At 41.7% G+C, this 60,948-nt stretch overlaps 1 protein-coding gene across 1 annotated transcript; it reads right to left on the bottom strand.

Annotated features, from left to right (window-relative positions):
• Positions 1–13,761: 13,761 nt before the first annotated feature.
• EEF1E1 (eukaryotic translation elongation factor 1 epsilon 1) lies at positions 13,762–33,467 on the bottom strand. The gene is made up of 4 exons (XM_006138783.4): positions 33,304–33,467; positions 27,973–28,173; positions 16,539–16,634; positions 13,762–14,152 (listed from the first exon to the last, which is right to left on the bottom strand). The coding sequence occupies exons 1-4, from the start codon at positions 33,409–33,411 to the stop codon at positions 14,012–14,014; spliced, it is 546 nt and encodes a 181-aa protein (XP_006138845.1). The 5' UTR covers positions 33,412–33,467; the 3' UTR covers positions 13,762–14,011.
• Between the last annotated feature and the right edge of the window lie 27,481 nt (positions 33,468–60,948).

The raw sequence follows: 60,948 nt of genomic DNA, 5'->3' as shown, positions 1-60,948 counted from the left end.
AAATTATAAGACTCTAAAAACAAGCTCTTATAATTGGAAAGGCCAGGCAATCTTAAGGACAAGTGGTACTCTCATAATTTGTGCAATTTAAAAATGTTGCTCTTTATTCTCTAAATGTTGCATGTTCCATAAATATTATGTGAGAAAGGCTGTTGCCTAATTATTCTTGCCAGAGAGAAAATATCCTCCTGTGAAGTCACAGGGGTTTCGCAAATTTTAATAACAACTATTACTACTTTGCACTTCCATCCAAAGATCCTAAAGCATATTACAATTATTATTTGATGAAATTATTATTGTGACTGCAAATAATTAACATGCACAGGCTATTCTGTTTGTTCTACTGAGCCCTACTGATTATGGACAAAGCTGCTCAACTGATTTTCTCCCTACTTAACACTAGCTGCAATCCTCTCAAGGTTCCACATTCTTTGTACTGCATAAAAAGCCCCAGAACAGCAAGTCTCAGAGTCCAAGTCAAGTGACATAGGCTCACAGGGCTCAAACTACTGGGCTAAAAAATGCAGTGTCAAAGTTTTGGCTCAGTCTGGAACTCAAGCTGAGACCCTCTCCTTGCTTCAAAGCCTGGGGTAGCACAAACAAGAATATTTACAGCTTTTAGCTCCATAACCCAAACCCCTGGGCTATGTCTAGACTGCAAGCCTCTTTCGAAAGAGGCTCTTTCGAAAGGTACTTTCGAAAGAGCCTCTTTCGAAAGAGCGCGTCTAGACTGCACGCGGAATTTCGAAAAAGCAAGCCGCTTTTTCGAAAGAAAGCACCCAGTGAGTCTGGATGCTCTCTTTCTAAAAAGCCTGTTTGCTGTCAAGAACGCCTTCTTTCGAAAGAGCACTTTCGAAAGAAGGCGTTCTTCCTCGTGGAATTAGGTTTACCACCGTCGAAAGACAAGCCGCATTCTTTCGATTTAATTTCGAAAGAACGCGGCTGCAGTCTAGACGCAGGTGAAGTTTTTTCGAAAAAAGGCTACTTTTTTCGAAAAAACCCCTGAGTCTGGACACAGCCCTGGAGACTAAGTCAGTTGTCCCAGGTTCAGAGCCTCGATACCCCAGAGTTTGGTTTTTTTTTTTGCAGTATAGATGTACCCTGTGTCCCAGGTAACTTCTGCACCTCTCTGCCTGCAAGCATTAGAACCCATCTTTTCACTTACTTGCTAATGGGAATATCCTGTAGTCGAAAGACCAAGAGTTTAGAATCACTTCATTTCTAGGACAGTATTTTTGTATCATGAACATTGTCAGGTTCTGAATTATAGGATGGAACCAAGGTCAACTATTGTGGCAGGTAAGTGCATACGTCACTGCCATCCTGAAATTATCCCTGTTCTGTTCAGCTTTTCCTCCTACCTTTAAAAAATGCTTTATTTGCTGCACCCGTGCTCCCCTCCCCACAAACTTCCAGGCTTGTTTACCCAGCCTTGTCTAATGTATTCACAAAGCATATTTTTTAAAAAATTAAGGGAGGTGGAGGGAGGAGATTACTATAAAAAGACAATATTTGTGGAGCCTTTACCTGTCAGATTATACGAAGTAGTCATCAAGTCAAAAATATGGAAATATCTATGGCTTGGGGCATGAAAATCAACATATGTAGTCATCATGTGTTTTTTGGAAGATTTACTAAACAAACTGTGTCACTTTTGCCTTGCAATAGAACCCGTTTTCTCTTTTAGGGATCATTGTGCCATTTGCTATTAGCGTTAGCAGCATTCTGGATTGCAAAATCTTCAGATTAACATGCTGAATCCTGTCATTTTCCCCACAGGCTGTCTAGCAATAATAATGCACTAAAGGATTGTTTCATCCAAGTGGCGGTGTCCAAGTCAAATGCTGGCAACAGGCAGGGAAACCCAAACCTGTTGAGGCAGACTTCTCCTGAGATACAAGGAATTGAAATGACATTCCTTATGAGAAGGGGGTGGGAGACATACTTTGTGAGCAGAAAAAGTCCATGGGCTGCATCTATGATAGAAAACTGAGACTGCAGTCATGATAGTTGGAAGTTTGTGGGCCATGATGCTGATCCTGGTCAAAGTAGGCCTGGGGCTGCATTGTTTGGAGTAGTGCCTTGTCAGATTAGCCGTATGGCTACTGTATTTGATGTTCAACCTGGACAGACAGGCCTGCCAGGCAGAAACTGCTCAGGCAGATGATGTTAGGGAGGACAAAAATTATCCTCTGCAAGACTAAGAAGACAGATGACACCCAGCAGGAACAGCAAGCCAAATCTGCAGAATCCACAATACAGCTGGCTAGCCTTAGGCTACCTGCCTCTTTGAAGTGGAATAGACATCACAGATGAGCTGTCAAATTAGATCACCAGGCTGGAAACATTGAAAAAGATCAGTTCTTCCAATAGAAAAGGGAAAGTTTAATAGATCAACATTTTCCTAAAGGGGCCAAGGTAATGTGGGAGGGGGAAATGGGAATCCTTAGGATGTAACTACAGTAAAAAATTACTTACCTACCTTCTCCCTGCACAGTAGAAAATGAGCCTGGCCATCTTCTACAGTGACAGCAATTATTATAGTCACTACCAGTACACAGACAAATAAAGGTAAAGTCTTCAGGAATGTGAGCTCAGAAGCAACAAGTAATTATTACTGCACAATCAAAGTCTCTATACTATATCTGATATCCCCATTTATTATCCTGGGAGTGGGGCACAAAGTTACAAATCCAGGATATAAAGATAGGAAGCCCCCCCAAAAAGCTTTGTTCAGCAAATACATGATGGCAACTTTATGGCCACTGCTTTGCAATAAAATTGCCCGAGCAGTTTTAAAAACCCTGTGCTCCAAGAAGGGCAAGGAGTATAATTCAGTTGCAATAAATGAGGGATAAAGTGAAGATTACTTGATACACAGAAGTGTGTTCAGGTGTGTGGAGAACATGAAACTAAGAACTCCAGTAGCAGACAGGAGTAAGATGTGCTAAACATGGATGCTAAGAGGGAATAGTGGGGGCAAAAGAGAAATGTACTAATTCTTCAAACAAGCACATGTCCGCAATTCTTATATTGTCAATAAAGACCATGAAATATACCTGAGTTTTTTTAATAAAATTATGAAATGGAAAAGTAGAAGGAAAAATAAATATGTATTTTCCATTGTTAAAATCTCATTTTAACTGTGTCAATACAATAGCACAAATTTATTTACTTCTTAGTTTAAGACCACACTAATTCAAATGCAATTGTGGGAAGGGCATAGCAAGCCCACTTCTCCCACTAGCAGATCCATGTAGCAGATAACCATAATTCAGCTGCAGAAAGCTGGAAAGGTGAGAGAAAAATATGCTAGTGGCCCCAGAGACCTGTATAGGGAGAAACAACTTTACCACTATAAACTGGGATGGCTATGCTGGGTGAAGTGTATGATGCATTTGTAGATATCCCATCAATCATTGTCTATGAGTCTGCCTCCAACTTTCTGTGGTAGTTCTCTCTGCTAACAATTCATTGTCGTGGGGAACAGACTCCTCTGCCCAAGCCCTTTTGACAAAGACAAGGGGGAGAGACCCAGTTCCAGAACCTCTTCCTTACAGACCACTTCTGAGTGCATTGTTCCTTTCAGAGGCCAGACCTACGTGAGGGAAATTAGGTTGGTACAGCTACAGCTCTCAGGGATATGAAAAATCCACACTCACAAGTGACATGGTTAAACCAATCTAATTCCCAATGTAGATAGCGCTAAATTGATGGGAGAACTCTCCTATTGACAGAGCTATTGGCTCTTGGGGAAGTGGAGTACCTATACTGATGGCAGAAGACCTCCTATTGGCATAGGTAGCATCTTCACTGAAGTGTATAGAAAAAGCAAGCTATGAACTTCCCATTCTAACAGCTAAATTCTCAACAAAAGAAGATAGAAATGTAGGCAGAAGTATTTAAGACAAAGTGAATCCCATTTGAGTATATGTAGATTTAAATTATGTCCAATGGTTGTTCTAGTTAAGGGTACCTTAGTTTAAATTAAAGAAAACCAATTAATTCACATCTTTCTTGAATAACTTCCTGTTAGCATCTAGTCATCCAGTATCCAATCCCTTGTATGAAGGTCATTCTATGTATATGAATTGCCTCTTACCTTTTCTTGTAGACTTTATCAACCTTTATTGAAGGATTCATTGGCATCTCCATGAAGCTCATTCCCTTCTGCGCTTAACTCATTTACTAAGATCCACAAAAATCCAGATCCAAATACTTATGGTTTAGTGATAGCTATGTTATTTTGTTTTAAGGACCATATTAATCTCAATGGCCCATTTAGATGTTCCAGAGAAGGTTTAGGCTGTCTCAGATTTTTTTTAAAGCAAGAATAGTCATACCCACACTGACCTCCCCTTTCTTTGCAGTCCTACAATATAATTGATAAATGAAGGGCAGGTAGCTATTTTTCTGTTACAATTAGGTACATTAATGGATGCACAATGAAGATTTTATCAGCTTGAGAGTTGGATGGTCATATTATGCATGAATAAAACCTTTATACCACACTGTTATGTACTCTTACATGTCACATGTTACAGAAAATCTACTTTAAGAATATTTTAGATAATTTTTAAAAATATTACTAGACTATTTTAAAATATTACTAGAGCAGCGAATAGAGCAGCCGCCAACAGGGCAGTTGATCTGGGAGTTCGCCCTGGAGGGAGCCCCATAGTGTCTGCTGGTTTTTTTTTCTTTTCTGCCCTTCAAGGGGGCATTTAAAAACATCTGAGGAATCTCTCTAAAGGAAAGAAGGTATGGATAGTGATATGTCTGCTGCCATGTTTGTCTTCCTCCTGGAAGATAGAAGGGATTCCATCTGCACTAAGTGCAAGCTCACTGCTGTTTGAAAGAAAAAGTTAGAGGACTTGAAGCCCATATATCAACCCTATGTTCCATCAGAGAAGATGAAGACTTCCTTGATAGAAGGAAGTATTTAATACTGCAGGCACAACAGGCTGAAGAGCCAGTGAGGGCAGTACAGAACAAGGAAGAAAACTGGCAGAATGTAACCTCCAGGGGAAGAAAGCCAACTCAAGTATCCCCAGTTCCGCTAGTGGTAAGTAACCGCTTTCAGGCTCTCTGCACAGGCACTGTGGTGGAGAATGCTTTGGCAGGGACCTCTCAGAGAAGAAATCTGAAGGAGGCACCCATCTACTAGAAGGCATGGGATGCATAGTCCTAGGGATGGGGGTTTCACGACCACCACCCCCAAAAGATGACAGGTGGTGGTGGTTGGAATTCCCTCCTGAAAGGGATGGAGTCATCCATCTGCCATCCAGACCTGCAGTCTCGAGAAGTGTGCAGCTTACCAGGAACTAGAATACAAGATGTGACCGAGAGTCTTCTGAAACTGATCAAACCTTCGGATAGCTACCCCTTCCTGCTTCTCCATGTGGGAACTAACGATATGGCCAAGAATTACCTTGAGCAGGTCACTGCAGATTATGTAGCGCTGGGAAGAAGGATCAAGGAATTTGAAGTGCAAAAGTGGTGTTCTCGTCCATCCTCCCTGTTGAAGGAAAAGGTCCAGGTAGGGATCATCGAATTGTGTAAGTCAATGTGTGGTTGCACAGGTGGTGTTGGAGAGAGAGCTTTGTTTTTTTCAACCATGGGACTCTGTTCCAGGCACGAAGATTGATAGGAAGAGATGGGATCCACCTAACCAAGAGAGGAAAGAACATCTTTATTAATGATCTGGATGAGGGCATGGATTGTACCCTCAGCAAGTTTGAGGATGACATGAAGCTAGGGGAGGGGGATAGATACGTTGGAGGGCAGGGATAGGGTCTAGAGTGACCTACACAGATTAGAGGATTGGGCCAAAAGAGATCTGATGAAATTCAACAAGGACAAGTGCAGAGCCCTGCACTTGGGACAGAAGAATCCCAAACATTGTTACAGGCTGGGGACCAACTGGCAAAGTAGCAGTTTGGCAGAAAGGACCTGTGGACTATAGTGGATGAGAAACTGGATATGAATCAACAGTGTGCCCTTCTATCCAAGAAGGCGAATGGAATATTAGGTTGCATTGGGGACATTGCCAGCAGATCTAGAAAAGTGATTATTCTCCTTTATTTGGCACTGGTGAGGCCATATCTGGAGTATAGTATCCAGTTCTGGGCCCCCCACTACAGAAAGGATGTGGACGCACTGGAGGGGATCCAGTGGATTGGGGGCTGGAGCACATGACCTATGAGGAGAGACTAAGGGAATTGGGGTTGTTTAGTCTGCAGAAGAGAAAAGTGAGGGGGGATTTGATTGCAGCCTTCAACTTCCTGGAGGGAGGTTCCAAAGAGGATGGAGAGAGGCTGTTCTCAGTAGTGACAGATGGCAGAACAAGGAGCAATGGGCTTAAGTTACAGTGGGGGAGGTCTAGGTTGGATATTAGGAAAAACTATTTTGCTAGGAGGGTGGTGAAGTACTGGAATGGGTTACCTAGGAGGTGGTGGACTCTCCATTCCTAGAGGTTTTTAAGTCTCAGCTTGACAAAGCCCTGGCTGGGATGATTTAGTTGGGATTGGTCCTGCTTTGGGCAAGGGGCTGGACTTGATGACCTCCTGAGGTCTCTTCCAGCCTTATGATTCTATTTTTCACACAATCCTGCCAAAAATCAGGTGTCCTAGTCACCACCTGTCCAACTGTAGTGAAGTCAAAAGGGAGCCATAACAATCACATAAAATAGCCTAGTGTAGCATTTCTAGATCCCCAAGTGTAACAATTTTAAAGTCTGATAGCTCATTCAGAACTAGAAGTATGAGCTGTGTCTCTTATTAAAAAGTTAGAAATCTTATATTTCAAATGGTTTGAAGTTTCCATTTTTTAGTATGTGAGATATCAGACTTTTAAAGCAGTGAGATTTTTATATACTGAAAAGCTGTTGAGATATTCCTTGGAGATCCAGAAAGGGAGGCAAGTACGAAAAGGGAAAATTAAGAGTCAAGGATTTAAGACTACACTCCACTATGTCATGTCCAAAGAGTAGTTTACCTGGAAGCAGACATTTATTTTTTAAGGCATAGAAGATGAAGGCAGATAATGCTTTTTTGATAACTTGTTTGAGTGGGCTATTGAATGAACTTTTTTCATTAACCAGAATTCTGTACAAACTAGTTTGTGCACACAATTGGAACATTCTCTGGTGGTTGGTGGGGAGCTCATCAGAAAGAAAATGGTAAATGATGAAGGAAAGAAATCATGAAATCATGTTATACTACGATAGTGACTTAATGCTTGAGATTATGTGCCCCTCTAGTTTCTGCCCCAGTAACTATGACAGTTTATTATTTACATACAGCAACTGAGTTTTTCTTAGTTCATTCTTTGGTGCCTCAAGACCCATATTTTAGTCTCTGTTGATGACCATTGAGTCTGTGTGAATGTGGTCATGATTATTACACAATGTTGTTTCCTAAACAAAAAACCTTGACTGGATTTTATAGTTATGTGGAGTTGTCCAACTTCTGACTTTCTTCTTCACATATTTAATTTGGTTTGTCTTGCAAATTGTAAATTTGCAAATTGTAATTGCTCACATATGAAGAAACTCTTCACTTTTAGGAGGTTTTGAGATTCCTAAACGTAGGGTCTGGTATCCATACAAAAATTAAATTTCACGTAACGACAAAGGAAGTAAATCTTATCTAATTATGTATTTCTAATATATCCTGGGGTATCTGGAAACCAACTTCAACTCTTCCTGAAAGTGGTGATCATCAGCCTGATTTTGATCTCCATTGGAAATCAGAAGTACAGTAAATCAAGTCAGAATGATTAATGGTGGTTTAATTAAGTGCACACTAACAATGATTACATTTATTCTTCTACTGAATTCTTAAGTTGTTGAAAGGTTTTCGTGCAGTGCTATCACACCATATGGCAGCAACCTTAAATCCCAGAGGCACATACTTAAAAGACCATAATGTGTCAGGCCTTTGAATAAATTGGATCAAACACTTATTAAAAAATAATAATAATGCAATGATGAGATGCATTAAATAAGAGTGTCATTGTTCATGATATACTGTGAAAATAAATTCATCACATCATTATGGTCATCATCATAATCATCAGTTTGTGAAGCAACAAAACAAAGTAAAATACTATCTCACTATTTATTGCACCCTTAAGCAAACAGAAATTTAAGAAAGGAAAAGGGGAGGGGGGAAAAGGACAAACTACAGCACTTTTATTAGGTTTAGTGAGTGTATAATGAACTATTACAAAATAGAAGCAGAAGGACAAGGAGTAACTGTCTTTAATGAGAGGAGCATTTATCCATCTGCATTCTTTACAGAAAAATAATCAAAATGTCAATTTCACAGAGATCATTCACATTAATAAAAAAGCATCAGCTGCATATCATGTGAAGGTTAATTTTATCTTTAAAATGCTCCCCATATATCCTTAAATAGGCTAAGCTGCATTATTCGTCATGTTTTCTCAACATTCTCTTATAAGCCTAATTGCTTTAACATTCTAAAATATAAACAGAGACAATACATCAATATGATCTAATTCTATCAGCTTTTTCTAAAGGCAAAAGTACTAGCCCATGCTTTTTCACTCCATTCTGAAATAAATCGTAAGTGGAGAAGGAAAAAAAAATCAAGAATTTTAACAATGCTAGTATATGTTGAATTTAGAATATATGCTGCTTGAACAAATACCTGTCCAATCATTGGGAATAATCTTCAATTTACTAATTCCCTTCTAAGTCTACATTTCTAGGCACACTTTTAAGATGGTGTCAAAAATGTGGCTTGGTCTACCTTACTGCAGTAAATTGTTCTAACTTACATTATTCACTTAACTAAAATTGTGTAACTGTAGTTGATGTTGTTAGGGCCACTTGCCCTGGGGGCTACACTGTGCTGCTGATGAGAAAGTATCTTCTATTGACTTTCCTTACACTTCTCAGGGAGATAGTTGGGAGAAGAGCGGACTCAGGGCAGGAATAGAGGTGGCTGCTAGCTTCACCTTGGAAGCTGCTCAGGGCAGCAGGGACCATGCACCCTGCCTTCTCCCCAGGGTCAGCGAAGGCTCTCTCCCTCCCCCTTGACCTTTCCCAGGGCTAGTGGGGGCCCTCTCTGGCCCTTCCTGAGGTGAAAGGGGCTGGCAGGGATGGACTCCTGGGAATTTTGTTCCTATTTCCACCCTATCTTCTGTCTGTCACTCTGCCCCAGTTCCTTCACAGACATAGCAAAAGGCACATCTCTGACAGCAGGCAGAAATATTGCCAAATTCCATGTTCCTGTTCCAAAGTATGGGAGCGCTAAGAACTTCTCAGTGAAACTGTTGTAAGAATTTTTTAACGATCAAATACAATGTAATCTTTAACTCCATTCTTGGAAATGACTTCATCATTTTACCTGAAATTCTCATAAAAAATTTCAGCCAGAGGCAGAAAGCCCAGCCTGAATTTGGCAAAGTTCTAAGCAACCAAAACCTGGATCTTATACTGGGCAGCATTGTGTAATCTTTCTTATAAGTGTTGCAAGCTGTGCCACATATTAATAATGAGCTTCATCATCCTTTTCTGTGATAAAATCAGCTAAAGGAGGAATCATTCTGTAGGAGTCCTCTTCCTCCCACTTCCAAAAGGTCAAAGGGGCCTTTGATCATTGATGCCAAATGTTCTCTCATCCTGTATTCTGGGTAGTTCTACTCCACTGGGATTACATTTAGGAGACTCTTGACTGTAATTGGCCTCAAATTCCTTAGGGAGGTGAAATTTAAAGAGAATGTCTTGAAAAAGTAATAGTGTGAGAAATTTTGACAGACCAGGTTTCAGCTTATGTCAAGGTATCTAGGTCTCAAGCAAACACTGACACACAGCTGGAACCTGTCTGGCTCACTCGTTAGTTTTGTTAAAATATGTATTAGAGTTATAAAAATGTATTTGCACCTTATGGAATACTTGTAACTGATGCATACAGTAATCTCACTTATAATTATATCTCATGTTATAGAACAAAGTAAAAGTTTTTCTGTCCAGCATGTTGGAGGAATGGGAGGTACCAGTAAGTGAAAAATTCTGGTTAAGAGAGGGAGTCTGCGTCTGGGAGGAGATGGAGAGGTGGAGGTGGAAGGAAGACGGGGAGGGTGTGCTGGGTGCAGACTGTGGGGCTACGTCTAGACTGCAGACTTTTTGCGTAAGAAGTTTTTATCAGAAGAGATCTTCATGCGCAAGAACATGTCCACACTGTAAAAGCACGTTGAAAAAGCGCTGGGCTTTTACAATAGTGTCCAGACTGCATGGATGCTTTCTCAAAAGGAAGCTCTGATTGGTATGCACAGAATGGGCACCAGGGCACCTGTGCTTTTTCCTTTTTCTGCACAACCCTCCTCCCCCCTTCCCTGTCCACACACACCTTTTTGAGAAATAACTCTTTTGCAAAAAGGCTTCTTCCTTGTAGGAAGAGGAATACAAATTGCCCCAAAACCCCTCTGTTCTTTTGATTCTCTTGTGGAAAAACATGCTTGAGATGTAGATGCTCCGTGAGTTTTTGTAGAAAATCAGCTGGTTTTCCACAAAAACTCTATAATGTAGATATAGCCTGAGAGTTTGGGTGTGGGAGGAGCTTCAGGGGGTGCTCACCTCTGGTGGGATCCTGCAAACAGCAACCTGTCCCTGCTGCTCCTGGTGTAGGCACAGTGAACACCCACTAGACTCAGCACCTTCCCCTGCACCCTAAACACGTGTGGCCATTCCTCCATCTAGCAGCAGGGGCACATTGCTGCTTCCAGTGAGCCATGTGGAGCAAGGTAGGGAGCTTGCCAGTCCTGTGCTCACTAGACTATAAACTGGATTTTCTATGAAAATTAAAAATACCAGTTTATAAAGTTTTCCAGTTACTACAGGGTGGGAAAACAGCATTTACTGTAATATGTGTGTTTGCTCTGTAACTGTAAATCACAAGTCAGGAGAAAAGTATTACAAAGTGAGAAATACTAGTTGCCCCGCCATAGGTTTTTCTTCTCTTCCCAACAAAAGGAGGCCCACCAGCACCAGGTAAGCCACTGTGGAATATCAGAGAACAAAAGATGATTTTTGCGCCACTTGAATTCTAGGAGGCAAGGATTACTAAGCGCAAGCAAAAGATCCCCAGTGCTGTGTCTAGGTTAACCATAAAGGACATATAATGCTTGATTATGGAAACTTCTATAGTCTTTTGAAACTTAACTCATTTGTGTGCATCTCTCACCTGCTTTAACTTTCCTTTCCTAGTGAATAAATCTTTAGATAGTAGATCACAGTATTGACTAAGCATTGCATTTAATGAGAGATGTTCTGTGCAACTGACCTGGAGTGAGTGACTTGTCTTCTGGAACTGAGTAAATTAAATATAGCTGTTATCTTTGATGTAAAAGACCATCTGTCACAAAGATAAGTTTGAGTGGCAATATAAATGAGAGTCAGGACCACATTTTCATTTGGGCACAGTAGGCACACACCTTGGAATATCGCAATTCTATAAGTGCCTAAAAGTTAAACTAGGTTAAAAGTTTCATTCTTTATGGAGAACATTAAGGTCAGCTATAGGTGGCAGAGATGTGAAGGACTAGCCAGACCCCAGGCTCCACACAGGGTTGCCGCTTTAAAAAGCCACCTGCAGCCTGGGGCCAGCTGGGGTGTCCCCAGGCTGCACATGGCATTTCAAAGCAGCAGCTCTGCATGGAGCCCTGATCAGCTGGGGACTCCCCCACTGACCCTGGGCTCCGCAGCAACATCCCTAAGTGTAGCAAAATGCATCAACTATTCGATTAGTCAATTAACTAATACTTAACATTCTTAGTAGGTGGGGGGGATGCTTAAGACATTGTGACCAGGGGCATGTAAGATATAAATCCAGCCCTCTGATTAGAGTACCCAACAGCACTGTTTGTGACCCCATGTTAAAGCTGCTAATAGTGCTTGAGTTCATACTTGATAATTGATGGGTGAATCTAAGTTTAGAACTCTCAACCAATTATGGGCTGTGCCCTGGTTCTTAATAGTCTTCCTTGAGGTTGGTACTCATGCTCTTGAGCTTCTACCATACACTGTGACAGTATGAGAGCAGTGCTGGGCAACTTAAGCGAGTGGGTGGGCTGCATGACTGGCTCTCCATCCCAGTGAGCTGCAAGACTGTCATAACCAAAGGCTGTCTCCCAAGATAGGGTAGTTTTGCTAATTGTGCTTGCATACCTAGAATTTGCAGTGTGCCCATTGAACTGTAGTAGCACTTCGATTGGATGCAGAGGGAGCACATAGCTCTCTGTCACTATAATGTGCAATCTGCATGTACCTCATTTCACATGCATATCACTTTAGTAATACTGGTAGGAAAACAAAAAGACATGGATGGAAACCTGTGGAATCTATCAATCCTGTGCAACAGTAAACAAAATGTCTTCTTGGCCATACACAGAACCCCAATAGGCTGCGTGTTGGCCACTTCTGGTCCAGATTGTCCCTCTAGTACTGCTCAGAGACCAGCCCTGCTCTAACTCCCCTACTACCCAAGAGCCATATGGAGCCTACTCCTCTTCAGTGTGCGTGCGTCTCTCTCTGATCCTGTTAATTTCAGTCACTGCTAGATTAAGCTGTCAGTGTCCATCTTGAAGGTGAGTGTACTCTACTATCTTGCATAATTTTAGGAGAATCGCTATCAAAAGCTACATTAAAAAAGTTACAAAGTAAAGGAGCACTAAAATTAAGAAGTGCCAGAAATTAAAGTTTCTACACAGCTTCCACATAATGCAGGATATGCATTCTGATTCAGCTGGAACTGCTGAAACCAAATTATACAAAACTAAACAGTTGTTTCAGTACCAATTTATAGAAAAAAAATAACAGCCTGAAAGTATGAAGATAATGTTATGCAATTAAATTATGCATCTTAATACATTAATAGTGCCAAGCATTTTCATTTTAGATCTTTAATTTCCAAAGACTTGGAAGAGCCACATATTCACTAACAAACTATTTAATAGAAACTCAAATAAAAAAGATTTTAATCTTACTTAAGCACACAGAGAAACCCCCTCACTCCCCATTTTTTTTTTAAAAAAAACCCACTCACGCACACAAAAATTAAGCTTTGTAAATAAAAATACTTTGGAAGTTGACTTTTTTTAAAAGAATGTTTTTCAGAGTTTTCAAACTTGTATTTCTTTTTGGGTGAAAATGTGTGGACATTCTGGAAATGCATAGGGCTGCTGAGGCAAATTACTTAAGTAATTTTTTAAAAGGAAAGGTTGCAAGATTCTGTCTTGGAAAATAACATGACTTAACATGCAAACAAAAAATCAGCTATCACTTCTGAGTAGTCAGTGCCCAAAATTCCTTTGTAGCCCAAATCAAAATAACCAATGTAAGTAATTTTTTTTAAAAAAGCTTAAAGGTATTTTAACTTTTTATTTCTTAAATTATTCTTTGGCATAAAATATCATAATCAGATCAAGTCTAGACTTTTTAAATACATTTATTAGATCACATAAATAGTTTGCAACTATTGCATTTATCTGTTCCCTTTTTCATGTTCTTGGCACACAATATAGCTCTTACAATAATATTTACAAAATTGGTATAAACATCTATGGAAAATAAAATGAAAATAATGAAGTACATAAAAGGTCAATAAATAGCAAAATGGAGTGAATATAGAAGGACAAGTTGTTCATTTGTCCTGTATTGAAGATTTAACTATTACAGGGGTAAAAGAATAATCCACTTAAAAAAAAAAAAAAAAAAAAAAAAAAAAAAAAAGGTTAAAACTTGATTCTTGATTCCCATTTTTCATTTTTTATTAACAAATAAACTATACAATTTTATGAAGTTCAAATCTTAATTGATAGTTACTGAATGCAATTTTCATTATTTTAGGCAACAGCTGTTCTGGTTTAGATAAGGAAGCTTACACAACACATCTATGCTTTCAAGTTAGTGGTTTTGAAATGTGCATGTTGAAATCCAGATTTCAGTTCCTATTCTCTCTTCCAATATGGCACCAAAGACGCCTTAATGGGCAGTAGTATAGAGTCTGTTCTTCATGAAGATGATACTAGACAGATGTTGCCTGATACCTGGGTAATGTTGAATGTGATTAAACCAGCGAGACACATTAAGGTATTTCTCCTTCTCTTGCACTGTAAGTTCAGCCTAAACAAGGGAAGAAATATAAGATGTCATATTCCTACTAACACAGAAATATGATAAATTACAGAAATAAAAAGTAGCTTTATAAAGTCAGTTCTTAAATAGGCTGAAAAAAATTATGACAGTCTAGCAGTACTGTACATTTTTCTATTTTTGGTTGTAGAGTTTTAAAGCCATGTTAGCTTTATGAAAGTCAAGATTTTCAACCATAATTTGCACAATTCAACAAACATAACTGGAGGCTCAACTGTATAGTTTTAAAGCAGAGATTACAAAGCATACAGGACTGATTCTTGTTCCAGTAGCTCTAAGAAAGAAAGAAAGGCTGAAATTTAGCATGGGGATTACTTTACAACCTCCCTAGGAAAAGTTCTGAAAGACACATAAGTAATCCTCATTGTTGAGCTCTAGTCTAGGAAGCACTTTGTTGAACTGCAGTATTGTATCTCAAAGCAATGCATAGTTTACATTTTAAAAAGTAGTACTGAATAGAGGGATGGGCAGCTTTTGGCTCTCTGCATGTTCAGGCTCTGTGGACCCATTCACCACCCCGCCCCCTTACAGAGGTGGTGGTTGGTGGGGTGGGAGGAGGGCAGGTAAGAGCCAGTGCTGGGTGGAGCCAGCTTAAAAGCCAGTTACCCCCAGCACCAGCTCCGCGGTGCCACCTGCCCCTATTAGAAGTAGCGGCACAGGGGAGGCGAGGCTGCTACAAAGCAGCCTCTGCCTGTGGCAGGCTGAGGCTCGCAGTGGGCAGAGGCTCTCTGGCAGCAGCCCCTGCCTGCGGCCAGCCGCAGCATGGGTGGCTCCTGGAGCTGACACAAGGCAGGACTACTCTGTCCTGGCTTAAGCTGGCTCTGTAAAGCTACAGAAGGAGTAGCTCCCAGAGAGGTCCTTATCGACTAATCATGTTATATCGACTACATGATTAGCCAGATAACTGCAATTTATCCTTTATATAGTGCAATATAAGGTAAGGATATTAGTTTTAAATCTATTTATCCAGATACTACAGACATAACATTCCCTTTGACTGCTCCACTGCTAAATACGGGTTGACCTCTCTAGTTCAGAACTGTCTGATCTGGCAACATCCATCATCCAAAATGATTTCAGTTAGCCAGATGTCCACTTTTCATGGGTGTGGCCAAGTTTCGTGTGGTACCATAAAGTTTTTGTTTATAGCCACCAGTCTTCTCTCTCTGTGTGCTGTGCTGTTATTTAGCTCTAATTTACCCCTAAATTAGGGATGTTTGATAGCATGTAATTGAATAATCATGTAACTGCATGAAATTTTAGCAGTTACATGACTATTCAATAGTCCCTGGGGGCAGGGCTGACAGCCCACACTGCTGCCTCTCTATAAGCACCAGCTCCTGTCCTCTCTATCAGAGGCAGCAGTGCGGAGATGGGGGAGGCAGGCGGATCTGGCGTTCATGAGGTGCCTGCTTAAAGCCAACTCTTCAAGGGCACTGGCTCCTGCTCCTCCTCCCCACCTGCTGCCTCTGATACAGAAGTGGGGGGAGAAGAAGGAAGAGTGCGTGTAGTCGACAAGATTAACCGATAAGCCGAAATGTATCGATTAATAGTGTTGTAATCTATGCTTTGACCTCCCATGGTCCAGAAAATTCTCTCGTATAGAACCAGTCAGGTCCCGAGGGTGCTGGTCTAGAGAGGTTCAACCTAGGGATGTTAAGGACTAGTTGACTAGCCGATAAGCAAATGTTATCAGATAGAGGCAGCAAAGAGGAGAGGAGAGGGGGTACTTCAAAGTGGCGGTGCCGAGGTAGTGTTCAAAGGGGAAGCACTGTACAGCTGAGCCTGGGGTCAGCTGGGGAGTCCCCTGCTGATCTCAAGCTCCAGCAAGGCATTTCTGTGAAACCTTGGATCAGCTGGGGCATTCCCAGCTGACCCCAGGCTCTGGGGAAATGCTGCACAGAACCCCGGCTCCACTCTGCGCTGCCACTTTAAAATGCACAAGAGCTCCTGCTGGGGACTCTTGTACGTTTCAAAGCTGGCACCCACTTGCAGCCCAGAGTCAGAGGGACTTCCCACTGGCCCTGGGCTGCATGTGGATTTCTGTATTCCTCCTTCCGCGGGGGCTCTTGTACATTTCAAAGGAGGAATGTGGAAGTGCCTATTGAGTAGTCAATGGAAATTCCATCAACTAGTCAATTAACTGTTACTTAACATCCTTAGTTCAACCTGTATTACTTTAAATAGGGAAGCAAATTAAATCTGAAATACTGACAAAACTCTGTCCTTTAATCCGTGTTAGTTACAGAACAGATAAAGTAGTATTTCAATTTATTTGGTAATCTTGTAAAGCAAGAAATGGGTATTCTAATGCATTAATAATTATGACTTAGAAAAATAATCAAATATTACTTACTATGATGTGATGTAGCCCATAGTACATTAGAATATCTGCTAAAGTGAAGTTGTTTCTGGCAAGGTAGACTTTGTCTTCAAGGTATAAGTTAAGATCCTAAAAGAATATAAAAGAATTACAAAGTCAATTCAATTCCAGTTGGATAGAACTTTAATGAAACGAATGAAATACCCTCCTAAGAAATTAGAATGCTTGGAAAATTGCTTCTTACATTAACTATCAGTTTAAAAATCTGTCAGCTAGTCACAATAGCTGAAATGGTCTTAATTATTCTCATTCAGAAGAGACTGTTAAAAAGAGTTTAAGTTGAAGCGTGATTAGGTGAAGATGAGCTAACAACCCACCCCTAAATAACCCTGAATAACTTCCCTTTATAAGCAGAACATCCACACTACCATGACCGTTATTTTGAAATAATAGGCTGCTGATTTCGAAATCCGTACTCTTGGTTTCCTCAGGGAATAACGCTTATTTTGAAATAGCATTAGTGTGCATGCTCCAGTACCGCTATTTTGAAATGACTCTCTAGAGCAGTGGTTCCCAAACTTTTCGGCATCATGCCCTCCTTCTTGATTTTGGAAAAAACCTTCACGTCGCCCCCGCCCAAAAACCAAAAACAAAACAACCCCCCCCCCCCCCCCCCCAAACAACCCACAGCAAAACTTGTTGAGAGAGAGAGAGAGAGAAAGAAAAAAAAGGGAACTGAGCGGGGCAGCAAAACTTGATGGCGGGGGGAAGGCTGGTCACCTCGTGCCTCCCTTAGAATTTCTTAATGCCTCCCTCTAGGGGGACACTCCCCCCCATACTCTAGAGTAATTTGAACTAATTACTCCCCAGTAATTCCTGGGGCTCTAAGTCAAGGTAGCGAGTCCACATTAATGGATCCTAATTTTGAGGCTCCCCCGTTGCAGGGACACACTATTTTGATTTTGTAAAAATCTAGAGTTAAGCTGAACTTAGTTATTTCAAAAAATTTCCTTGTGTAGACATACCCTAAATTAAGAGTTAAAGATCCAGCTAGTTCCCTCACAGAATAAATCCTTCTTGTCACTAATCGCTCCTTCTACTTTCTTTATCCATCCAATTTTAACGTTCTTTTTTCTAAAATGGAAATATGCTACTGGTCATATACTGCTTCTTTTATATCTTTTGGTTTGTAAGATGTGCAAAAACTGAAAGAAACATAACTTCGAAGCAGAGCCCTGCAAATCTGTGGATATCCACTTTATATCTGCAAGTATCCACATATGTGGATATGAATAGCTACGGCTCATTTTTGCAGTTGTGGATACAAAATTTTGGAGTAGAACTCTGCCTGTATACAAAGTACAATCAGTCATGTAAGAATTCTGTAAATTCTCAAAGTCATGTATTGGTGGAATAGAATATTTATCATAATTTGGAATTCTTAATTCCCCTTTTTACATCATGTAGGTTTATGGAATTTTAATGGGAGAAAGATAGAGACCTTATATTTTTTTAACTCTTCACTATGAAGAGCCTACTCAGTTGATTTGAAATTAATTACACAGCAATGTAGAAATGGTTGGATCCTTTAACAGTTCAGACTAACATCTGGGTTTATTTTAAAGATACAAATATTTTGTAAAGACAGCACAGATTTTATTGGATGTTAGCTAGACTTCACTGCAACACACTCCCAAACCAAACCAAACCAAAAACAGATAGTTTGAAAAATCTCCTAGATTGTGTATCATTTAAAATGTTAATAGACTTCACAAAAGGAGAGCCCAACTCCAATATTTTATGAAACTTGCAAAAGTGCTTGCTCTCTCCCACAGATTTTAGCATGTCCATATGAAAGGTTGTGAAGATGGGTACTGAGTGGGGAGTTATACCTGGTAGGGATTTAGGCCTAGTGAACAGAGGACGGAGAAATGTATTCACAGTGAAGAAGTTCTATATCTAGAGATTTCTAAATATCCAAAGCTCAAAATACATAACACACCTTGCTTTTCTTTTGTATTTTTCCATATCTCCCAGCTCCCTGAATCTCACCTCTCTCTTGTACCTCATCCTGTTCTCTGCATTCCTCCCATGTTCTACCAGTCTTAAGCTCCCCTCCAAACATCCACTACCCTTGAGCCCCCATTCCAACACCAGCAAGGCACAGCTCTATTCTGCTTTCTCATGTCTCTAGTAGATTCTTTCTTCCTCCACATTTCCCGTCTCCAAGGCTCCTCTGTACCCAATCCCACACCCCACTAAACAGCAAGACAAGAAAAGCCAAACAGCAAACAAGAGACAGAGCACGGAGGAAAGAACAAACTGAACAGTCTTTAACTTTATACATCTCTTACACTATTCAGTTTTCCAGTTCCTCTGAGTCTGGGAACTTTCTGACTTTGTTCCTGTGGTAGGTTGAGGCAAGGAGTGTGTGCAGCCATGTACACTTCTTTCTCTCCTCAATCTGTTTCTTCCAGCCTTCCCATGCTACTTCCTTCTAGGTCTACTCTAAAGAGAAAATTCAGAACCCCTTACTCAGATACTAAGATGGGTGGATGTTCATCCAATCCCTTACTTATTATAGATCTTTTTAATACCCAACACATCAAACCAGGAAGGCTGCTCTTCTTTCGAAAGCCAACAAAACAACATTTTCAAAAAGGTCAAAGATTTTTAAATACAACTTTACAACACCTTTTCTGATGTTTTCAAGTTTCCCTAAAAAATTTATCCTGGCATGAGATGTGGAATAATCCATTTCAGGCAGACTGGCTTCTTTTTGAGGAAATTTGGGGCAAAGGAAATGGGCCGATCATCAACTTTATAATTAGAAACTAGTTTCAGCATTAACTATGGAGCAGGTTCCATCATCTTTTTGGGGGTATACCACAGCATGAAAGTCAGTAAAATGGTGAGGATTTATAAATATTTTGATATTGCATTTGAAGAATTTGGCAAAACTGACACAATTATGCCAATTTACTATTTGTTTCAACCTTGTCTTGACTAGTCTTTTGCACTTTGGCAACTGCTGAATGTTCTGTTTTGTTTTCTATTTATACAGTAAATCAGGGAAAATGTTAACCCCTACACAGTTAAAATTGTATAAGGTCACTTGCCCCTAGCTAAACAGTTGTTTTTAATTTAAACTATTTGCTGCCTTGTTCATATTATTTAGCTCTCAAATTACTTTAAATATCAAGAGGGGCACAAAGGTATTATAGAAATTATTTAGTCACACAAAAATGCAAAGGCTAATGCAGTGTTAAGGGGAAAAGCTTGCAAAGCTAATCTGTAAATCAATTTACTAAAAGGCTACCTATCACCTTGCATGAAAATACAATATAGAGTCCAATCAACTTTTTTGTTGTGTCACAACTATAAAGCTCTACTTAGTTAAGGTATGTCTACATTGCATTCCTCCTTCGAGAGGAATGCAAATGCAGACAAATGAAAGTGCAAATGAAACGCGGAATTGAATTTCCCGTGCTTCATTTGCATAATCGCGGCTGGCCGCTTTTTCGAAATACTGTATTTCGAGGAAAAGGGGTTATTTTGAAAATAAACCCTTCTTTTGAAATAAGCCTCATTTTTTTTTAAGGAGTAAGAGTTAAGGGTTATTTCGAAGGAAGGGTTTCTTTTCAAAATAACCGTGTGGACCGCATTTTTTTCTTGAAATATGGTATTTCGGAAAAGCAGCCAGCTGCAATTATGCAAATGAAGCACAGGAAATTCAAATCCGCACTTCATTTGCAATTTCGTTTGTCTGCATTTGCATTCCTTTCTCGAAGGAGGAATGCAATGTAGACATACCCTAACACAGTAACTTGTAAACCTCTGTTGAATTCAATAGTCCTCGGGGGAGGAGGCAAGCAGGGCCAACAGCCAGTATGCTCCTGGCCCCACTCCCAGGGCGGTCCCTGCCACTCCTTGCTGCTGCCTCTGTATCAGCTCCCCTTCCAGACTGGCTCCTGCTCCTGGCAGGTGGGAAGCCAGATGGAATAAAAATGATTATTTTAGCAACTGGAATAGGATCAGTGTGCTCTATTCTTAGAGAAATAAAGTTAATTCTCCCCCTCCCCCCACTTCAGCTATCATTTGACAAGGATCTTACTTGGTAAATATAATAATTAAGTTTATATTCTGAAACAGTAGCTGGTGCTACTTCTATAACACCACAGTACAGGGTACGATTATTTGCTATTTTCTGAATACTTTGAGATTGTTCAGTTAATTTTTCTGCATCGTGGGCTAGTACTAGGCTTCCCATGGACAAGTTCACGTACATTTCTACCCAACAGAATGATGCTAATTTTAAAGTTTCGAGGTTGAAATTTCTAAAAGGCAATTCCCTCTTAAATGACAGGGATACTGAACTGAATTCTTCCTCAGGTCCTGGGAACGTTAGTCAAACCAGTAACCTAAAAGATACAACAAACTAGCTTCCAAAGTGGACTGATTTAAATCAAAGCGATTTCAAATCAGCAAGCAAGAAAAAAAAATAGAATTAAGCCAAGAATAACTGTTTAGCATTCATACTTTTTATCGTTCTCTCAAAGAAAGATGTATTCTCATTGGCTGGTGACAATTAAAACATGACTTTGCAATTAAAATACAGCACTTTACATATCCAGACATATGTTAGGAAACTAACACAGCGGGGCACAGGCTATCCAATAAGTTTCTGGACTGCATTGGAGACAACTTTCTGTTTCAGAAGGTTGAAAAAGCGACCAGAGGAGAAGCTGTTCTGGATTTGGTTTTAACAAATAGGGAGGAACTAGTTGAGAACTTGAAAGTGGAAGACAGTATAGGGGACAGTGATCATGAAATAATAGAGTTCATGATCTTAAGGAAAGGTAGAAGGGAGACCAGCACAATTGAGGTTATGGATTTCAGGAAGGCAGATTTTGATAAGCTCAGAGAACTTGTAGGTAAGGTCCCATGGGAAGCAAGACTGAAGGGAAAAACAACTCAGGAGAGTTGGAAGTATTTCAAAGGGACGTTAAGGGCCCAAAAGTAAACAATTCCGCTGTGTAGGAAAGACAGAAAATATGGCAAAAGACCAGCTTGGCTTAACAAGGAGATCTTGCATGATCTCAACATAAAAAAGGAGTCATAAAAATGGAAACTAGGACAAATAACAAAGGATGAATATAGGCAAGCAACACGGGAATGCAGGGGCAAGATTAGAAAGGCAAAGGCACAAAATGAGATCAAACTAGCTACAGGCATAAAGGGAAACAAGAAGAACTTTTATAAATACATTAAAAGCAAGAGGAAGACCAAGGACAGGGTAGGCCCACTGCTTAGTGAGGAGGGAGAAGCAGTAACAGGAAACTTGGAAATGGCAGAGATGCTCAATGACTTCTTTGTTTCGGTCTTCACCGAGAAGTCTGGAGGTGTGCCTAACATAGTGAATACAAGCAGAGAGAGGGTAAGTTTAGAAGATAGGATACACAAAGAACAAGTTAAAAATCATTTAGGAAAGTTAGATGTCAGCAAGTCACCAGGTCCTGATGAAATGCATCCCAGGATACCTCCTCTATCAGCTCCTTGAGTATCTGAGCCTTTAGCTATGATTTTTGAAAAATCATGGCAGACGGGAGATTCCAGAAGACTGGAAAAGGGCAAATATTGTGCCCATCTATAAAAAGGGGAATAAGAACAACCCAGGAAACTACAGACCGGTCAGTTTAACGTCTGTCCCAGGGAAGATAATGGATCAGGTAATTAAGGAAATCATATGCAAACTATATTTATACACATTTAAGTAAATAGCTTAACTCACATTTACTCAAATTAATTTTCACATTTCTATGGTAGAAAACATAGTACGATATATTTCTTATTTATTAGATAGCTAACTATTTGTGTGTCAAGCTCTTTTGATGGAAATTAAGTTATTCAATCAAACAGTATTTTATTAGTTAAAACAGACTTAAATGTGCTGAATGCATAAGAAAAACAAATTGAGCAAAAGTGAATTATTAATGCTTGATCTGTAGTTGTTGATTTGACATGTTATTTGTAGTCACTATATCTTTCAAGATTTCAGAACTAACAGCTATCTTTTCTCACCTAGTTTCTATTCATAAGTTGGAGAAGGAGAATAAGCTCTTCTAATTTTTAACTTCCATTTGGTTTCTGAACTCTGAATAATCATCATAGAACTGAACTAGAGGAATATTTTCTTCATTTCAGTTTACTCTCTATATTTAAAAGAAAGGCTAAGGATGTCAAAAGCTAGTGCTGTATTTCAGCAAATCCCTGTTACCCACCTGAGCCAGTAATTTTCACCAACTAAAGGATCTGACTTTCTTTAAAGCTTAGCAACAAACATGTAGGCTATGTCTACACTCACAGCTTCTTGCACCAGAAATATGCAAATGAGGTTAAGCGTGGAATATCGCTGAGCCTCATTTGCATACCTAATGAGACACCATTTTTGCAGAAGAGGCTCTTGCACCAGAAGGAGCTGTCTACACTGCCCCTTCTTGCACAAGAAAAATCCTCTTGCACAATGCCGTTACGCCGATTACTTTTCAGGAAGAATGGCATTGCACAAGAGGGTTTTTCTTGCTCAAGAAGGGGCAGTGTAGACAGCTCTTTCTGGCGCAAGAGCCTTTTTTGCAATGGTGGCTCATCAGGCATGCAAATGAGGCTTGGCGATATTCCACGCTTAGCCTCATTCGCATATTTCTGGTGCAAGAAGCTGTGAGTGTAGACACAGCCGTAGTGTTTAGTATTTCATTTATTTAAATGAAGTTATTTGTAAGTTTAGGCCTTGATGATGGTTGTAATTTCAAATTTAATTTTAAATAATATATATATATATATATATATATATATATATAAAAAAATCCAAAACCTGTCTACTTATCTCTTCTTTAAAGGTTATGCTTCACAGAAGTGTTATTTGCAACCTATTACTCCCTTTGTCTTTATGAGTATGTTAATACTGCACACGGATTATACATCCAAGTATTTAAACTACAGGCAGTCCCCGGGTTACGTACAAGATAGGGACTATAGGTTTGTTCTTAAGTTGAATTTGTACGTAACTTGGAACTGGCTCCAGATTCAGCCGCTGCTGCTGAAACTGACCAGGGGCTGACTACAGGAAGCCCGAGGCAGAGTTGCTCTGCCCCCAGCTTCCTGGAATCAGCCACTGATCAGTTTCAACAGCGGCTGAATCTGGAGCCTGGGACAGAACAGCTGGGGCGCTGCCAGGTAGGTCCCCCCAGGACCAACCCGGCAGCACCCCAGCTGCTCTACCCCAGGCATCCACAACAAAAGCCTGGTCTGCTGGGGGGTCCCCAGCAGACCAGGGACACCCGGAGCAGCTTTTCTCGCCCCGGAGGACGCGGTGGCGGGACCACTGCGCGTCTGGGTGGTCCCGCCGCCCGCGAGTAACTCGGGGACTGCCTGTATATCTCTATTGTTTTAGGATTTGTCTTTCAACTTTAACCAAATGGACTCACTGTAGCAGAATCTCTGCTGATATTTTGGTAAAAAACCTTGCCACAGCATGGCTCTGGATAAGAGGAGGATGTGCAATTAAGGTTGGATCCATACAGAACTGAAAATTCTGATTGTTTCAGGGGTTGTCAACAATCCAGAGTAGTGGAAACAGAAGCTTCCAGGGATTGTAAATAATCCACAATAATGGAAACAGAAGCTTCCAACAAGGACACATGATGCTATGCTATCCAAATAGTAAGCTGTGATTAATGGGGGAGGGATAATATCAATTTCTGGACATTTGGTTAACTAAAATCTCTTTCGGAAATTAAATCTTGGACCTAGTCCTGTCTTGCCTGCAAGGATTAAAACCATAAACAGTGGGTCCTAGAGTCTCCAGGAATGCCAGGGAAGCAGGAAGTGAGTTGGCAGGAAGCCAGGAGAGCCAACGGAGACTGAGTGTGAACTTTTGAATGGAAGCAGTGACCTTCCTGTCCAATCTTTGTAACCAGAGGAGAGCTGGGAGGCAAACTGAGCCAGAGAGCAAGGCATGGAGTATCCACTGATATGCATGCCCTGGGAAGGACTAAATCTTGGAACAACAGATCAGCAAATTTTTAGTCAGATGCTATCAGATTATTTTCAGGTTTGTTGGACTTCTCTGCACTGAGCACACAACTACTCCTTGACATTAACTCTCCAGACTGAATCCCTGGGAACAATTCTGTGTGTTTTAATCTTAATGATTCACCAAGTATGTTTTCTTTGCTTTGTTAATGAAAAAAATCACCTTTTTAAGACCGTGATCTGATTCTAGAAGGCAACAGGTTCCAAATGCATGTAACTAAACTGCAAGGCCAGCCATTAAGAAAAAGTACAGCTTTTTCATGCTTGCTCCAAAGGGAGGGTTAAAGAGCTTGAGCCTGGCTGAGCAGCCCTCTACTCACCTCTGTTTAACTAGTTAATCTTAATGTTTAACCAGTTAACTAAACAAACAGGATTTTACATCCCTAATTTTGAAAGAAGTAAATTGAACTCAAGACAAACAGTTATATGAAAAATATAAAACCATTTGTGTATTTTTTTCTAATTTTTCCATATACACAATTTTTGTAGATGCCACAAGGATGTTATTTGTTTGTTAATGGATAGAAAGGTTTCCATGAAACACTCAGTCAGGTTCTGAAAAAAAATTGAAAATCCTAATCACGACAATGCATATAATTAACAAAAAATTTGATGCTTTTTAGCTCTATTAAAAAACCCTAGAAAGATCAGTTTGAGGGAAAAAAATGCATAGAACATTCAACAAGACCTTTATTTTAGAATATCTGAACAAGCACTAAACAGTTTTGTTACTTCGATTTCACAGAACTGTAGCCTCTCACTTGACAGCCAACAAGAGGCAGCCTAGTAAACAACAGAAGTTACTGAATTGCTTTTGGCACATGTGACACACAGCTCATTACAAATTGCAGCCCTAGGCTGCAACTGTCTCAAGGCTTCCACTATGTATTCCAGACACTAAGGATGTTAAGAGGCAAGTAATTCACTAATCATGTAGTCGATACATTTTATCATCGAATAAATGATTAGTCAATAAGGGAAGGCTCACAGGGGAGTAGGTCCCAGATCTGGCACAAGCCAGGGAGACTAAGAGAAGGCTTGCTCACGCCCGGCTTCCACCAGGTCCAGGAGCTACCCACGATGCGACTTCAGTTTAAATATAAGAGGAGCCAGGCACGCAGGCAGCCCAGCCTTTACTACATTTAAAATGCACAGCAGCGGCGGGGGGGGGGGGGGGGGGGGGGGATGGTGCTTACTTAGTCCTAGCTCGTACCAGGTCCAGCAGACCCTGTCCATGGGAGGTCTCAGCAGGGAGCTGAGACCTCTCATGGCTAGTGGCTGCTGCCAGAGTAGCCTCTGCTTGCTGTGGGAAGAAGCTGCTTTGCAGCATCCTGCCCTGGTGCCCCCTTGCACTAGGGATGTAATAGTCTAGTCGATTAACCGATAAGCAAAAGCTTATAGGTTAATGCTATAGACTACATGCATTTTCTCCCCGCCCCTTGCCAGTAAATTTTTTAGCAGGCTGGCCAGCAGCCTGGCTCAGTCCTGCCTTGCAGTTGGTCCTGGACCTACCCCCAGCTGCAGCTCTGCATTTAAAGTGTATTAGGAACCAGCCAGGCTGCCTGGCTCAGTTCCGGCTCACGCCAGGTCTAGGAGCTCAGATCCCTTCCCCCAGACAGGGGCTGCCCAGGGACTATAAAAACAGTCGACTAACTGACAAGAATTCATGAGGTTAACCGACTATTCAATTAACTGATATTTAACATCCCTACTCTGTACTGCTGCCTCTACTTTTAAGTGGGCTCCCCTCAGCACTGGCTCCTGCTCTCCCACCTTGCTGCATCTGATACAGCAAGGTGGGGGGAAGTGAGCAGTCTAGTAGCTCCCAACCATTTTTATACCGTTGACCGGCAAACCTATTCACAAATTTTTGGTAGGCTGGTAACTTTTTATATTTCATATTCATTACGCAAATAACAAATATGCAAACACACAAATAAAATGTTACCAGTCTGCCAAACCTTATACCCTCCAGCCCTGACTCCTGCCCCTCACACACTTAAACCCTAACTCCTGCACCCCTACATATTCCTAGCCTCAAGCTCTCCCACACTTATATTTCTTAGTGTAAGACATTTATGTTATTTTCAACCCACCAGCCAAGTATCTCATTAGCAGGACCATTAGTGGCAACCATAAGGCAGACTCCTATGGGGACAGGACCAGAGCAAGGAAGGGACGCAGCTCCCTCGGCAGGGGGACTCTCATGTGACCAGGCTTGTACAGGCGCCCACCCATAGCCAGTTGCTATGGCCAGCCTCAGTGCCATCCCCTCCAGAAATGAGCTGTTTCAGCTCCCGCTTCATGCCCCGCTGGGGCTGCACTGCCAAGAAGAAGCTCCTGGGGCTGAAGTCCCCTCCACTATCTCAGCCTGACTGCGCCAGATCCCTCCCACCCCCACAGGCCACACCAGGTCTCCTTCACCATTCAAGCCCAACCCCCCATTCCTCCTGGGTCGCCTCCACTATCTGAGCCTGATGCCCCACTCCCCGCAACCCACACCGGGTCCCCCCTGTCATCCAAGCCCGACAATCCCCCCCTAACTCCCTCACACCTTCCACCGAGATCCCGCATCCCCCAACCTGTTCCTGCCCCTCCCTTCTTCCTCCCTTGCCAGACACCTACCCCCAGAGAGAGGTGGTATGGCAAGTGTAATAAGCAGGGAGTGCAGCCTGCTAGTATAAATATGAAAACATGAATTGAAATTTTCCTCTGTGCTTTCATGCATCATCTCACATATAATACTGCATATTAACTCATCCTGGTATGCAGGACTCGCCAAGCGGCGACAAGCCCCACTCGCCAGCCGCGCGGAACCACACACTGCACATGCACAGATCAGGCTGTGCTAGGCTAAAATCTACTCGCCATGGGCAAGTAGATTGCTTTAATTGTTGAGCCTTGCTGGTATCTATCCACCCAATTGCCACCGTTTCTTTGACCTGGAATTGTTCCAGTAACTATAAAACAAATGTCATCTTGGGTCAAAGTATAATTTATATATACTGGAACTTCAGTAGCAGCTTACTGATGAGAGGAGACTGTAGTCTTTCAAAAGAGGAGCTTGAACAATTAAACATTCTCGGAACTTTATAGGCACAATTACGTTCTCCCTCCAATACATTTTAAGTATTAAATTCTTATAGCAAGACAGGAGGCTTAATTTATATATTATATTTCAAGCCATTTCCTTCAGCTTCAGGTTTTCAAGAAAGTAAAAAGAAAGCAATTAATTTAATTTAAGATTAGTAATAAAACTAGTAGATATTGCCAAGGTAAATACACACATGTATACTGTCCCCCAACATAACAGCTTCAATGTCCAACCACTCCAAAATTCAATATTCTGGTGGTACAGCGATTAAGTTATTCTTACCTTCAGAATTATTGTTATATCTTCTTTATTAGAATGTCCAGCTATTTGAGTTACTCTGTATTCTAACCACTGGTGAACTACTGCTTTCTCTTCTGCAGTACTTCCAAGTAGCTGTTCTTTCTTAGCTTGTCTGACTAGATGGGTGGCTATAGTAGCCAATCCTATTAAACTGGGACCATTGTTTGTTTGAAGTACTGGAATCTAGAAGGAAACAAATACCATGTAAGTTTGTCATGTTTAACAAAGGCTAACCTTTGAACAACCATATTATATGGTATGCCAGTATGTTCACTTTGTTATTGAAACATTACGTTTTATTTTTGCCAAAAATAAATTAAAGCATCAGAAGATCTGTCATCTCCCAGAAATCTTCCGATAGCCTCTCACACAATTCCACATTTTCAAGTGTAAAAATACAATTTCCTACTATAAAAATCCACAAACATCCAGCTTTTCTGAACAGCCATAAATAAAATCAGACTCGTTAGATTTTCTCAGCTGTTATTTTAAATAACTACTTTGTGCAAGCGGAGAGTTCACACACAGTTAGGTGCACAGACACCAGCAAGACAGATTGAGTTCTACAAGTTTGGTGACTGACCAAGCTACTGAGAGAAAGCTCTTTCAGGAGGCAGTACATTTGTTGTTTCACCTTAATAAAAAGTTCTGTATTGCACTTCATTATTAGGGTTAAGCTGCAGGTGGTGTAGTGTTGAATTTTAAAAATCTTCATTTATAGGTGTGAAATTACTTGATTGTTTGTGTGTTAAATATAGCACATATTCTCTCTTCCCATAAATTACTATATCAATAATTACCAGTGTCAATGTATGTAATGATTTTTTTTTTTTTTTTGGTTTGAGACAAGAACATCATTCTGGAGGAAACATTTATATGCAAAAGTGTGCCCTTACAAAGCTCATTTATTTAACATGATTTGCAAGAGTACGAGATTTACCATTTTCAATAACTCCTACTTGCTTTACTTTCAAAAAGTTGCACAAATATCTAGTCCACATTTAGCTTGTTTACCAAATTCAATAAGTCATGGGATATAGAAGTAAAACCTGTCATTGTCTAATTCTAACTACTGTCTTCATCACTATAATATGACCACCAATTCAATTATGAAAACCATGACATTGAAAAAGAAGTTAAATTTCATGCCAAAAGGATTTTCTGACTCTGTCAGAAAGTTTATCACAATCAGTGAAAACGTATGTCATGAAAAAAGGTAGGCCTTTATGTATAGTTGTACTTTAAAGGAAAAAAGCGTTACCCAGTTTAGTCATCTAAACACTGACTAAAAGTACAAAACATAACAGGTACACATTATCTAAAAATACATCGAAAACTAAAAGTTACAGTTAACATTTCCAATCCTAACAATGATTATGATATACCCATAGAAGTCATCCATGACAATATAAATTTAATCTTGTGTGTACACCTTTTAAAACCAAGTACATTTCTAAACATAAAACATTTTCTTCTGTTTATTAGAGCATCAGTACAGAAAATGGAATATCAGTCATTCATATTGCCTGTACCACAAACTATATGACTTCACACTGTACAGTGTAGGCAATTAGTTTAAAGGAAATCATTAATGTACTGCGAATTAACCCTTTGTTTTTATTTGATAAGAAGAGACAACCATTCTGTCTACAACTTCCAAGAGTAAATGAGTATAGTATACAATATCCTTTGAAGCCATTCAGTAAAATAACAGTTAAGAGTATGATGGCGCTACAGAAAGCATGCAGTTGTGTGCCCGCCCATCTCTCTTCGCAAGATGTTGCCGCTTATTGGGGACTTTGATTTTCATTAAGTATCTTAAACAGGAAAAAGGCAGTAGACAGCATCTACTCTAATTATTAAGCCAGATCACAAACCTACAAATATATTGCTATTTTCATAACACAGACCCAAACTTTACAAAGGGGAATGTCCAATCAAACTGAATCTCCGTATTCTCTATGTAGATTCCACTTAGCAGTGACCAGCATTTTGTTTTGCTTTTTGTAAAATGGAAGAACAAAGTACCTTGGCTAAAGTATGGAGAAAAAAAAAAATCACATAGAATATTAAGTAACACCCACCTAAATTAGACAAGTAGTCTGAATTTTGGAATATTTTTTGTAACATTTCAATTAATATTCTGAAGAAGAATCAAGTTACAATCTTTAATATTCAGAGCCATTTTTAAGTGTATGCCAAATACTGTTGGCATTGAAGCATTAAGTATATTTCCAGAGGGACTAAACTAATTCCTGATCTAATCTAAAAAGAGCATCTACAGTTTTTCCAGAAATAACAGTTACCTGGATGTACTTATTTCCTCCCAGTTTTAAGAAGTTGTTAGTCTCATTTTCACCATCTCACATAGTTAACATTAAAAGTACAATAGATATACAATAAGGATTTTTCTGCAGTATGTTACTATTTTTAGCTGTTGGAAATGGTCAGACCTCCAAAATGCGAATTAAGGAAAGCCTACTTTCCTCATTGTTGCACATAATTATGCATTCACCAGATTTGGTTTCAGCTACAAGACCATGAGTGTTGTTAAATGCATCCTAATGCCAAAATAGAATCGATTTCTAATTACAGGAATCAAAATTCAGTGGCAACATTTTTTTCAGCAAACAATGCATGGTGCACAAATGTATAGTGAGGAAAAGATTGAGGGGCAAAGGTTTCACAAATATGTATTCAGAGTAATTAAGGGACAGTATCATGGTACTCAACATGGCAACTTCTTGTTTACAGTACCTACTGACCCAGGAGTCTGCTTTTTCCAGGCAGTAACAACTGAAAGATTACTATATAGAAAAAAATGGAACAAATAATCATATGCCAATCTTAAATACAAAATATTCTGTATAGCACACTAGATAAAATAGTATCGCAAAAATTTCAGATGCAAAAAGGAAAATATGAAAAATAGATCTTGTGCAACTGCCACATCTAGTTTGAGTTAAGAGATTTCAAAGCTACCAGAAACAAACTTGAACATATCACAATCTCAAAACATAATGCTGAACAGCTACCTGTTCCCCAAATTGATATTATAAAATAAAATGCTACGTTCCTCATTGGCTGATCAACAATTCTAGAGAACTTGGAATGTTTTCAAAAACAGGAAATGAATACCATTTTAGAATAACTTAAAAGGCCCAAGCATAACTGGCAAAGCTGGGTACACTGAAATTAATAAGTAAGTGTTTGGGCCAGATTTCACAGGGTTGCTTAGATTTTATATTGGCAAGCCAATTTGTTATTGGTCCTTTCAGAGAGGTATGTAACATTCTTCTAAACCTGCATCCCATACTACTACAGTAAACTTCCGATAATCTGGCACCCTTAGGACCCAGGGGGTGCCGGATTATCAGATATGCCGGACTATCGGAAGGGGGGGCTGTCCCCAGACCCCTCATATCCCCCCCTTCTGATAGTCCGGCTCTGCGCCAAGCGGCCCTGATTGAGCTGCTGCTGGTCAGTTTCAGCAGCGGCTGAATCGGTGACGCCTGCAGCAGAGCAGCTGGAATGCTGCCGGTTCATCCGACCTTGGCGCTGCGAGACCAAGCCGGCAGCACCCCAGCTGCTCTTGGGGACGCCTGGGGCAGAGCAGCTGGGGTGCTGCCAGGTTGGTCCGGCAGTGCCGCTCCGCAGCACTACTGGACCAACCCAACAGCACCCCAGTTGCTCTGCCCCAGGTGTCCCCAAGTCAGCTGCTGCTGAAACTGATCAGCGGCTGACTCCAAGAAGCCAGGGCAGAGCAGCTCTACCTTGGGCTCCCTGGAGTCAGTCGCTGATCAGTTTCAGCAATGGCTGAATCGCGGACCGCTGGGGTGCTGCCAGGTTGGTCCTGCAGCGACGAGGGGCAGCGCTATGGGACCTACCCGGCAGCGCCCCAGCTGCTCTGGCCCTGGCTTCCCCGATTCAGCCGCTGGTCAGTTTTAGCTGCGGCTGAATCGGGGAAGCTGGGGGCAGAGCAGCTCCAATGGTCCGGCTGCCCGGAGCACTTCCAGGTGCAGGACCATCAGATGCCAGACCATCGGAGTTTTACTGTACTTCTAAACCTTTGATGATCTATGCTCCACTAGGAATACAAGTCTCCTACACTTCACTGTCTCCAGACAAAACTTCTAGCTGACTCCAGGAGTACCCCAGTTGTTGTCCTTCAATCTCAGTAGATCTTCTCCGAAGTCTCCCTTCTTTGCGTTTTCCTTGTGAGAGCTTAATGGACTGTACTGGAAGTTGGTATTCTGAGAACGTGGCCTAGCCATCCCCACTTTCTTCTCTTGATTTGAACGTCAAGTGGTTCTTGTCCTGCTCTGTTCCAAAGCTCCTCATTTGTGACAGTCTTGCCATTTGATGCAAAGAATTTGATGTGTCCCATAGTTAAGCACTATTTTAATGCTTCTACCTCCTTATCTAGAAATACGTCTTTTTTTGCACAAATCTGACTATTTCAGGGTGTTGTATCTTACAAATATACTTAAGTTTGTACAATTACCAGAGTGGACAAAGTGCTTTGGACACACTTTCTAACAACTCCTAGAATTGCTGCAAGGCCACATGTTGTGCCACTTACGAGGGCCAAAGATCTCTCTGGCGGAGGAGGAAAGGGTTCTGAACTATACAACTTTTGCAATCATTACTGGTCAAAAGTGTGCTATAGGACAGCCCACATCCCTGTTTAGCTATGAAACTGCTTTTCACTAAGTATGTTGTGTTGGCCCCAGGATACCAAAGAAAACAGGTAAATGAAGTAGTATTACTGGACCCATTTCTGCTAGTGAAAGACTCAAGCTTTCCAACGCCAAAGAGCTCTTCTTCAGGTGCAAAAGTCGAACCAATAAATGAACGCACCCTGCACTGCAACACGGGGTGTTTCTTGGTCGACCGCTTGGGCCCACAGCTGGGGCCGTCTGTGGGCACGTTACCCACATGCACCGTGACCCTAAGGCCCAGCCCAGAGCCCTTCGGTGAGGGCCGCCCCGAAGCCGTGAACGCGCTCAACTGGCTTCATCTATTCGGACCGGGCCACAATCCAATCGCCGCCCTGCGCTCAGCCGGGGGAAGGGGACTGTTAGCCCGCCCGTCTCGCCTGCGCCCGCTTAGCCCCCCACCCCGGTGAGCGGAGAGAAGGACGCAGAGACTCGCCGCCTCTAACTGGGGGCTCAAGCTACCAGTGACGTTGCTGCGGAGCGCGCCCCCGGGAGAAGCACGAGCGCGAGGCGACAAGGGGCGCGAGGACAGAGCCGTTGGTGGCGCGCGCAACAGGCCCGAATCGGTCCCACTGTCTCCCCTCGCTTCCTTCACCTTCCGCTCCTCTCGCGCGCCGTACTTGTTCCCCTTCTCCAGGCCCAGGAGTTTCTCTAACAAAAGCAGCTCCTCCGTCTCCGGCCCGGGCCCCGCCGCAGCTGCCATCTTTGGAAACGAGCCGCCCGGGAAAGGAAGAATGACCCGACTTTCTCAGAGCTAACAAAGTCCAGCATGATTGGCCGCAGGGGTCCCACCTCCGCCAGCCTTCAAGTAAGGTCTCCATCTATTGGAGGAGGAATAGGACACGGCTGAACGCAAGGCTATAATAATCTGCGCCTGCGCCGAGAGAAATGAGGCTCGCTATGCGGCGGGGAAGGGAGAGTGTTACGTTTTTTGGCGTGAAACGCATGCGCAAAGGGAACCATGGGCTGAGTCCGTTCTGTGAAACTTGATTTAGGCGTGCGCGAAGAGAAGGTGGGGCTAGGAAAGAGCGTAGTATGTAAATGAGGTCTGTGATGCAGCCAATCCCTGGGGGGTTAAGTCTCCTGTTTCCCAGCACGAGGGGCTGCTAGTCAGGCAGCCTGGCAGACGCAGCTTCTTTCCCCTTTTTCAGATGAATGGAGTTAAGGGGTCCCCTTTCCAAATAAATAACAGAGAAAGAGAGGGGAGGCGGGAGAAGGACAAAAAGGGGAAAAGATTTGTCAATTGGAGTGTCCATGCTAAATGAAGATGAGTGGGTACTAGTGCTCTTAAATACCCTGTGCTTGGCTTTTTATGTTATTAGGATGTGGCGGGTAGGAGGCCATCCATGCAAGGACTTTGTTTAGACGTCTGTTACATGTATCAAATGTGTACATTAAATTAAGTACTGCAGCCTCTCAATGGAATGTAATAATTGTTAGGATACAACCTCAGGAGTCTTCTTTCTCAGAGCTAAGTATCAGAGGGGTAGCCGTGTTAATATGAATCTGCAAAAGTGGTGAGGAGTCCTGTGGTACCTTATAGACTAACCGAAGTGTTGGAGCATAAGCTTTCGTGGGAAAAGACCCACTTCATGAGATGCATGTAGTGGAAATTTCCAGAGGCCGGTATAAATATGCAGGCCAGAATCAGGCTAGAGATGACAAGGTGGATCCAATCAGGGAGGATGAGGCCCACTTCTAGTAGCTGATCTGGAGGTGTGAATTCCAAGAGAGGAGAAGCTGCTTTTGTAGTGAGCGAGCCATTCACAGTCTTTGTTTAATCGTAAGTTTGCTCACTAAAGCTTATGCTCCAACACTTCAGTTAGTCTATAAGGTGCCACAGGACTCCTCGCCGCTTTTGCAGATTCAGACTAAGACGGCTACCCCTCTGATACTTCGTAGCTCAGCAGTTTCTTTTTGCAGTCTGGTCCTGAAGTTTTTTTGCTGCAGGATGGCTACCTTTAGATCTGCAATTGTGTGTCCAGGGAGATTGACGAAGTGGGTCTTTCCCCACGAAAGCTTATGCTCCAACACTTAGGTTAGTCTACAAGGTGCCACAGGACTCCTCGCCGCTTTCTCAGTGCTGTATTTGTTTTATGAGACCACACTCTTTTCTGGGCCAATTACGTGATTATCTTGTTCATAAGAGTTTCATTGACCAACGTAAACACCATCTTGTATGAATCTAATATGTGCTATACAGGTTGAATCTCTCTAGTCTGGCATAGGGTTGTTAAATTTAGATTAATTAACTAATAAAATAGTTGATGGAATTTCCATTGACTAGTCGATTAGTCTATAAGGGCACCTTGCCTTTGAACTGTAGCAAGAGCCCTGTAGGAAGCTCCATAGGGAACGTGGGGCCAGTGGTGGACTCCCGCTAGCCCGGCGCTCCTTGCAACACCTGAGACTTTGAAATGTACAAGAGCCCTGGGACTCCTGATTCAAAAGCAGAATCTTAACAGAAGCAGCATGAGCGGAGATTGCTTCAGTCTCCACTCATGCCGTTTCCTGCTGTGCCTCTACCTCCCCTATTCCCCACGGAGATGGCGCTGGGGAGAACTGGCTTTTAAGACAGCTCCCGCTGGCACTGGTTTCTGCTCTCTCCCCGCCCTCCGCCTCTCTGTGATAGAGGCAGTGGGGGTGGGGGGAGGAGCGACTAGTTGCATCACTAGTTGACTATCCAATAAGCTTATGCTTATCAGATAGTCGACTAGTCACATCCCTAGTCCGGCACACTCTGAGTGTCCAGCAACATCCAAGGTCTGACATGATTTTAGTTAGCTAGATGTTTGCTTATTAGGGGTGGGGCTAAGTTTCCTGCGCTCTCCCTTACTCCTGTCTGGATCCCTCACTGGGACCAAAGCTGGGGGTGGCTGTGGAGCCCTGGGGCTGGCAACTAAGACCTGAGACTGACAGCTGGGACTCCAGGCGAAGGGCTGGTGGCTGGGAAGCTGGGGTTGGCATCAGGGCCCCCAGGTTGTGGTTGACCTCCCAAGGTCTGGCAAATTCTCTAGTTTGGCACCAGTCAAGTCCTGAGGTGCCAGACTACAGAGGTTCAACCTTTTAGTCAAAAGATGTAGCAATCCTACAGAATCCTATTTATTAGAATTAAGAAGTCCTGCTATACTGATACATAGCTTCTATTCACTTTTCCTGAAAAAGATGTACCTGGCAAGCATCTTTTAAAAAAAAATAATTCAAAGGCATATTTTGACAAAACGCAATGTTCAAATTGTTTTTATAAAATTGTGCATGAATTTGAAAAAATTGTTCTACCTTGACACTGGTTTTAACTGTAAACCTTTAAACTTCAGAGTTGATTTCTGCTGTGGTTTTGGTGTCCCAATGTTCTACTGTACTAGCATTTCAATACAGTATCAGTAAATTACACAAGGAAATTATGCAAAGTTTAAGTTGTAGCACAGCAGTTAAACAGTCCATCCCTATATATTTTTAAAGTCACTTGTTCCAGATGCTGAAATACATAGGAAAAAATGACACGTGACTCTCCATGAGCGGAAAAATAAACAATATACGAAAGATGTACCTATATATTACTTACAGTTGTTTGTAAGTTTATTCTATAAATGTTCTGGATCTTTTAGGATGAAAGCCATATAAATAGACATTATTAGTAAATATCAAACACTACATCTGTGACGATTTTAAAACTGGGCTTCCTATTTAATTCCGATGAAAAGGTTTGTAATAGTTGTTTCTAGTCTTTGTTTTGATTTTAATTTCTTTGCTTTGTACTGCAATGGAAATGGTTTCAGGTGTTTGGAAGAGGAGATTTTACACATTACAGATGCATAATTGTTTATGTTTTTTTTTCTTTTGACCAAAAAGGCTGTTTGGCAATAATTGTAATTCTTTTTTCTCATGTACAATTCTCCATCCATCCAGTAGGTGGAGCTTTGTGATTACTTCTGCAAAAGAAACTTTACCCAAAGTAAAATAATTCACCACAGGGTGGGTGGGGGAGGAGGGTGATGATGAAGTGAACTTTGCTTAGAGGTATCAATGTCCTGTATTCATGCTTGATGCACAAAAATTTGTATCAAGACTCTCACTCTCAATGAAAATAACTTGAAAAAAATTGATTCTGTCAAATGGAACTCTGCTCTCATCTGCTGTTATCATAGTCAAGTTTTAAATCTAAAATACCTGAGGTTATAAATTAAATGTCAAATATAATTAATTTGGCACTTGAAACATAAAGTGGATGACTATCCTTTGGAGAAAGCCTGACAGCTTTATTTATGTCACATTGGTATCTGTTAAAATGAGCTTTACATGCCAGAAAATCCTAGTGTGTCATATTGCTGTTAGCTGTACCGTAATTTTGTCAATTTAACTTTGTCTCAAAATAGTTCTTGCATTAATTGTCTGAGGCATCTGAATAATAATATAAATAGGTACCGTCTAGCTAATCTATTGATGTATGCTAAATATTGGTTTTCATTATAAATAGAGTGTGGAATGTACTCCTTAGTGTATTACATTTTATCCTGCAAATACCTTCTGTAGTATATATCTGTATTTTACATATATTTTCTACCTTTTGCTGAACCTGGATACAGACCTTTACAATTACAGTTGGGATACAATTCTTCTACTGTCTTCTGAACTTTGCAGTAACTTTCACACAGCCCCTACACTGTTTCTCTGCAAGGAGGTTTTTATGATGGATATATGCAATCTAAGGCCTTGTTAACATTAACTCCTGCTGTTGATCTAATCTATGCACTACTATAAACACAACTGCATACACCTTATAGCTTATTTTTATTTCTTTTGCTAGCAGCATAGGTTTTGATTTCTTCACATCCATACATTGAGTTTTGGATTAGCAGTTCCCCACATTTGAAAGGATTTAGTTGACAGGCAGGAGATAAAAAACACAAAATGTTCTCTTACAATAAAGCATATAGCAGGTTCCATTTTGTAATTAAAAATGAAGATTTACAAAATATACATATTTAAAATGAAAAGAAAAATAACAGCTTTGCATACTAAACTGCATGACATAACCATTCAGTAGCAGTTATGGGACCCACAATACATGAGCAACCAAAACTTTGATTAAAATATTTTGAGGTGCAAAAGTAATGCATGTATTTGCAAAATGCTATTTTCCTATGTAATTTCCAGGCCTATATCTTTCAGCATTGATGGTACAGATGGCCCCCTAGCTAGCCAGTAGTCATCCTTCTCCACTGTACACCCCTATTACTTCCATGGAGTGGTAGAATAGGGAATAGAAAGCAAGGAGCAGAAGTTAGTGCTGCTCTGAGCACGGCTTACTTTAATGATTTATTTTGATGTAAAATGTGGATTTTCCAGAAAAGCTGCTCCCCAGCACCACCCCCTTCCTGTCATGTGTGTCCCTTGCTTTTCTGAGGCACTCCAACATAGAGGGTTTTATGTGGGCTGATGTATACGCAGAGATGAAAGTAAGGGTGTATGCCCTGGTGTCTCTTTAGTTAGAGGGAAATAAGTGCTAGGTTTTCCATCTAAATTTTTGAAAACAAACACAATTATAACACAATCACTGCCTGTGGGCTGTTCTTTGGGGGATAGAGTATTTGCATAATACAGAGTCCTGTGATGAAAACTTGAGGTTATTTTCAGCATACATGCTCAATAATGTGGTATATGAGCTGGGATTAATGCTGTTCTTTGTTCTATGACTGTATAGCCCATGATGTGCTGGAGATACACGAGATGACAAGATGCTCAGATGTATAAAAATAATCCTCACTGGATTGCACCATAGCTTTTTCTTTCGCATCTAGAAAAGATCAACTAGTCTTCTTTGAGACATGCACAGAAGCACTCCTTGATTACTGTATTAGATGTGTATGTAGTCACCAGACTTGTGGATGATCTAGCCCTCTCCCCACAGGACACCAGGCCATGTTGTTACCAACAGGATTGCTTTTGCTTTGTAGCCAACAAAGAGAAGATGCCCAATCAGCAGCATCTTGATCAGTAGCAGCTGTTGTTGGGAATGAAGCTTGTGTTAGAGAAGCGAATGTGTTAAATAAGTGCTGTCAGCACCTAACGCAGACTCTGATGGCTCGTTTTCAACACTAGACTCCTGTATTTGCCCTGCAGGAGATGATAGCAGCTTGTCGCAAAATTTTTGTAATAGAACGTCTTTCCAATGCTCAGTGTTTGCCCCAGGATGAAAGGTGTCTTCAGTGTTCTCCTTAAAGCCAACACACACACTAGTGTTCATTCTGAAACATAGATGTTTATCCTTGGATCACTTGGAATATTAACAGCCAAATTAGGTGCTTGTATAAGATGGTGGAATTCCCATTTGGCCCCAAACACTTTCATATAACAGTGGTTTCAGGGTTTGCATCAAATTCTTTCTTTGCATCTTCAGAAAATGTGTGTTTAAGGTAAGATTTGACTCTTAGTCTATGCTAAAGCAGAGGTGAAAGTAAGTGGATGTGCCTTGGTGCACAGCTTCAGCAAGAGCTGGCTAAATTTACTTTCACCAATGTGCTAAAGTCACAGTTGAGTCTTAAAGGGCTATAACACATGACCAGTTTTTTAGGAAAAAACTTGTTTCTTTTCCTTATGTGTTCTATAGTTTGGAGTATCCATGTATTACTTTTATCTACTCAAGAAGCCCGCTTGGTGTAAAGTTTTAGCCTGTCACTTTTGGGCTTTCTGCTAGAGCAATAATTTTTGATGGGGGCCACTCCAAGATTTTGGTAAGTGATCAAGTGCCATACTTCCCTATGAAGGGGCCTGGGGTCCTGGATGGAGGTTGGGTGTGGAAGGGAGCTCAGAGTAGGAGTCTGGGGTGCAGGAGAGGGTGTGGGGTTTGAAAGGGAGTTTGGGTGAAGGAGGGGGTTGTGATCTGATGCAAGGGATTGGGGTGCAGAGTCCGGGAGGGGGTCTGGGTACAGGAGAGGATTTGGATCTGGGGGAGCAGTGTAGGAGGAAGGGCAGGGTCTAGGAGGGCGTTGAAGTGTGGGAGGGGCCGGGGTGCCAGAGGCAGGCTCTGGCTGGGAGATGCTTACTTAAGCAGCTCCCAGCCAGGAGCACTCTCTGGCAGGCTTCTCTGCTTGCCAGCAGCCCCAGATGGCTCTGTTCTGTGTGATTCCCTGCACTATGGGGGGAGGCTTTACGCCAGTGTTTCTTAAACTATTTAAGACTGAGGAACACCAAACATTTTTTTATGAGGAACATAAAGGATTTTTTGTTGACCAAAAAAGGGGGGGGGGGAGTAGGAGGAGAAGAGTCAGGGGGATAATTATTGAGGGGGGGGAAAAGAATGAGGGGAAGGTTACTGAGCAAAAAAAAAAAAAAAAAAAGGTTGGCTGCCCCGTTAAGGGTGGCCATTTTGAATTCTGTTGTTCTCCGTGGCACACCTCCAACTGCCTCACGGCACACTGGTGTGCCATGGAACACAGTTTAAGAAACACTGCTTTACTCACTGCCCTCACCCTCAGTAGGGATGTGAAAATGTGACCGGTTACCCAGTTAATTGGTAAGCATCACCGTCAATGGGTAATGCTTACTGGTTCTGGATATCTGAAAATGGTGGGACAGGACAAGCTTCCTGCTGTGGGCAGGGGCTGCTGCAGCCCCGAGGGTGCCCACTGTGAACAGGGGATGCTCTCGTTTGGAGCAGCCCCTGTCCATGGCGGACCAGGGCGCTCTGTAGGTAGGGGCTGCCCTGGTGTCTGGAGCAGTCTGTGTCTGTGGGGAGCCTGGGTGCACCGCAGGCAGAGGCTACTATGGCGTAGCAACCTCTGTCTTCAGGGAGCCAGAGCCTGCCACGAACAGGGGCTGGTCCAGAGCGGGCTGGGAGCTGGCAGCAGCGTCAGCCCCCACGTGGGGGCTGGGAGCCTGGCAGAGCCAGCCCTAGCCCCAGTGCAGGCTGGGGGCTGCTCTAGACGGTCTGGTGTGGTTCCCAGTCTAGGATCCCGCTTTAGTAGGTTAACTGGTTAAATGCTAGGCAGACCTAATATTTAACTGGTTAACTGATTGATCAGGATTTTACATCTGTAGCCCTCAGCAAAATCTCTCAGCTCCCATTAGCCGAGAGATTTTGCTGGGGGCATGGGCAGCACATGAAGCCTCCCTTCCTCCCATAGTGCAGAGAGCCACAGGGAGCAGCCAGCTCTGTTCCCTGCTACAGTGGCTTGCCATGGGCTGGATGGAAAGACTTTGTGGGCCGGTTCCAGCCCATGGGCTGTATCTTGGCTGCCCCTGTGCAAGAGCATATGTAATTAATTGTTATATTGCTTCCAGCTTCTGTTATGAACTGTGGTAGCCTTTTACGGTGCACTACCGTAAGAACCACGTCTTAGTATGGTTCCTACTTGGAACATATCTATCCTAAGAATTTCAGGGAATCTCCCAGAGTTGCTATGGTTCTGGTGCACATCTTCGGAAGCAAGACAGTTTTTATTTATTTGTTTGATTTTACCACAGGATCATCTGACTGTGTTCAGACAGTGCAACATGGTGATGAGATTAGCTAAGAAGTGCCTATGCCACAGCTTCCACCACTGCTACCAACTGTGTAGCTACCCCAGTGGGAAATTATATCGACAATTTTTACTGCTTTGTTCACGACTAATTGTGATCCCTGATACACAAAGGTAGTACTTCTGATGATAACTTGGAGAGTTAAATGTCAGCCTGTTCTGGTTGGTCTGCTATGTGAAGTTGCTCTCAGACATACCGCCTTTCAGAGGCCCATTTCATAAAATGGCATTAGTTGAGATTCATCAAGGCAGGTATTGCTTATCCTGTTTTGGATGAGAATCTGTATGATCACTACCTCTTGCTGTAAATTAACTCTTCTGCTCTCAGAAACCTCGTGACAGAGCTATTGCAGCTTCCTAGAATTAGGAGTACCCCGTAACTAAATCAGTAGGAAAGGAAATATGGCATCCATCAATCTCTATAAGAAATCTTTTTCTATTGATGTCACTGACACAATCCCAGTGTACTAGGTCAAGCCTGTCACAGGCTGCTCTCTGCGCACCCCCTTTGGGCAGGTCTGGGGATTAGTTCTGCCAAGTTCAGCACTCCCATTCTTCTCTTTCACCAGTGCAGCTCTCCGGTAGCTGATGGAGTTGCAGTACTGCTGCGCTGTGACTCAGCCCACCAGCCAGGTCACACTGATTTCCCCTTTCAAAGTTCTTATACACAAGCAGCAACAGGCAGTCTTCACATCCACTGCCCTGACTTTGTCATTCCTGCAGTGACTCCAGAGTCTTCCCATTCACTGCCCCCAAAGAATATCACACTGTGGCAGATGGTAAAAAGAAACCTAGGGGAAGGACAGAGTCACATGGGGGGGGGGGGTCACGTCGGGAGGTTGGCTAGTAATTCCCACCCATACTAGGAAGACATTAATTTTACTTTCAACTCTGAGTACATCACATTCACAATCAATAAAGTACTCCACAACTATATTCAGTCTTGGTGTACTTCCATTAAAATTAGTGTGATTATGCTGGGAAATTATCAATTATTTGTACTATGGTGGTGCTTAGGAATTCTAATTATGAAGCAGAATTCCCTTGTGCAAGGCACTGTTCAAACAGAATAAAAAGACTGTTCTTGCCTCAGAGAGCTTGTTGGGTCAACTACTGCAGGTGGCTGGCAGGTATAGCCTGCAAGAGGCCAGCAGGATGGCGTGGAGAGAAGGACGGTGAGTAATTGACTGATCGCAGAGCAAGTAAAACGCCTCTTTATGCCATCCACCACCTAGAGTAGGAGGTGAACTCTGCAAATGAACTCTGGGTCTACAACTCTTGTGAGGAGGGGGGTGCATAGGGTTGCCAGATACTTTTGCAAAAAATCCTGAACATGGGGAACAGGGGAAAAAAATTGGTTGAGCAAAAAAAAAAAAAAAAAAAAAAAAGGTTGCTGTGCCTTTAAATTCCCTCGCTCCCTACTCTCCTATCAGAAACAGCAGGGGAAAAATGTCCCCGCTGGCCATCCATCTGAGAAAAACAGAAAATACCGGACATTTGACATATATGGTATTTTCTGTTTTTTTTAATTTGGCAGAAGATGCAATGACTAGACTGTCTGGGTGAAAAAAAGACACCTGGCAACCCTAGGGGTGCAGAGGAGGGTTGGGCACATGAGAAGACTCTTGAGTTGTTGGACTTAATCACCTGAGGCAAAAGGACACTGTCCAATCTACTTGGGGGTGGCAGCAGAGGGGCTGCCATTGACAGAATGGGGAGGGGTACTTGGGGGAAGAGAAAGGGTGGATGTGGAGCCCCAGGGAACGCAGCCCTGCAGGCATGTACCAAAGCCTGTGGCATGTGGGCTGCACATCTGGCTCACCCCCACCCCTTCCAGTGAGTGTGGGGCTGTACTCCTGCATCTTTCCCGAGCATCCCATGTTCCTGCATCTCCTCCTTCCCTGAGCTTGTACTTCACTTGAAGCTCTAGGAGTGTGGAGGAGTCACTGAGAGGGGCCTGGCTTTTCCCCATAAGTGCTCCAACCTGGGCGCATCCAGCGGGTTGCTGGACCACAGATGCTGCTGAACTATAGAAGTCTGGACCATAGAGGTGGAACCTGTAGGAAAAATAAAAGTGTTATTTTCTCTGCATTTTGCACTTTATATTTAGTCATTAGAACAGTAGCCTTCAAATTGTAATAGCAGAAAAAGCACTCAATCATTAAGTCACAAAATAATCAAACATATTTCGAATACAAAACTATGAATAAATATTTTTATGATGTGTTTTTCCCATTAGAGAAACTTTTTAAAGCTAATATATGATCACAATGGGCACAATCATGTATTTTATTAGCTACCTAAGCAAATACATGTTCATCCATCTGTTTGTGTGAGTATATCTCTGTGGGTATGTCTACACTAGCCCCCTAGTTTGAACTGTGAGAATATGTACATATGAGTACAAGTCTGTGTATTTTAAATTGACAGTTCCCCCACACAAGAAAATGTGTGCACTGACATCAGCATATCACATAATGCCTGATCAGGATATCACATGATACAGTACTCTGAATGAGCTGAATCAGAACCTCATACAAATTTAAGAGGAGCCACAAATTAGAGAACCTCAGGTTGAGCAGCACTGCACAAAAGCTGCATGCTTTTGGACACTACTTTACAAGTATCAAAACAAAGCCACAAACAGGAAATTATCCTCTCCTGCACTTCATTTTCCAAAATATGCAGCTTCTCTGTTTTTGTTTTTAAATCACTAACTCTTCTGAATGATTTCCTTGTCTCAAAATAGTTCACGATGCTCTCATTACCAGCTCTGTATTGGATGGGCTAAGGTGATGGGAGGTTGTTTCTGTTGAGTACAGGAAGCAAGTATTATGAATAAGGAGGTTCTAGTTATAAGGAGCACTATGTTATTCAACATCAGTGACATTTTGAAAAATTTGCTTTTAAAATTACTTGAACACACAAACTGAGGCACTGTAATTGGTTTTTACTCCACAGGGGTTCACAGGGGACCAAGTAATAGTTTATAAAATATACAGAGAGATCAAAGTGGTTTGAAATTCAGACTGATTTTCTATCTTTTTTTAAGGGTTGGGGGAGAAATGAACAGACCTTCAAAACACTTTCCTTTAAGGCTGGTTCCTGCCAGCAAGGGAAATTTAATCCACTCAAACCACCACATCACTGAGTACATTTATTCATTAAAGTAATCAATCAGTAGAAATAGGTTTTTCTTTTTATATATTAAATGGCAAAAATGATGAGTTCATAAAAATGTCAAGAAATTTTCATCTCTGCTATCTCTTTTCTTTGGTCAGCTGTCTTCAAATGTATTATCCCATTTGTGGGAGTCCTACTTATTCTGTCTCTCTCATAGAAAGCAAATACAGAGTACTATACAGAGATTAAAATTAAGTAGAAAATATAGAGAATGTCAAACATAGCAGAAATCATGATACCTGTTTTTTTTACTGGACATAAAGCATCAACAGTTGTAAATTTCTGAATATAGTACACTGGCAGCATTACATTAATACATCAGTCATTGCAACTTTTTGTATACTTTGGCAGATGCCTACACATTTGTCAGGATCTAGGTCTCTTTCCCTAATGCAATTGACTTCCTTCATTTTGAAAAATGAATGCTTCAGAAGAAGTTATGCATGTCCCTTGCTCATCATCATTTGATAACCAAAGACAATGTTGCAGTCATCATATTACTATACTATTTATAATGCAAGTAGTTTCCTGGAGATCTTTTAATAAAGAAGAATAGTGAGTAAAAATGTCAACTGTACACTTACAGGATGAAATCAAATAACATGCATTTTCTGGATATAACCATAACAACAACTAATACTCATTTCCATTTGGAGAAAGTGGAATACATTTCATATTCTTCTTCAAGTGCTTGTTCACAGATATATTCCACTGTAGGTGTTCATTTACTCTAGACCAGATCCTTTTTTGCCAGTACAGGTTGAAGCTCTGTAGGTCAGCACCCCTTGGACTTGACTAGTGTTGAACTAGAGAATTGGTGGACCACAGGAGGTCAGTCACAGCTAGCCCAGATACCCAGCCACTGGCCCCTAAACTGGGGTCTCAGCTGTCTGCTACAGGTCCTGGCTGCTGGTCCCTCTGCTGCTGCCCAGGGTCCCTGCCGGTGGACTTGGGGCTCCACAGCCTCCCCCCCCCCCAGCTCTGGTCCCGGCCTGAGGCAGTGAGGGGTGAAGAGAGGGGTAAGGAAGGTCACAGAAAACTTGGCCACACCTGCAGCAAGTGGACCTCTGGCTAACTAAAATCATGCTGGACTATGGATGTTGCCACATCAGAGAGTGCTGGATTAGAGAGGTTCAACCTATAGTGTCCATTGGGACTATTCCTGTGCTATGAGTGTCTTCAGATGCCTCTTTCTTTGAGGGCACAAAGTGGGGTCAAATAATCCTTAGCCCCTGTGGCTGCAAGACAGAACTGAGAAAACAGTGTCCCTGATTCTTGCGCACTCATGATTACAACATAAATGTTTGAAAATTAGGTAGTTAATTTAGTTATTTGAGGAGAGTTTTTATTAGGTTTCCATTCCACGTAGTTGTTTTACTGTCTTTTAGTTACCAGATACTGGGCTTCAGCACTGATGACTGAGCAAAAATCATCTGGGTTCAAATACTGCCCCTGAAACCAAGGTAGCTATACTCATCAATGATGAGTATAATAGATGCCTGGTTTGTTTCATTGACAAGGCTTTGTTTGCTGAGTTTTTTCTAACAGAATCAAATCACACGGGAAGCTGGAAATAAGGTGCACATTTTAAACAGGATAATTAACAACTGGAACAATTTACTGTGGGTCATGGTGGTTGCTCCATCACTGACAATTTTTAAATGAAGATTGGATAAGCTGTAAGAATTATGTTGGGGAAGTTCTACCGCCCATGCTACATAGGAAATCAAACTGGATTACCACAATTGTCCAGTCTAGTCTTGGAATCTATGAATTGTAAGGCTTTTTTTTTTTTGGATGGAAAAGATAGGGAGGCCAGCCTTGAATCCGGGTAAACAAGAGCCACTCAGTTTTGAACCATCTTTCACGGGAAGTATTTTGGTCCATGTTGGGCTTTTCTACACTGGTTAAATACTGGAATAAATTGCCTAGGGAGGTTGTAGAATCTCCATCTCTGGAGATATTTAAGAGTAGGTTAGATAAATGTCTATCTGCGATGGTCTAGACTGTACTGGGTTCTGCCATGAGGTCAGGGGACTGGACTTGATGACCTCTCGAGGTCCCTCCCAGTCCTGTATTCTATGATTCTATGATACACTATGGAGAAAATCGACCTTCTGGAAGTCAATCTAGCATTCAATTTAGCAGGTCTACTGTAGACCCCTAAATCAAATGCTGAGGGCAGCTCCCGCTGGTGTTATGTACTCTTCATTCTGAAAGGAGTAAGGGAAGCCAATGGGCACGTGTAATCCTGTCAGCCTCCCACAGCGTAGACACAGTGTTGGGTTGACTTAAGGTAAGCTGAATCCAGCTACGCATTTTGGAGCTTCAGCACCTTAGAATTTTTCCTCTGATGCTTCCATTTCTAAAGCCTCTTCATCAGCAAAAAGGGTAGGACACACCACAGCTCTTCTAACCAACCAACAAAAAACAAACAGAAAGACATGTCTCCTTCTAAGAAACCTGCTTTAAAAAAAAAAGAGACATAGATTGCCATATGTCTCTTCTCACCAGCATAGCACAAAGCCTGACTTAGGTCCCTGGGGCATCTGAAAATAGAATCACAGAAATGTGGGACTGGAAGAGACCTTGAGAAGTCATCAGGATCCTGTGCTGAGGCAGAATCAAATAAATGTAGTCCATCCCTGACAGGGGTTTGTGGGTCTAGAAAGAAGCCGGGTGGGGGTGGAAACCTGGAGGGAGGAGTGTGTGGGGGTGGATCTGGAATGGAGTGGGCACCCCTTGGATAGAAAGTAAGTCAGTGCCTATGCCTGGGCATATCATAGATGTATATAGTGCCTTATGATCTAAGTTCTCTCTAAACTGCACAGCTGCACAACTACTCAGCAGCCTATCAAAGACTGCACAAGTGCTCAGGGCTGTGGTGGGGAGGGAAGGCACTTATCCTCTAGCCCTGGAGCTGTTTTGGTGGAGACAGGTGCCTAGGGTGTGTGTGTGGGGGGGGAGGGTCAACTATCCCTGGGCAGCCTGCATCCCAAACTCCTCATCTCCCCCAGTGCCTGCACTGCCTGCTGGAGCCTTCACTCCCTTGTTCCCTAACCCTCTGTCCCAGTCCTAATCCCTTCTCTCACACTACAAATCCCTTGACCAAATTCCCACCGCATATCACCTCCACATTGGTGCATATAACAAAATTCATTCCACACATGCATGGGAAAAATTAGAGTAAACATTAACTATAATATTTATTGTTTTATTATTTCTCCCTTTCCTAACAGGTCCTATATTCTGTGCACTCTTTTGACTTTCACTGCACATTCAGTGGATGTTTTCAGAGAACTACCAACAACGACTCCCCAATCTCTTTTTTGAGTGGTAACAGCTAATGTATTCCCCATCATTTTGTATGTATAGTCGGGATCATGTTTTCCAATATGTATTATTGTCCATTTATCAACATTGAATTTCATCTGCTCCTTGGTCACTACCTGAATGTCACCAAGAATGGAATTTATACAGAGAAGAAAGAAGAAATAATAACTTATCTTATAGTAACCCACACTCCATTCCAGTTATAGAGACTTTAACACCCAGATTCTGTAAGGCAAAGGAATTGAAGGTTGGTTGGCTCCACTCTGCCCTTAATGCTCCCAGCTGGTGGGGGAGTGAGGACCCTCTGGGCGTGACCCTAACAGACATGACTGGACAAAGGATGTTGATCTCTAAATCATGGGGTGGATGCACAACTAGAGTGGCATATAAATAGAAAACACATCTCAAAGAACCACATTTTCTATAAGGTAATTAATCATTCTTTTCCTATTTTAATATGTGGGTTGGGAATTTTCCTATCAAAATTGCTGTTGTAATGAAGGGTATGTCTACACTGCAAAGTTAATTTGAAATAACAGCCGTTATTTCGTATTAACTTTAATAGCGTCTATACATACAAACTGCTATTTCAAAATTAATTCGAAATAGCGGAGCGCTTAATTCGAATTTGGTAAACCTCATTCTACGAAGAGTAACGCCAAATTCGAAATCGCTATTTCGAATTAAGTGCTGTGTAGACACTTAATTCAAAATAGGGGTCCCCCAACCCTTCCCAGGGAGCCCTGGTGGCCACTCTGGGCACAACCAGAAAAACTTACTCTCCTCTCCCCCAGCCCCGGAGCCACAGTGCCTGTGCCAGCTCCAAGCCTGCCAGCCCAGAGCCAGCAGTGGCCACCGAAGCCCCTGACCCAGTGGCCCCAAAACATGAGCCAGCAAGCCACTGGCACCTCCCCAGGAGCAGTCTGCCAGCTCCCAGGAGCCTGACAGGGGCTGGAGAAGGTGGGTGCCTTCCTGGTCCAGGGTGGAGATCATTCAAGTTTGGAGGGGATGCCCCCAACGTCCATGATCTCCGCACTAGATGGAGAAATGCGGCCGTCTATGGCAGGATAGCTGCCAGCCTGGCCACCAAAGGTCACATGCGAACTCAGGAGCAGGTTTGCATGAAAATCAAGTTGGTCCGGCGAGACCCCCAACCTTGGGCCCTGAGCTTTCCCTCCCCTTTCTTCTCCTTGCTTTCCCCTTCCAGCTCCCTCCTCCCAGGTTTCTCCCTCCCCTCTCCCACTTCTCCTCTCCCACCTCCTTTTCCCAGTCTCCCCAGAGGTTCATCCCCACCCAGTTTTGTTCAATAAACCCAGTTTCTATTTTTGAACATGCGTGTCTTTTATTTGACATCAGGAAGAGGGGCTAGGGAGGGGTAAGAGGAAGGACGTGTGGGAGGAATGGGGCACGAGCCCCTGGTGGGGAGGACCAGGGTGGCTCTGAGGGCTCCTCAGGGTGGACGCTGTCCCACAGGGTCTCCTGGATCCTGACAGCCCCCTGATGAACCCCCCGGATGGCAGCCTGCAGCAAGTGCAGCTGGGCTGATGGCAACGACCCCATGAGATGCACCGGCATGCCCAGGGGCAACTCTGGCTCCATGTGGCTGAGTGCTGTGGTGTCCCGAGTGCGGGTACTCAGGGCACTCCAAGACAGGACTGCTTTGCTGTCCCTCATCGAGGTAGACAAGCAAGTGGGGAACCCTGAGAAGTGTCTGTCTGGGGGGGGGGGGGGGGAGCTCAGTTAAGCACGGAGCTCAGTTAGCCTCAGGCAGCAGCCCCACACATTAAGTCCTAACCTGATGCCCTGCTGGAACTTGTTCCGGCCAGCCTTAACTTCGGTTCAGGGTCCACTCAGTGTGGATGTGCTATTTCGAAATAGCAAAATGCTATTTTGAAATAGTGTTTGTATGTAGATGTGTTAATTCGAATTAGCATCATTTGAATTAACTATTTCAAATTAAGTTAATTTGAAATAGAGCTGTAGTGTAGACATACCGGCTACGTCTACACTGACCCCTTTTCCGAAAGGGGCATGCTAATTTTCAACTTCAGAATAGGGAAATCCGCGGGGGATTTAAATATCCCCCGCGGGATTTAAATAAAGATGTCCGCCGCTTTTTTCCGGCTTGGGGAAAAGCCGGAAAAAAGCGTCTAGACTGGCCCGATCCTCCGGAATAAAGCCCTATTCCGGAGGATCTCTTATTCCCACACAAAGTAGGAATAAGAGATCCTCCGGAATAGGGCTTTATTCCGGAGGATCGGGCCAGTCTAGACGCTTTTTTCCGGCTTTTCCCCAAGCCGGAAAAAAGCGGTGGACATCTTTATTTAAATCCCGCAGGGGATATTTAAATCCCCCGCGGATTTCCCTATTCTGAAGTTGAAAATTAGCATGCCCCTTTCGGAAAAGGGGCCAGTGTAGACGTAGCCACCCTGAGATATTAAATGAATCTGTAAAATCACAAAGAACCGTTTAAGAAAATGAATCATTAAGGGACCAATTCTGCTTCCATTCTAGTCAATGGAAGAAGGAATTAACTCTGAGGACCTGATCCAAAGCCTACTGAAATCTATGATGGGTTTTTTTCTACTTACAAATAATTATACAACACCAGAACAAAATAGTGTGAAAACTTTAATTAGTTTGACGAAGCCTATGAAGATTTTCAGCCTGTGAAATCAGCACAGCTCCAATGTGTGCCAGTTCACACCTGCTGAAGTTCTGACTGTCAGAGTCTTAGCTCAACATCCTGTAACGATGTTGGAATACATATAAACTATGGGCAAATGCATCCCTGAGGTAAATTCATTTACTTCAGAAGTGTTAGGGAAGAATTTGTCTCATTTTACTTTTAAAAATACAATCAAAGTTTTAAACATTATTTAAAAAAATACAATTAAAGTTTGCAAGTTATTTTAATTATTTTCCATAAGTTAGTTTCACAATGAGATATGAGAGAAAAAGGAAAATATCAGTGAGCTCTAAACAATGAAATCAGTGGAGATCATTGTTATCTGTATTGCCATACAGTCCAAGACTGGAACACCATTGTGCTAAGTGTGATCCATACACAAAGGCTACGTCTACACTGGCCCCTCTTCCGGAAGGGGCATGTAAATTTCACTAGTCGTCGTAGGGAAATCCGCGGGGGATTTAAATATCCCCGCGGCATTTAAATAAAAATGTCTGCCGCTTTTTTCCGGCTTTTAAAAAAGCCGGAAAAGAGCGTCTAGACTGGCCCCGATCCTCCGGAAAAAGTGCCCTTTTCCGGAGGCTCTTATTCTTACTTTGAATAAGAATAAGAGCCTCCGGAAAAGGGCACTTTTTCCGGAGGATCGGGGCCAGTCTAGACGCTCTTTTCCGGCTTTTTTAAAAGCCGGAAAAAAGCGGCGGACATTTTTATTTAAATGCCGCGGGGGATATTTAAATCCCCCGCGGATTTCCCTACGACGACTAGTGAAATTTACATGCCCCTTCCGGAAGAGGGGCCAGTGTAGACGTAGCCAAAGGCTATGTCTAGACTACATCCCTTTTTCGGAAAAGGGATGTAAATTAGACGTATCTCAATTGCTAATGAAGCGGGGATTTAAATCTCCCGCGCTTCATTAGTATAAAAATGGCTGCCGCTTTTTTCCGCACGGAGCTTTGCTGGAAAAAAGCGCCAGTCTAGATGCTGGTTTGCGGAAAATAAAGCCTTTTCTGAAAGATCCCTTATCCCTTATTTCGTAGAGGGATAAGGGATCTTTTGGAAAAGGCTTTATTTTCCGCAAGATCAGCGTCTAGACTGGCGCTTTTTTCCGGCAAAGCTCCGTGCGGAAAAAAGCGGCAGCCATTTTTATACTAATGAAGCGCGGGAGATTTAAATCCCCGCTTCATTAGCACTTGCGATACGTCTAGAAGATTCCTATTTTGTTTTTATGTAATACTGTTTCAAATGGGGCTACATCAATACACACTAGGTAACTTTTAAAGCACATCAGCAGGGTCAACATGGGGCAATGGAGTACAAAACGTTAGAATACCCTACAAATTACACTCCTTTGATGCTCATTGGTGCTCCATGTAGATAAGCCCATAATGAGACTCAGTGCTTGTCCTGAAAAGCTTACAAAATAAACAGATGAAAGAAACTGGAGTGTTAGCATTCCTATTTTACAGTTAGGAACTGAATCACAGAGAAACTATGGGATAGGGTTTTTTAAGATTTAGGTACCTAATGAGGCAGATTATCTAGTAGGATTTTAAAAAATGCATAGGCACCTAACTACCTTTGAAATTAATGGGTGGTAGGTGCTTTTGAAAATCCCATTAAGTATCTATCTGCATAATTCAGTGCCTAAATATCTTTAAAAAATTGGTACTAAATGCCTTGCCCAAAGTCACACAAAAAGCTTAGAGCAGAACCAGGAACTGAACCTGTCTCCTGAATTCCAGTGTTGTCAGTGTCCCTCTCACCAGTAAGCTACAGTGTCATGATGTAGTTGTGTAATGTAGAGTGAGATAAAGGAAAAGACGGATAGAGAAACAGAGGCTCAGAATTAACGGGAATGGATGAAAACTGAAAAGTGCGCAATGCCAACTGAGACCAGAAATGATCTTTCAGTGCTACTATTATAGAAAGAACTAGCATCCCCCTTGACGAGGGTTTAAGATATGGCAAAGGATATAGCCTCCAATGTCAGAATTTCATAGAGTAACATTACATATTTGTTACTCTATGAAAAATTTGCCATAGGTTTCTGCTTTCCCTTTTTATTTTGCAATATACTCCCTCTTCTAATACACATTTTTGTACAGACATGCCCTATAGCATGATCTTCTTGTGTGAGCTCACTGAAGAGAAAGGAATGTAGGATCTATTTTCCCTGGAGAGACAGCTTGAACACTTCTATGAAAGAATAGAACTCAGATGCTGGACCTGAGGCAGACTGGCAGTTTATTCCTTCATTTTCCTCATAAGCCTCAATGCTGTCTGCAAAACCTTAGCGATAGATAGAGAATAATTACATATTTTAAAATATTCAAAAGAAATGAAAAGTAAAATAGGGACATAGGAAAATATCAGTATTCAAAATGTGACAATTGTCTGATACCTAAGTGAAAAGCGAAACAATCCATAATGCACCAATCAAAATATACCACTGCTTTGATGGGGAGGGGGCTAAGGTAGTAGTGAGAAATATTATTGCTAACTCTTACTTGTAACTAATTTACACCCTGAAGCCTGAGGTCTGATTATCCCTACCAGTGTTTTAGCTTGAGTAGTTGTGAAATAAATAAATAAATAAATAATAACCAGTGTATAGCAGATAAATTTCTTCTTAGGCAGGTCTGATATCAACTTAAACTCTGATCCATATCTCCTGATGATGCAGAACTGCAAGCTGACAGGTTCAGTTAGTAGAAACTTGAAGGCAAATGCTGAATCATTAATGCCTCCAGGGAATAAAGGGATAGGATGTTATAGGATATCTACTTTCTCATTAAAACATTACTATTAAGAAATACAAAAAGCAGTACATAATATTAAGCAATCAATAAGAAGTGGTGCTTACATAATGCCTTTCATTCATCACCCATGTGAAGTAGAGAGACAGCCTCAGATTTTATTCTTGAATTTTCTGGATTTTGTAAGCTTAACTTTACTATTTCTTCAATGCCTTCTGCAGTCCTCGGTAGACAGTGCTCAGCAACTTGCAGGACTAGGCCCAAAGGATGGACGCAATCTATTATGACCCACTCTAGAAACTTGTTGCAATGATATCAGGAAAGGATCAGGAAGGCAATCCTTAGCCCTGAGCAATATTTACAAATGAAATAGGGGTTATTGGGGGGCAGCATAATTCATTAAATGTTCCTTCTAAATGTAAAACACCAAATTCCCCTGACATAATCAGCTTTTGGATCTGCAGTCTGGTTGTGACATAAAATTATTAAAATATGTGCAAACTTAAATTCATAAAAGAAAGTTCAGAATTAAAGTTCTGATATGCCTAGGCAGAATATTGTAATTGATATGGCCCTTTAAGTGCTCCCTATGAAGTGGCTGATTTTACAGTACTGTACTACTAGGCTGCGTCTAGACTGGCATGATTTTGCGCAAATACTTTTAACGGAAAAGTTTTTCCGTTAAAAGTATTTGCGCAAGAGAGCGTCTACACTGGCACGGATGCTTTTGCGCAAAAGACATCTTTTGTGCAAAAGCATCCGTGCCAGTGTAGACGCTCTCTTGCACAAGAAAGCGCCGATGGCCATTTTAGCCATCGGGCTTTCTTGTGCAAGAAATTAACGTTCCTGTCTACACTGGCCCTCTTGCGCAAGTATTCTTGTGCAAGAGGGCTATGCCTGAGCGGGAGCATCAGAGTATTTGCGCAAGAAGCACTGATTTTGTACATTACAAAGTCAGTGTTCTTGCACAAATACTCGTGGCCAGTGTAGACAGGCGGCAAGATTTTGCGCAAAAGCATCTGCTTTTGCGCAAAATCTTGCCAGTCTAGATGCAGCCCTAGAGTCTCAGATGGTATAAATCAGTATGGCCCTACTTACTGCAGTGCAGTACTGTATAGCTACTCTGCTTTATGTAAGCTAAGAATCTGGTTCAGGAACTGTGATAATTAGTTGAAACATATTTGCATTAGACCTTATGTATGGTTTCAAATTTCTTTTTTTCTTTCGAGTATCTTTTTTTTTTTAGTGTTTCTCTATTTCTGAACAAGATATAGAAAACATTGATCAAATAATGTGGCCAGATTTTTTTAAAGGGCTTGTTAAATGAACAATACATTTATTTTAAGGAAGTGAATAAAGAGGTCAGAGCATGGATTTGGGAACTGTCTGCTTTTGTTGTAGTATCTGAGCACCCCACAATCTTTAATGCATTTATCTTCACAACACCTCTATGAGATAGGGAAGTGCTATTAGCCACATTTGTAACAGATGGAGAAGAAAGGCATAGAGAACCTAAGACAAATAACGTACTCAAGGTCACATAGGAAGTCTGTAGCAGAACAAAGAATTCAACTCGGTAATTTATCTCCCTGTTTATCCAATATAAAATGGGTAAAATAATGTGAGTCTGCTTCATGGGTTGTTGAAAGGCTCTACAAACATGCCAAAGTTACCATTTTTTGAAAATACTATTTGTTGGTTTTGTTTTTTCTCAGTTGTCATGATTTTAATGAAAGTGACTGTTCCTGATTACCTCAATGAATGTACAGTAGAATTAGACCCTTAATTACCCCCCTTTTCAAAAGATGGGAGAGGATTGTAAAATAAATTCATTCTGAAGTCTAGCATAAATCACTAGGAGCTCAGACTACTGGAATTCCCCGTAGAAAACTGTAAAAATAATACTTGAATTATATACACATCAGAACAGAAGGAAATAATATTTTGCACAAGAGTTGCATGCTAGTTTGCTTTTACTTATTTCAATTTTCTGAAAGTATATCGGAATTCACACTCTTTGGGTATGTCTACACTACCCTCCTAGTTCGAACTAGGAGGGTAACGTAGGCATACCGCACTTGCAAATGAAGCCCGGGATTTGAATTTCCCGGGCTTCATTTGCATAAACTGGGTGCCGCCATTTTTAAATCCCTGCTCGTTCGAACCCCGTGCCGCGCGGCTACACGCGGCACGAACTAGGTAGTTCGGATTAGGTTTCCTAGTCCGAACTACCGATACTCCTCGTGGAATGAGGAGTAACGGTAGTTCGGACTAGGAAGCCTAGTCCGAACTACCTAGTTTGTGCCATGTGTAGCCGCGTGGCATGGGGTTCGAACGAGTAGGGATTTAAAAATGGCGGTGTCCAGTTTATGCAAATGAAGCCCAGGAAATTCAAATCCCGGGCTTCATTTGCAAGTGTGGTATGCCTACATTACCCCACTAGTTCGAACTAGGAGGGTAGGGTAGACATACCCTTTAAAACTGCATTGTGTTGATCAATTTCTCTGGGACAAGATCAGTGGCACCGCATCAGGGCTGAAATAAACAGTTGCACATGCACGCATCAGTGTTGAGTTTGCCTGGAGATTTTAAAATGCTGATGGTCCTGTAAATATTTACCTAGACTCTTTCAAAAATTCTGATTATATTTTGAATTGCAAACAATACTTAGGTATATTTAAAAATGATGAATATAGCAACAGTGTAATAGTCCTGGCAAGATCTAGCTAGTTTCCAGACCCTTTATGCCACCAGAGCATTGTAAAGAGACCACAGAAGATCAGAGAATCTGACTCTCCTTGTTTATTCCCTCCTTTAATTTAGTGGAATAAAAATAGAAGTGTTTGCCCTTTTTCTAAAAAAATATTTTTTCCCCAAAGCCATGTGAGATTAGCTAAGTGACATACAGAATCAATTGTATACAATGCTCTCCTATTTCATAAACTGTTTATTTGGTTAACCTAGGGTCACTGTTTCTTGCTTGCCATACACTTTGGCATGACGAAGTTCTTGGGGCTTACAGCCTTTGATCTGGAAGAGGCTCACATATGTCTTTAATGGAACTCAGGGTACAACACCCAACGCTGAAAAATCACTTCCTTCAGGTAGTCAGTTTAATAACCTTTCTGGGCTAGCTCCTCTGCTACTGTAAATCAGTAGAGCTTGAAGCTAACAAGTTGGACGGTTGGTAGTTCCCTTCACATCTGACCCCTTGTGGCTGGGCTGTGATCTGGCACAGTGTGGTGATGCTTAGAAATTTCCCATGAAAATGAGACATGTTATATACCACTTCTGTGTCAGATATTCTGTACTTCAAATTGGTGGAACAAAGCATGTTATTTCTACTTAGTGGGAAGAAACAAACATTATTATTTCTACTGCTCTAACGTCAGGACTTTTTATTTCTAATTGGATGACTACACAGGCTTCCATAGCCACATAATCCAACATCCACCCCCATGAAAAAAACTTAGCCAATCTGAAACACATTAGAATACACACAACAACATTGACTCCAGGCTGCAGTTAGAATAAAAATGTCTATTCTGCTGATAGCAGTGGGTGGAATTTGCCTAAAAATGACAATTCTCAACACATCAGCAGCCTCTGGATCTTCTCCAGTTCACCAGATGATGTGAGCAGAAAAGCAGACTCTAAACTAAATTTTAAGAAAACCAACACAGGCACACAACTTGTTTGTAGTACTGTAAAATAAAATGCAGCTGACAATGGCTGTACAGATACATATAGCCAACCTGGTCCCCTCAATCCCAAAGAGGAAATCCCCTGACAGGGAAGAGGTAACACGTCCATTGCTCATGCTCAGGATTTCCTGCTGTGAGGAGCAGTTTTAGACTGAAACTCAGACTCCTTAGAAATCTCACTGACATAGGAGCAGAGGTGATGCACTGAATCAAAAGTATTCACTGAGCACTCTGGCTGTGCCCTATTCCTGGTCACTATGGCCCACTTTTATGGCCTGATCTATCCTCTAGCCCTTGCTCTACCCTCCATACTGCAACAGCTTCCTTCTACCAACAGATTTTTCAGTCATTGTTTCTGGATCAATGGCTATATGGCACAAGGTGACATAGATCCTTGGGGGAGGGGTGGAGTATGGACCACTGAATTTATTTACAGGAAATAGATAAATAAGGGGCCACATTCTCAGTAAATGTAACTCAACAGAGCTTCACTGATTTTAATGACACTGGTTTACACTAGGTGAGGACCGAGCTCAGAGATTTTTATCAAATTTATTCATCTTGATGGAGAGAAAGTATCCTAAATATTTACTCTTGTCATCTTCACTTATGAGCTGAACGACTGCCCCAAACCCCACAAATCAATAAAAGTCCCTGCTAGCTGTGAAAATGACAATTAATAAATAATTAGACGAATCAGGTTTTCATGGATACACTGACTGCTAATGTCATATTTTTAACCTCTAACATTTTTGTGAGAAAATAAAATGCAAAAGAGGAAAATTATAATTTCACCGTGGAAAGTTTTTTTTTTGTTTGTGGAAATGACGTTTGTCTGTGAGTATGGTCATAGGAGCTGGAACTAGTGGTGCTAAGGGTGTTGCTGCTTGAAGTGGTTACCATTATGTACAGGGTTTGCAGTTTGGTGCAGTGGTTCTCAGCACCCCACGTGTTTCAGCAGATTTGACTATGGTGATCTTCTGTCCCAGCTGACAGTCTGGTTTAAAGCAGGAGTAGAAGAGAAAAGGCAGCTGGAATTTCATTATTTTTGCCACCTATACAAAGCTGTGCTAATTGGAAGAAAAGGTGAAATTTCACATTGGATCAAATGTTCAAATGCCCATAAAAGTATTGCACTATCATGAGATTATATTTAATGCCTCATTTTATCCCGTGAAACCGCAATTTAATCTCTCAAGCAACTGAAATTGATAAATAGATCATAATCCATCCCAATAAATGCTATTAAAACAATTTAAGCTTAGTTTTTGTACATGCCCAAGTAAGGTTTACATTGCTTATAGATACTTTTGGCCACATTTTGAAAGGGCCTCTGATTTGTGCACATATGCTTGTTTGTATATGTAAAATCAATTTGTAATGAATGCCAGTCCAGAAGAAGATCTCAGCTGTGTCATCCAGTGCCCATCTAATTAATTTTGTGTGCTCTGGTCCTGCTGTAATGGATCTGAGGCTCACCTAAACCCACTGTAAGGGCACATCTACATAGCAGGGCTAAAGCCAAAATAAACTATGCAACTTGAGCTTTGCAAATTGCATAGCTTAAGTCGCTGTTTCAAACAAGCGCCACTTCAGAACTGAAACCGCAGTTTAGATGTGGTTTTTTCAACAATGGGGTGCCTTTTCAAAAGATGCAGGCTATTTAAATCCCCGCTTCATTTGCACTTTCAAAGTGCTTCATTTACATCCCTCTGCCAACAGAGGGGTGTAGTTTAGATGTAGCCTAAATGTTCATTGGGGTTGAAGCAACTCAAATTCCATCATGGATTGGAATATTCTGAATCAGTGATGAGTAGTGACAGCACACTGGGATCCAAGGCAGTGGATCATCATTGAGGGTTCTATACTGAAAAGCACTGACTGCATTCAAACTAAAAGTTGAGAATGCTCAGTATTTGTTAGGAAGTGTTTAGTTTGTCACAGTATCGATGTCTTAAATAGGGGGGGAAAGCCTAAAATACTGTCACAAAAGTCTAATTTACCAGTAGTGGCACATAACTGGACACTGATGTATTTAATATGAAAACAAGTACTCTTACCATTTGCACATATCTAAAATGCAAACTGTCATTTAGAACTTGCTCTCAACACTAAGAACTTTTGTGTTCTTTTCTCTGTCTTTGTTGCTGTCTCTCAAGTGGCCAGGTGAGGTCACTGTGGTACTGTGTCCCAGACAGCTCTTTTGGTTGTTTTAGAAAAGCAGCACATTGCTACTGAAAGAAAGGGCATGACAAAATATTTTCCCTCACACATAGTTTATAAAAATGGGGACTAACTGATAGTTGTAATTTTGATGGAGAATTACCTGTAGACAAGACTGCAATCAAACCCATACTATTAGCAGAAAGCTAATTGAATGAACTATAATTCTTCCAATCTACAAACTGGTTCAGTCTGTCTCATGTCCATCAGTTGTATTTCCTCTTGCACTTTTCCCCTACTTATATTTTGCTGTTTGTACTATAGGTGAACAGATGAAATCTCTATAAATATAGAATTTTTAGAAGAAGGCAAAGATGGATGACTGGGAAAGAAAGATACATCTGCTATTCAGTGAAATGAAATTCATCACTGTTTAAGAATAAATGGTGAAAATGGGCTGTTAAGGTATACTGATGATTTAGTGGATACCATTACACACTGACCCATGGTATACAAGTATTCTGGAGTGACCTTGGATTTCTTACTCCTTGGACTGCCATGATCTGAAAGCAATAGTTTTTTTTTTTAACTGAGGTAGTCCCGGAATATTAGAGGGACAAGGCGGAGGAGGTAATATCTTTCATAGGCCTCGCTTCTGTTGGGAGAGACAAACTTGCAAGGTTATACACAGCTCTTCTTCTGGTCCTGGAAATATCTGGAAGTGTCATACCAGTGACTTCATAGGCTTTTAGTTGGGTGAATGGGATTTGCTGTGGGTTCAGTTAACTTCAAATGCAGCTGATTTGAGATTGCTTAGTAAAGTAATAAGTACGCCTATGGAGGGTGGGGGATGGGGAATGAGGACTCTGGAAAAAGCTGTCAGAAATGAAGTGACGGGTGAAAGCTTTGGGATACCCACTTGATAACTACACTATTGCGGGACAGCTCCAGTCTGTTTTGCCATCGATTTCTTGTCTTGCAAGGTAAATTCCACTGAGTAACAATGAGCTCCTGTACAACAGACACTATTATCCTTCTTATCATCCAGGCCTGAAACCTGGGGGTCAAAAGAGTAAGTGAGATTCAAAGGGCTCATGGAGGTATAATGAGAAGCCTGGGTCATTCTGCATTATTGGTGGCCTATCCCCCTTATATTGGATGAGATTTGATATAAACTAGATTAAGGATTGCACTGCATGAAGATGGGTTCTTAGGTTTCTATTCAAACAAAAATGTCGAAATGTGTATTTCAGGGGAAAGGTTACGTAGAATCATGTGGTGAAATCAAGCCCAGGTAGGAGTGGATTCACCTTAACTTTAGTTTGAGGATCCCAGGGCATTAATACTGAATTCCAACAGTTAAGAGAAAAAGAAAATATTCCAGGATAATGCAAATGTTGAAGAAGGTACATAGCAGAATTTTAGTAGAAGATACTGGGGCTGAGGTGTAATCTCATTGGGATCACCATCATGCAGAAAGAAGCATTTATATAATTTCAGTGGTCTTACATTAAGGATACATTTTGCCTAATGTATTGATCTAGTGTCAGTGTGACTACAGATATGTTTACAGAGAGAACATAAACCTCTTCTCTTAAAAAAATCTCCCAGTTGTTGAAGTTCTTAAATCTGCTTATATCTAGCTGAGTACATGCTGTACTCTGCTTGCGGCTATATTTTTCCTCCTGCTGTCGTACACATTCTTCTTTTTAAAATGCACATGATGATAAGATGAAATCTATGTGAGCTAGGACATGAAGTTGCTTTTATAAAGCTTAGGCACATTAGGTGTGAGGACAGATTTATATCCCATTTTCTCATATTTAAACTACGCCTTACCTTGCTCTTACTAACAGATAATTCCTTTTATTTTTCTGGAGAGTAATATGA

This window comes from Pelodiscus sinensis, chromosome 2 (genome assembly GCF_049634645.1).
Source record: "Pelodiscus sinensis isolate JC-2024 chromosome 2, ASM4963464v1, whole genome shotgun sequence".
Taxonomy (NCBI): Eukaryota; Metazoa; Chordata; order Testudines; family Trionychidae; genus Pelodiscus; species Pelodiscus sinensis.
Note: the sequence above shows the minus strand (reverse complement) of the source record. Positions and strands in the feature narration are given on the sequence as shown.

Coding starts and splice junctions, on each gene's coding strand:
- EEF1E1 (XM_006138783.4), bottom strand. CDS start 33,411: ATGGCAGCTGCGGCGGGGCCCGGGCCGGAGACGGAGGAGCTGCTTTTG. Junction 16,635..27,972: donor ATATAACAATAATTCTGAAG/GTAAGAATAACT, acceptor ATATTCTTTTAG/GATCTTAACTTATACCTTGA. Junction 14,153..16,538: donor ATGGGCTACATCACATCATA/GTAAGTAATATT, acceptor TCCCTTGTTTAG/GCTGAACTTACAGTGCAAGA.